The sequence below is a fragment of the Pygocentrus nattereri genome, chromosome 23, assembly GCF_015220715.1.
Source record: "Pygocentrus nattereri isolate fPygNat1 chromosome 23, fPygNat1.pri, whole genome shotgun sequence".
Taxonomy (NCBI): domain Eukaryota; kingdom Metazoa; phylum Chordata; class Actinopteri; order Characiformes; family Serrasalmidae; genus Pygocentrus; species Pygocentrus nattereri.
The window spans coordinates 14,968,996-15,022,886 of record NC_051233.1 but is presented as its reverse complement, the minus strand read 5'-3'; the positions used below and the strand labels follow the sequence as shown (position 1 = coordinate 15,022,886).

Sequence of the window (53,891 nt, the reverse complement as noted above, 5' to 3'; positions counted from 1 at the left end):
AGGAAGAACAATGTAAAGTGGGAGCCACTGGTGGACCCACGCAAGGTGCTGATGCCACCACTACACATCAAGTTGGGGCTCATAAAACAATTAGTCAGGGCTCTAGATAAGGAGTCGAGAGCTTTCAATTACCTCCAAGATCTTTTCCCTAAGCTGTCTGAAGCAAAGATCAAAGCTGGTGTCTTCGTCGGACCACAAATCAAGAAGATCATAGAGTGCAGTGAATTTCCCAAGAAGCTGAATAGGAAGGAGAGAGCGGCTTGGAACAGTTTTGTCGCAGTGCAAAAAGCAAAGTTTATGATGAATGTAAGCATTTTTAAATTTATTTTAGACATAAGCAATTGGAATATAACATTAAAAAGCTGGGAACAAAACTTGTGTTACATAGTGATTATTATTCTTTTACAAAGTTTTTAAAAATTAGATATGAAAACATATGGTGGAAAAAAAGGTGGGTACACTGCTCAATATGTGTTGATGTAAGGCGAGATTCCGAGAACAGGCGAAGAGTTCAAAGGAACTGGCGATCGTGAACAAAAACACACTGAACAAGGCAAGCCCACGCTAAATCAATCTACTGTGACAACCCACGTGTCAGCGATTCCGCCGTTAGTGAGGTGGGAGTCGCCCTCTAGCGGTTGTAGGAGTAAAGTCGCAGTGGGCGGTGGATCAAATTCTCTCAGCTCAGGTATCTTTCCGCCTTTGTAGCACTTACTCCAACCAGGTGTCCTCTTTCACTCGTTCGTTGGGTTTTCTCTGTCCACACACGTTTCCCCTCACCCCTTTATTTCCCTTTCAGTCGAGCTTGTCATCGGGAAGATCATCCGGACAGATATAGCCAGACAAGATAATGGAGCTGTTGATATAAACACAGTGAACGAGCTTCGTGGTGCTTTGTGACTTCTGAAATGCACCTCGGGCTGTAACTGAGCTGCGCGACTAGAGATTCTCTATTTGCTTACAGCACTGGGGTAGCATTTGTAGCATTCATGACTGAGAGCCATTTAAAAACAAGGCTCAGTGATGTGTAAAGTGTTCAGCTAATGCAGTTTTTGTGGTCTGTATTTAAAAAAAAAACTGGCATCTTTCCCGGAGCTGATGTCATTCTACCTTCGTTTAGGCTACTGATATTAGCAGTCGTTGATTGAGGTAAGTGGCAAGTGGCTGCTGTTGTGCTTGGTGCTTTGCATTATTTAATTTAGACCTGCTGGGCTCCTCTAACCTGCTTATATTGAAAAATAAGTATTTTTTCAAACGTTGTAATGCTGTTGTATGGCTGTACCTCGAGTGGCTCCCTACTCCCTATATAATGAACTACATAACTCAGACAGTAATGGCTTCTGCACCCAAACCGTGCACAATGTCTTATCTGGGAACTATTTGGGATTTATCTTTTATTAATTTAAAGAAGAATTCCACCGAATTTTCAAAATATTTGCATAATTCAATGTAAACAAAATCATTCTGAGTGTACAGACTGGTCTGATGTAAAATTATAGTTACTGCGATACTGACCTGGATTTTTTCCAGGGGTCACAATGTCTGCAACCCAAATATAGTACTTTTTTTTTTACAACAGCAGCAGTGAACCTACAGTTGTTTTCCTTACCTTATCTCAAAACTTGTAAAACAGTATCTTAGACATCATGCCTTGCTTTCAGTGTATGTGTTATCATTTTATGCAATGACTTTATGAGGTAGTTTTTAGAGCCATTAAATGCTGTGGGGTCCTTTTACCAACATCATGAATGATTCTGACATATGAGGTTTCTCTAGAACGGCACACTCTGAATGACTGTTTTAACATATTAATACTTTAACCCGATCTCCCATAGGTTTCTGTATCATTGCTGATTTAATAAAAACTTCTGTGTCCATATTTTTGAAGGTTTTTGAAACAATTTGATGATACCAGCTGCTGTTGACACTGTGATACAATTTCCTGTCCAACAGACCAAAAGAAATGGTCAAGAATGACATAGAATAAGTCATAGTCTACAAAGACATATATATAGTCTCTTTACATTAATTTAAAGTCAAATTTTAGATAGTTTTTTTTTTTCCTTTTGCTGTAACGTCACCATTCTGGAGATAAAAGATTTTGCTTCTCACAGCAGCTGTATGTGTGTTCTTTGTGTAGTATCTCTTTTTGTCATGCTGGTTGGTTATTTGTAACAGAACAGCTCAGCATAAAGACAACTTAAAATAACAGCTAGTCAGCCAGTTGCAAGTGTTTTGCACAATGATATCAGCGGCCTGGGGGTCTGACCCTCAGTTCCCTAGATAACTGGAGGTGTAAAATAAAAAGAATCCTTGTGAGTGTTGAGGCTGATGATGCTAGCTCAGGATATCGAAGGCATCTAAGATTAAGTTTGAGCTGTGTTATTATACAACACATACCACACAGCTGACTGTTGTGAGTTTGGCCAATGACAGGACATCTGAAATCTCATAAGGAGCATATGTCAAGAAAAGTTCAGTGACTGCTCTGTAACTGATGGGCGTCAACTTTCTGTCATTTGTTGATAGCTGTTGACTAAGGTATTGGTTTGTCATTCTAAGTGGCTGTACCCTACAGGAAGCAGTGAGGTGAGCACCAGCAGGAAATGAAGGAGCGAATGGACCCGGATGTGGGTTAAATGATGTGAGTAGAGAGAAGTTTAAGAGAATGAGGCATTGCCTTCACTCTGCCAGTTTATATGTTATAAAGAATCTATAACGATAAGCTCTGCTCTCCTACCAGTGCCAAAAGGTGCTTAGAAGAATTTTAATCGTGCCAGTAAGACACGCTGCTCAGACACACACCCTCAATCCAGCACCATGTCTCTTAATCTTCCCCTACCACCCTCTCTTTTTCTCTCTCCCTCTCTCTATGCAGTGGTTTATTTGCGGCCAGGAAGTGTAACTGTGTCTCAGTGACGCCTGTGCAGAAAGTCATTGCAAAGCACATCCGCTGTGCACCTCTTAAAGTGAAGTTGAGAAAGGGCGTTTGGTTATGACCGGTAACTAAAAGAAAGTTCTATGAAGGTAAGTCCAGTTTTTTGTTCACTTTGATATTATTCATAACAGAAGTAGTCATAGCTTGTACTAGAAAACCAACGTCTGAGTGGTGGCTGGTCGTCTTGAAACATGTGCTGGGGATGGGCCAAAAAATCGAATATGTTCTGGCAGCCATGTTGACTTCAGTTTCAAGTCATAAAACAGATCTTGTTGGCTGAATAGGAATGGACAGAAAATAAAAACTAAAGTAGAAAATTTTTGTCATGGCCTTGTGCTCTTAGCCAGTGGTTTAATCAGTTTTTTTTTTACTGCTGACAAACAGTATATATTAAAGTGTTAGAGAGTTCTTTGTTTAGCAGTTAGTCGATAGATCTACAGTTTAAATACAGTTTGTATTTTCAGGTTTACTCATAGCACTTGTGATAGCACTGCTTCAGAAGATGCTAACCAAATGTTTTTTTTTTTTAGTGTGGGAGTTGCCAGTAATTTTAACTGAGATGGATGCCCCACTTACAGTCACCACCGAGAGCTGAACTTTTTGTCTTTCCTCATTGTTTCTACTTTGTTGCCTGAGGATCTGAGATTCCAGACTATGGAGAGGAATCTCGTTCTTCCGGTGCAGCCACCCTATCATGAAACTGAAGTCTTTGAGGCAGAAAAACCACAGCCTTACTTGGAGGCCAAGCTGTACATAGAGAGGATAGAGGAGGAAAACAAATGCACAGACAGAACACATGAACCACTTGAGGGTCCAGAACCTTTAGAACATGGGGTTTCCCTGACGATGTACCCCATTAGGGTGCCCAGCATGCATTTAAGTTGTGCCACAGTGCAATGGGACATGCCACAGACTCCTACAGAAGACCCAACCTCAGACATAGCCTCTGTGGATGAGCTCAATTCTAGTGGAGCTAGCTTGGACTGGACTGTTAATCCGTTGTCCTCTGACACACCTTCCCTGAGCCAGGAGGATATGATTGACTTTATACCAGAGGAGGAGACTGTACAGATAGACACTGATGCTGAATTGCAGCACGCACCAGCTGTAGAAAACAAAGTCAACTCTTGCCAGGTATGTAACAGCCAAACAGGAAGAACTGTGTGGTTTGGCTTCTAGAACGCTGCCTGTTAATATGAATGTGTGGGTGTGAATTTAGAGATGAATCCAGAGTTCATTTTTCTTTACTAAATACTTTAATACCTTTGTTAAATTCCACCATCATCATACCTGAATTAATTTAATTAAGGACTGACTGGCTGTATGAGGTAGTGGATGGTAACTGTAAATGCTGGACTACCTTGTAGATAACTTTGGTAATGGTTAAGCGAATACACACAACATCACAATGTATTGCTATTTTTTCTGTATTTATTCTAATGTTAGTGTTATAAATATTTACTGCCAGATCTACATATAATTTTGTCGGGTGCTTAACACTTTGGCAATTTTGTGGTCTCTATTTGTAACTTATTTGCTCATAGCATTTAAATGCATAGAATGATTATGATACTCCAGAATTTTTTTCTCTCTAGCAATCCTACTACAATACCGTGCAAAATTTAGGGAGCACCATTATTTTATTCAGTTTCCACTCAAACTAGCCATTAAGTACAAGTTTCATTTAAATGAAAATAAGTTAAAGACAGCAGTTCAAAGATTATTAAAAGATACAGAGAAAATTGGAAAAAAACAATTGTGCAAGACCTGGTAAACCACAAAAAGACCAAACCACCATCTGATAAACCATATATAAATCTTTGAGAGAGAGAAGAAATTAAGCTCCACCCTTGCTTCAAATCTGAAAATATCCTTAGCCATTTTTGTCCATCCTTTCACTGTGAGAAGACAGCTCAATGCTATGGGTCTGGAAGGATGTGTAACTGTCAAGCCTTTACTGAGCAAAGAAAATAGGCAGAAAAGATTTGCAGATTGAGCAGAACAGAACAATGGACTGGCCACCCCAGAATCCAGCCCACGACATCATTGATTGTGTTTGGGATTATTTAGATTTTAGGACATGCAAGTGACTGTGATGATAGTATGGAAAAAATTATCCCTGCAGAAACCAAGTCTCCTGAGAAGATTACAAGCTGTAATAAAGTGAAAGAGTGGATGCTAAATATTTAAAAAGAAATTGTAGTATATTATTAGTTGTTAAGGGTTCTGTAATTTTCTGTTATATACAGTTTTTCCCTTATTTTTGCTGATAAATCAATATTTTTTACATAATGGCCATTTTGACCTAAAATGAATGAAGAGTTGTGTATGATGTTTGCACAGTACTGTATTATTAGCTTAGGAGGTGGAGTGAATCATTTTTCTCACAATCACATTTAGCCCATAATTTTTTTTTTTGTCTGTGCTGGTTCAGTAAGTTTACTTGCTAGTTGTCAGAGTCACAGTTTGCCATGTTAGTCTGAGTTTATGCTTGTTATTCCTGTCATAGACATGTGATGTGCAGGCCATAGATGAGAGCGGATCTGTGAAACCATCAAACGAGGAAGGCCAAGGGACATTTAAAGGTAGCACCTCTCATGTGAATGATATATCCCATAATATAATTTATTAGAAGTACTTGCATCTTTCCTCTGACATCATGTTTACAGTACTGAAATTACTTATCATGGTCATTTCTGTAAAATTTGAATATGAGCTCTTTATAGCAGCGCACCTCACTCTGCAGGCAGAGTATGACTTCCTGTTTTATTTATATTTATGTGGAGGCTTAGATGCACCTAATGTATTTTCCATTTGCGCATCTAGTAAGAGCAGTAGATCATGGTTATTGGACTATTTAGCCATTTAATGAAGGCTCTGGCCATAATAGCACCTCAGAGGAAGCGCCAAATATTCAGATCTTCTTAAATTAGTCACTGGGAAATGATTTAAATGATCCCTAACACTGAAATTAAAGTATATTCTTTTAGACACCTCCCAGACACCAGAGACTATTGCGGATAGTGATTCAGTGAAATCTGAGAACAATATAGATGGAGAGGAAAGCTCTGTCTGTGTGGAGGAGTTGGAGACCCAGCTGGGCCTTGAGAGTTCAGAAGCTCTAGAAGAAGAGGACACAGCGCAGGACTTTTTAACTGGGCCAGAGCAAGCACTTGGAGATGGATGTAAAGTGAACGAGAGTATGGGGGTCTACACAGGGGATAGGAATGAAAGAAGCAGTGAAATTGGTATGTGTCTAATGGTGATATTGCATTACACTGGAACATGGCATGTCAGTTCAACATAAAAAAAATCACTTAAAGCAAGTAAACTTTTTTTAAGAAAGTCAAATAAATACCTTGTATATAACAATGGGAAGCAAAATAAATAGGTTAGATTACAAAAGCAATATTTTGCATCAATTCTAATCCAATTCTACCCTGTTCCTTTTTCACAGAAGGTGACGAGCATCAAAATGCTACAGACCAGCCAAGTACAAGTGGTCAAGCACAGGAAAATGCACAACAAAGTGTGGAGCTTCACCCAATAGAACAATCAGGTCAAACACATCTGCACAGCATTGTAGACCAACCAGAACCAGCAGTGCCACCATCCATGTATCCCTGTGATGTTAGTCAGACAGTAGAGCCAAAGCAAGAGACAGAGGTATCACAAGAAGAACAATCAGAATTAGAGACAACAGGATATTCAGAAAAGGCACAGGTCATGTTTGTTGCAACACTGACGATGATTAGTGATGAGGCTGTGCAACTGGAGCAGTTACATCATACGGAAAAGATGCAAGGGTCAGCATGGGCAGACAAGCAAGAGGAAGCAACATGTGAAGAGCAAACATTAAGCTCAATGGACACTGAACTTACTGGACACGAAGAACAACTTGAATGCTCAACAAGGTCGGAACTCTTAGAATGTTTAGATGAGGCGAGACACACCGAACAGTCAAAACAGGAAATTTCAGTTGATGAGGAACTCTCAGGAGAGTCAAAGAAATCTGAATGTTCCACTGAGACAGAACCCTCAATGCAATCAGAAGGTTCCAAGGAGATGCAACATTCCGATCAGTCAGAACATTCAGAATGTTCCACTGAGTCAGAACCTTCTAAACAGTCAGCTCAGTCAGAAATTTGCAGTGAGACACAACACTCTGAGCAGTCAAAACAATCAGAATGTCCCATCGAGACAGACCCCTCACGACTCTCAGACCTAGAGAATGGAGAACAAACACAGCAAGCCAACCAACTAGATCAGCCACAACAGACTGAAAGACAAAACTGTATTGAGTCTAAACAGCAGAATGAGGACAAAGAGCAGTCGGAGTGTGCAGACCAGACAGAACAGTCATTAGTAGAGCATACATATGGAGCACAAGAACAACTGGAGGGACAGATTCTAGAGTCTGTAGCACTTGTAGTTCCCTATGAGAACGACAGAGTGGAGGTTGTGGACAGGGAGGAGGCCCGAAAGCTCGCTGAAAGACTGTACAAACTTGAAGATGTTCAGCGGACGGATGTGGTGCGACATCTGGACAAAGAGTGAGTACCTGCTGGGCACAGTTGTACTGTATTACTAAAACTTTTCGGATGAAAAATGGTTTATCACCCGTTACCACATTTTTTCTTTCACATTAGCAATGAGTTCAGTCGTGCTGTTGGGGAGGAGTATCTGAAGTTCTTTGACTTCACTGACCAAAGTTTAGATGAAGCTCTTCGGTGAGAACTTCTGGCTTAAGTTTCAGTTAAATTGAAATGGGATGTAATGTAAATGTAGTGATAAATGCTTCCATTTTCAAGTATTTGAATTGCCTCCCCATTTTCCTCTTATGTTGTGCTCAATCCTGCTCCTAGGTCATTTCTGAAAGAGGTGGTTCTGATTGGTGAGAGTCAAGAGAGGGAGCGAGTGTTGGAACGCTTCTCCATCCGCTACCAGCAGTGTAACCCTCACTCATTCTCTTTGCCCGAATCTGTTCTCACGCTCACCTGTGCTGTAATGCTTCTCAACACAGACTTACATGGACAGGCAAGTTTGACTATATAGACAATCTGAAGGCCATGCCATAGAATGCCATAGAGCACAACCAGTTTTGGTTCCCTTAAGAACCTTTCAGTGGATGGTTTATAAATATACATAGATATAAGGTATAGAAAGGTATAGAACCTTTACAATATGTGAAAATTCTTTAAATCTTTAAAAGGTTCTTTATACTCATGAATCTTTTTCAAACATGGTTCTTTAGGGAACCAAAAGTAGTTTTGCTGTGGTATCGTTCAAAGAACCTAAGAAACCTTGTTCTACATAAGTTGAAAAAATGTTTATCTTCCTTTTCATCAGAATGTTGGCAAAGCCATGTCTTTGACTGACTTTGTTTCTAATCTGGATGGGATGAATGAAGGAGAAAATTTCAACAAAGACTTGCTGAAGGTGAGAGGAATAGTTCAAATTATGTTAAACTTCCAAGATGTATTTATCACATTTCATATTGACTTCTGAACTGAACAGTAATGTTGAATGAGTTATACTTGCATTTAAATTTATGAACACATCATTTAATGTACTATGCAAATTAAATTCCAGTACAAGTTACTTACTTTTCACTGTCAAGTAAAAAACAAAGGTCTTCAACACTAAGTATACTGTCAAAACCATCCGTTTTTTAATTTGTCTACTCTACTTTTGTGAACCTTATTGACACTCAACAAAACTGATCCCAAAAGTATCCCTGGGTTTAAGGATACCCTTCAAAGAGACACTCACAAGCAACTACCCAAGCTAACCTCAGCTGCCTTTGCAAATTTGTTTCTCATGTACATCTAAAGTGGCTAAAGGAAATATGTCTGAAGAGATTAGATTTAAGCCAATGAACTTGTATAAGGAAGGGGATGTAAAATGAAAATGGAAAATAGAAGGGCAAAAGTAATTAAGATACAGAAAAAATGGGACTCGTAGCAACCATGTAAGACCTAGTATACCACCAAAACTGCCCCCTTCTACCCAAGAGTACTTAAAGTGCTTTAAGCTTTCATCAACGAGAGGTGTGCACTAAAACACAGAAACTGGACATCTGAGAAGTACAGTAAGGTTTTATAAACTAAGCAGCCGGAATTTGTAATTGAGATGACTTGAATTGTCAGAATTTAACCAACTTCTAAGACTGTAACTTTGCAAATATCTTTAGAAAACTAAAAGTAAGTCTCATGGGAAGAATGGGTGCTGTAATAAAGGAGAAGGGTGGACACACTAAATACTGAAAAATGTGATGTTATATTTAGTTATTAGTTGCCTATTGTGTAATACTCCATGAAGCATGTTTTCTGCTTTCCTGTCAGTGAAAATGTAACTTGTGTTTAAAGACATTTTGGCTGTAAATGGAAAAAAAGGTCTCTGACATTTGTGCAGTATTGTATATTGTCCTCGAAGGTCTCTTGTGACTGTTTTTGTTCTTTCCTGAAGTCAGTTACTAACATAGGTTTTTGTATGAGTTTTTTGTAAACTAATATTTTCCCCTTATTTTTTTCAAAATCTCTTTCAGACTCTTTACCACTCAATCAAGAATCACCCACTTGAGTGGGCAGTGTAAGTGCATTTTTGCTGTTTTTGTCTGTGACTTCCTGGAGTAGGCCCACATATTACTGTTTCGGTTTTCTCCTGTAACCTTTTCTTTTATTTGTCTTTCTGCCTAGAGAGGAGAAGGAACTGGTGAAATCTATGATTTTGGAGCAGGACTCTGAACCAGATGGGTCTCTGCGTTCAAAGAGTAATCCCTTCCAGGATATTGCTCATGACAAGAAAGCAACTGTATTTCAGAAAGGCTTCCTGAAGCGCAAGGCACATGCTGACATAGATGGAAAGCGCAGTAAGTGAACAAGATATATATGTATAGTTAGTAAACAGGGTCCAGCAAAAATTACTAATTGTTAAAAAAATGTGATCTTGAACCTAATCCAAAGGATTACTAGATTACTGTATTACATAATTTGATTACTTTGTCACTTTTGGATTATTTGTCTTTTTTTAAGTCATGTAGAGAGGAAGGAGAAAAAAATCAACAAGACATTTTTTTCTAACAACATAAACAGGAAAAAATGCATTATTAAAACAAGCAAAATAGGTGATGCATAATTGTCCTCGCTTTAGTTATGTGATATATATAAATGCATTTCAAAATTTTCTTCAGTAATTTGGTGTAGTGCACCAAGTGTTCAAGCAATATGTAGCTTGGAATGTATAAAAACAAATATCGTAATGTTTTGCACCCTCAGCTTTACATTCCCATTTTTAACCTATTATTAAAACTGCATTCATGGAAAAGACGTGGACTTCATTTAGCTGTTTAGATTTTTCTGTCGATATTGGCCGATATGAACCTGATACAGTCACGCCCATATGCTACTATTCTGAGTTAGTTATATTTGGAAAGCATTCCATCCATTTTTAATTTGAATACACAGTTGTAACAAGAAAACAGACAAACATCAATCCCATTCGAGAGAAATCTGTGGGAGGAAAAAAGTGAAATTTCACAAGAAAAAAGAAAAATCTAGCTTAACTTGGAGCCATCTGTTATAAGTTACCATTATTGCCATAGCAAACACATTGTTTGTTGTGAAGGTTTTTTTTATTTTATTTTGAGAGCTTATTGCTCTTTTAAGAAAGAGTAGAAAACGTCATGGCAAAATCTGCATTTACCAGACAAATCTAGCTCATAGAGAAAAACATAGGTTTTAATGTAATCCTGCTAACAATCTCCTTATTTATATATCAGCATTTAATCACTGTCTTTAAGTGCTACAGAATACAGTTGCCTTTTTTAACTTACATAAGACTTATGTTGTTTTGTTACTACCCTGTTAACTCTGTTAGTAACAAAAACAAATCAGAACATTTCTGTACTGTGCACCTTTCCTTTGGCTTTCCTGTTAGCTTTTTTAAGTGATTATGTCTTAATTGCTTGGTTGTGACGTGGTAACATTATGAGCAATCTGCATTTTTCTTTTACTTGTATGGCAGTTCCGTGGGGTAAGAGAAGTTGGAAGACTTTTTATGCAGTGCTGAAAGGAATGGTGCTTTACCTTCAGAAGGTGTGGATGTTTTTCTAATTTATAGAATATTTTGTGTAGTAAAGGCATTATACTAGAGTAATAGTGTAATTACGTGGCAACAATGTTAACTCTCCATTTCAGGACGAATACAGAAAGGACTGGCAGAGCTCTGAGGAGGTGCTCAGTGTTCATCATGCTCTGGCAGAGAAAGCAGAAGACTACACCAAGAGGCCGCATGTGTTCCGCCTTCAGACTGCAGACTGGAGGGTCTTTCTCTTTGAAGCAGCGTAAGTGTGTTGTCTTATACAGTATCTCCTACACCTTCGTCCACTGTCTGGAGTGCTTACGTTGAGCATCACATTCCCCCATATCGTCTCCTTTAGATCAACAGAACAAATGAACTCATGGATTGGCCGAATCAACTTGGTGTCTGCTCTGTACTCCTCACCTCCTTTTCCAGCTGCTGTGGGCTCTCAGAGAAAGTTCTGCAGACCCATCCTACCTGCAACTCAGTCTGCACTTACTCTGGTATGCAACTCATATATCAACTTAAAGACTTAAATGATCTGATGTGATTTTTTTCCTCTAACGTCCGCTTATGACATTTGTGTTGTTTTAATTACAAAAAGCTGTCTTAATCTTTTGAATTATGCCTTATTTAAAAAGTAGTGGCTGAAACGCTCCTTATAGCTTAAGTGTGAATGAGTGGGGTTAAACTGTTTGTCATGACGAAACAAAAACAATGAGTTCAAACAGGCTCACATGTGAACTGTACAGACTGAAGAGTGAATGGTACGTTCTGAAACTTTAACACTGACCAATGGTTCAATATTGGAATAAGACTGCTGGTTTAACTAAGATATGATCATGTTAACAGCATGGCTTGTGGTCCAACTAAGGTCGACCTAGCCCATGTTGTCTAGGCATATACTGGCTGGACTATTTGAAATAAACTTAGATGTGTACGTGCTTTGGTTGTTCCGCTGACTAACACACTGAGGTTTTGTGGTATTTTGTGGCTTTTTCTGCAATACCGCTAGTGTAATGACAGCTTTATGAAGCCGAAATAAACATGAGTCACAGAAGGGATGCACTTCTGTCTAGAGGAAGCGACATCCCTCATGTTAAACATTTAGTCATAAATAGACAATGTTAGATTATTTAAGTGAAAGAAAACAGGAATGCTGATACCTTTTCCTGCCATTTAAGTCATGTGGATGCACTTATGTCGTGAAGGGGGCATTTCACATTGTAATGGAAGACTATTCTGGTGTGCGTGTAACACCACTATAAATTGACTAATCTATTTTACAGATCTCATAAATGTCTTGGCTCTGTCCAGTTTCAGACTAACTACAAATTTACTTCAGGTTTATGTGCATGTAAACATAGTTATTACTACATCATACTCTTTTATTTAAAAACAAAATGTGAAGAAAATGTTGTTTACTCTGATATGGACACTGGAAGTTTAAATGTATTCTTTTAACATTAGTATTTATAGTGTTGACTAGCTGTCAATATTCTTAGTTTTCTAGTTCTTCTAGAATTCTTGTGAAAGTTACTGGCTAATTAGAGTCTTTAGTTCTTTCTTTCCATAGACAAAGTGAAACTAGAGATGAGGAAATTCTGAAAGTGTTACAATGCTTGTTTGTGTGTCACAAATAACCTGTTTTGTTTACAAATAGGAGAAGCAGCTGCAGTCTCACGCTGCCATGCTACAGTCCTTTCAGGAGGACCTGAGTGCACTACAGCAGGGGGCGCCAGAGGGCCGCAAAGCCAAAGCTAGAGAGCTGGAAGAATACAGACTAAGAGAAGAGTACCTGCAGCATGAGGTTTGTGTTTGTGTGGAATGTCTGTGCTTGTCACTACACAGTTAAATACATATTGATCCTTTTTGAAGAGACATCAGCTAGCACCTACACTTTAGAGGAGTAGTTTTGGGGGAAAATGTAATTTACAAACTTTTGCTCTTACCCCAAAGGAAGTCAATCATCCAAGACATGTTTTCCTTAGTTTTGTTAAGAGGCTAATAGAGGTAACAAGTAATTAGAAGGAACAAGTAATTGAAGCTACACCCCACTAACTAGCACTGTGCAGACTGCATGCCAAAATCACACATTCACTCTAAATTATGTGGCTTTGTAACCCTCAACTGCAGAAATTATGAAAGGTACATTAATTTTTTAAATGATGTTTGTGATTGAAAATGCCATAATTATTAGAAATATTTTAAAAATTTCTAATAATTTTTTTCTAAGGGGTACTTGTTTTTTGTTGACACATGGTAACAGCATGCAACAGCAAAGCTGCATTCTGAAATGCATATGGTGGGAGTAAAGCATAGGACATGTTCATCATCAAGAGACGAGAAAACGTCAAATTTGTATTTTGTATTTGTTTAAAGAATATAGAATGGAATGTGAAAACAATTCTATTAATAAAACTGTTCACTTGAAATGTATAAAAAGAATGTGAAAATGCAGTTTCCTGTGTATCCAAAAGAAGTGCATTCTCTAACTTCCACTGAATGCACTGCAGACCGCAGTTCTGTTGTCACGTCCTTTTGCTGTGTGGCAATAAATATCCTAATTTTTTCATAAAACACTGAAACTGCTTACACAGATTGTGTCAAGTGCATGAATATTGGCTAATATACACACTTTCAAAGGCCTGCCTTCACCATGTGATTGTGTGTGTGTGTGTGTGTGTGTGTGTGTGTGTGTGAAGAGGAAGTACAGATTGCAACAGCAAGGTTAGATAAAAGGATGCCATGTTGCTCAAAGCATTCAGTTTACAACCCCAATTCCAATGAAGTTGGGACTTTGTGTAAAACATGAATAAAAACAGAATACGATGATTTGCAAATACTTTTCAACCTATATTCAATTGAATACACTATAAAGACAAGATATTTAATGTTCAAACAGATAAACTTTATTGTTTTTTGCAAATATTCACTCATTTTGAATTTGATGCCTACAACACCTTCCAAAGAAGTTGGGACAGGGGCAACAGAAGACTGGGAAAGTTGAGGAATGCTCAAAAAACATATGTTTGCAACATTCCACAGGTGAACAGGTTAATTGGAAACAGGTGAGTGTCATGATTGGGTATAAAGGGAGCATCCCTGAAAGGCTCAGTCATTCACAAGCAAGGATGTGGCGAGGTTCACCACTTTGTGTTAAACTGTCCAACAGTTTAAGAACAACGTTTCTCAACATGCAGTCGCAAGGAATTTAGGGATTTCATCATCTACAGTCCATAATGTCATTAAAAGATTCAGAGAATCTGGAGATACTCTGCAAGTAAGCGGCAAGGCAGAAAACCAACATTGAATGCCTGTGACCTTCGATCCCTCAGGTGGCACTGCATTAAAAATCGACATCATTCTGTAATGGATATTACCACATGGGCTCAGGAACACTTCAGAAAACCATTATCAGTGAACACAGTTCGTCGCTCCATCTACAAGTGCAAGGTAAAACTCTGCCATGCAAAGTGAAAGCCATATATCAACAACACCCAGAAACGCCGCCGGCTTCTCTGGGCCTCATCTGAGATGGACTGACGCAAAGTGTAAAAGTGTCCTGTGGTCTGATGAGTCCACATTTCAAATTGTTTCTGGAAATCATGGACGTCGTGTCCTCTGGGCAAAAGAGGAGAAGGACTGTCCGGATTGTTATCAGCGCAAAGTTCAAAAGTCAGCATCTCTGATGGTATGGGGGTGTGTTAGCGCCCATGGCATGGGTAACTTGCACATCTGTGAAGGCACCATTAATGCTGAAAGGTACATACAGGCTTGGGAGCAACATATGCTGCCATCCAAGCAACGTCTTTTTCAGGGACGTCCCTGCTTATTTCAGCAAGACAATGCCAAGCCACATTCTGCACGTGTTACAACAGCGTGGCTTCGTAGTAAAAGAGTGCAGGTACTAAACTGGCCTGCCTGCAGTCCAGACCTGTCTCCCATTGAAAATGTGTGGCGCATTATGAAGCGCAAAATACGACAACAGAGACTGTTGAGCAACTGAAGTTGTACATCAAGCAAGAATGGGAAAGAATTCCACCTACAAAGCTTCAACAATTAGTGTCCTCAGTTCCCAAACACTTATTGAGTGTTTTTAAAAGGAAAGGTGATGTAACACAGTGGTAAACATGCCCCTGTCCCAACTTCTTTGGAATGTGTTGCAGGTATCAAATTCAAAAGGAGTGAATATTTGCAAAAAACAATAAAGTTTATCTATTTGAACATTAAATATCTTGTCTTTGTAGTGTATTCAATTGAATATAGGTTGAAAAGGATTTGCAGATCATTGTATTCTGTATTTATTTATGTTTTACACAATGTCTCAACTTTATTGGAATTGGGGTTGTAATATAAAATTATTTATTTATTATAGCCAGGCAAAAAAAGTAATTGCTGCCATTTGGCAACACCATGCAGTTCTCTAATAGACTTGCTTATGTAGTTCATGACATTACAGAAAAAATGCATAATAATGGATAAAAGAACAAAGTCTGTTTAAGATTACTTAACAACTTTGCATGATTTAATGAATTAGGTTTACATTTTACAAGATACTAACTGGTGGGTATAAAATCATTGTATGTAAGCTTCCATTACTTGTTAGCTATGTTAGCCTCATCTCAAGTGCAAATCTAAAGAAGTCAATCATGGACTCCAACCATATCTTGGCTGGTTTGGAATAATGGGGAATTTAGTTGAATTTGTGAGTTTTTACAACATAATCCTGTTCACACATTTTTGTGAAGCTATCTAGCTCAATCTCTTTCCTTGGTGTTTATATCTGAAGGCCCAGTAATTTCGTAATTTAGACATCACACTCTGCTCTTCCTTTCTTCACAGAGATGTCGTTATGAGGCTTATGTTCAAATTCTGGAGGTCTGGCAGAGACTCGGAAATTCCTCCGCCTCTGATACGTCAGGTGGGATGGACCTCTCTCTTTTCGACCAAGAACTGTGGAGAGGAACAGCTTTAGAAGAGGAGGACGATGATGAGGTGGATGGAGGGATGAAGAGGTCTCATTCCAGTCCATCTCTTGAACTGGAGGTGGCTGCTCCACCTGTGGTGAAAGTACGGCGCAACATCTCAGAGAGACGAACTTACCGTAAGATAGTTATTCCACGACGTAACAGGGAGGTATGAGACAAAAAGTACTGTGTTGATGAAACAGACTGTAACAGCGCATTCCTGAATGTTAGAATATCAGTGCTTTAATCCTGTAAAAAATAGCTGGAATCCTTTCATTTTAAGACTGTTTTGTTGCTCTCTCTGCACAGATAATTATAGCAGAATGTGCTACTAACTAACCTCTGTAAGCTGAGGCAGTAGTGTGCGTATTTGTGAACAGTCTTCCTGAAGACATTAGTTAATTAACCAGTGCTTTTAGTCATCCCGTGCTGTCTGAATAAAATAGCAGAAAAGCATTTTTCACAATACCACATTCTCAAGACCGTCAAGGGTATGGTCTCTCTCAAACCCCCTGACATTAAATATTGCTGTATTTTTTTTCTCAGTTTGGTGTCCACTGTCTAATCCAGAGATATTTATAGAACCAACATAATTGAAAAAAAAATAGCTTGCTTTTATTTAAATAAAATAGCTTAGAGAGTGCCTATGGATGTGAACATTGTTTCAAGACCAATTGCTCTCCCATCCAAATATGAAAACTATACTAACACAAAAGCCTGTGTTGAATTAATTGTTTGTGATATAATGAAAACCAACACATTTACATACAGGAAGCCTGCCATAGTTAAACTAAGCCTACAGACACTTAATTCTACCCACTGACACTTAAGCTGTGTTTCAGTATAAGGCAGCCAATTAGAACAGAGCATATTTACACATTTTACCTATAGTTTTAAGTGTTCAGGATGGTAACAGGTTGCACAGTTGCTTAAGGGATAAAGACAAGTTGAATTGAATCTTTAATTCAAATCATAAGTTAACTGAACAGATCATGTGAGTGGTTGGCCACTTTTTTCTACTATTGAGACTACTTGTCCCTAAATGGCTCTTGGAAATGCAGTTTTAGAAAAAAAACTTTAATTTGGTATAAAATCTTCATGTAGAGGTTGTGTAAACTTAAAAAAGGTTCTTCATAGTATTATATCTTATTTATAAAACCATTTCTCTAAAGAACCATCCTCAGGGTAAAAAGTGTTTAATCAATAGAAGGTGAAAAATCTGTCATACACTGACTTGATCGCTCTGGACGCTAAGCACTGATACTGTCCACAAGAGGGGGATCTTGCAAAGGTAATCAATTAGGCCTTTACCTGGAACAAAGGCCCTTGTTGTTCTATAGAAATACTGTATATCACCTACATGACACCACAACAGTTTTAGCCCAGTATAACAGGTGCCCTTTTTGGGCCTTGATCTGAACTCCTATAATATTTTAACAGTTGCTGGTTCTTAAAAAGCTGAAATGCACTTCGGAAGCTGTGAGATCTCAATGAATTGTGGAAATGACATATTTACAGCTTGTGGTCTGTTTGTTAGGAAAAACGTTTTTGTACCTTAAATGTCATGTTTTGCACATTTTTGTCACTTTTACTATAACAGAAATACATTAATTTAAAAACTATGTTGAATATTTTTTGCTACATGAAATCTCTTTACAAAAAAAAACTATGTATTCTGCATTGTGCTTATTTGAAAATAGAAGTAGCACATTATAACGGCTGCATGATATGGCCAAAATGATCATATTGTGATTATATTGCATTGTAATTTCAGTGTGTCTTATTTGGTGGTAAACCCTTAATGCAACATGATTAAAGACTGGAATGGATTGTTTTTGTGTACATTTGTTGGATCGTATTCATTATATTTCATTAAATTTAATAAAACAACACAGCTAAGATTTTAAAGCGCATGACAAACTGATTTAGTGATTAGTTTACAGTATCAGGATGGCAGAGGGACGCATCATGATGATTAATGAAATCCTCCTGTTCAGCTGTAAGTGCTGTGTTTGTTATGGTGAGTTCTGTGATCATGTACGTTTCTTTGAAAGAGCCATAAAGCGAGAAATACACTTGAAGCTTGATTTATTGCACCATAAATTATGTGCTGAAATGGAAAGAACGGCCCGTTTCTAGGAACAAAAACAAAACCGAAAACATACACATTCAAGTGTGCCAAAACAGAAACGTCCATTTGAAATCTCTGGTTAATGATGTCACTTTGGGTTCCACATAGCGCACAACTTACACTGTAAGAGGAACAGGTCAAAAGACGTATTCAGGTCAGAAAAGTGTTTTCGAGGTTTGAATTTAAGTAAAATATTGCTTTTTGTTAAAACCAATTAAGTTTTTTTTTTTTTTTACCACAGAATTTTTTTTCAATAAACTGACAAACTACTTTTTTTCAGCGTACCAAAAAATTTGGACTAATTCATCATTTATCTCTGAAATATTATTATTTACTAATGATTATTAGCTAACTTACTAATATTATTTATTCTCCAGACTCCAAAATGTCTGTAGATCAGATCCATAGCCTACAAGTATAGTCAGATTACAGGTTTTGTTGATTTTCTTACTGAAATAATTTGACATTCATGTAACATACTGGGGAAAAAAAACTATACCATCAATAATGGCACGTTTTGTATTTTGTATATTTTATATTTGTTTTTTTTATATATTGTTTAAATGTTAAACCCATAATTAGAACTAAATTAAATAGAAGTTGAAGAACACATTTGGATTCGAATGCAAGAAAAATATGCTAATTCTGCTCATAGGGAACTGACAGTATTTTGAATTATTATTGTGTTTCTGAGCCCTGATTTACAATTTCCAAATTCTTACATGTTAAATCATCATTCATTAAAGTCAGATGAAGATAATTATAAAAGCTGCCTCTAATAATTTTTTTTGGTCAAAACATTAGCAATTGATGATGATAGATGGATAGAACGAAACAGAAAGAAACAGAAAGAAAGAAAGAAAAGATAGATAGATAGATAGATAGATAGATAGATAGATAGATAGATAGATAGATAGATAGATAGATAGATACATAGATAGATACATAGATAAAGAAAGAAAGACAGAAAGGGAAGAACGAATTTTGTTGATCCTGGAGGGAAATTGCAGTGTTTCAGTAGCAAGACATATAATTATACATAAACTTACACAAACTATGCAGAAAAATACAAAATAGAAATGAATCTAGACAGAATTTAAAGTACAAGACAAATACAATAAAGTATAAAAGTATCTATTTACATATTTACATGGCATATGAGACAGATTCGCTGTATTTACAGACAGCAGGCACTGAGTGGTATGAGGTAGTCTAACAGCACATATTATAGACATGAGTTGCATCAATATTGTAGTGTAAAGTAAAGTGCATAGTGAAAAGTGTCATTAGAGTAATACTTGTGATACTGGATTCATATCAATATAGGCAGATATTTACCAAAAAATTATATGGTGTTCAGATTTCACTGATACTTCAATATTTGTGTACAATGTATTTGTTGGTCTTCAGAACAGAAGAATGTTTAGGTGATGCTGGGCTACTGTGCTTAAGTATCTATTTTTTGTAACCCTACACTCTTAAAAGTGCTTGAAAGGATTCTTTGTGTGATGACATGTAAGAACCAGTTTGTTTCTTCATACTTCATACAAATCTTCTGTTTTAATAAACATGGTTCTTCAGGGAACAAAAAATTACTCTTCTGTGGCAAGAACAAAATGTGGCATCTTTTTCAAGAGTAAAGAGTAATAAATTACATATTTCTCTGTAATATTAATCCAAGTAGATGTAGTTCCAGTTGTTACATTTTATAAATACTACGTATTGGTGTTGTGGATGTGGACATGAAAAATATCAGATTCCAGCATAGCCTCAATTTCGTAGCGCATCCCTACAAAACATTATTTGTTTAGCATTATCTTTTGTCAACAACACCAAATTTAAAGGGACATTTCACAGATTTGTGCTACAGAGCTACATGCAGGGTGTTGTAAGACAAAATAGTACCCAAAGAGAACATTGTTCAGGTTTTCCACAATTCTACCATTATCAATATCAGCAATGCACATAAAAACTCAGAGGACGTGTAGATTCACTGGTCATTTAAGATTCTAAATAAAATGGCTAGGGCTACATTGTAGATATCACAACCCCTGGTTTCCACTGCAAAGAAATCTGAGTGGGTAAGTTTCTCTACAAAGAGAACCATTTAACATCAAATCACTCAGAATTGCTTTGTTGACATCTTGACAAGCAGGACAAGGATCAAATAGGTTCTTGAGGATGTCATTGTAATACATAAAAGGATCCACTGTATGTCCAGGGAAGAGACTCATATCTTTTCATTTGACTGACAACCTGCCATTAGGATCTGATGTTTCAGATTCTGCCTTGTTTAATTGAATGAATGATTGATTGTACCTGTAGGCTGTGGCATTGTTCAGGACGTGTCAGGCCGATAAAGATCTCAGGGCTCAATATCAGATAAGCTAAATGCAGGTTGTTGATGTATAAACACATCTTGAGGAAAGGCACCATCACGTCCTCAATGAGTCAGAAAATGACTCCTGAAGACAAATATACGCACTTCTGGTTTTACTCTCTGATGAGTAAACACAAACACTAATTGAAGCATAAATACAAAGTTAATAATTGACTAAGTATGGCAAGCTCCTAGACTGTAAACACAACCGCTGTGGGATGCTGAAATATTCTGAAGCACAGGCGGGTTTGAAAAATAAGGATAAATACAGCATTTTGAACATTCCATGTCACAATATAGAATCACAACTGATGTCATTAGAAGCTCATTAAGAAACAAAGCTCATTACAACCAGCATTCACAATTATCACTTGTCCTGATTAAAAAGTGCTTTTTTTTTTTTACACCCCGGCTATGTTTATGCTTGTGTTTAGCCTATATGAAGTGGTCCTACAGTAGAAGCAGCCTCCTCACTGTGGTCTTAGCGTAAGGTCATGACCAAGGCTCTATGCAGGGCCTGCGAAGCGTGACTGCTCCGCTGCCTCTGAGTGCCATCTGACTGCTCTTCTCCACTCATATAGTGGCCATGACTGTGGAAGAGGCCAACAAGGCCTTGTGTGATTGCAGGGAGTCTGGGCCGGTGCTGAGCCTATGAGGGCCCTGTTTTTGTTCCCCCCAGTCTGCTTGGCTGAAGAGCTTTGTGGTAGCCTGTCAGGCCTGGTTGAGTAATTAAAAAGGCAAGCAGAGGTTCGCCTTCATTAAGGGCCTTGGCCAGCACTTAACCACTGCAAACAAGCTCCTCTGACATTCTTTTGCGCTACCTCTACCTCTTTGGCTCCCGGCTAATCTGCCTGTCTCAAAAAATCCCTGACAATGGCTTCTACAGGGGTGAGAGGGGCACAAACTAACATGGGGTAAAATGTAACATAGATATTTTATATAATATCTATAGTTTATAGTTAAGCAGATTCCAGTAGAATGTGCTTTCAGTCATGTTTACAAACACATAGCTTCGTCATCCATGAATTTTGACTACAATCTCCAGTTTTGCCTGGAAGACTTGTAAAAATGACTTTTTTCATTGTAAATGTTTTTGATTTACTGATATGTCTGTATAAGTCAAGAATTCACAGCTATAATATTTTAATTTAATGGACTATAATGTAATATAGCACCATTCTGAAACAAATCTCGCCAAGCAGGCCAGGCTAGTCACAGCAGAGTTAGTAGTAAAGCAGACTTGTAAATAAGTCTCCCAAGGAAAACAATGGGACATGTCTATATGTGCCCCACACACATTGTAAAAAATACTTTTTTGGACGTTTGTATGCACAGATTCATTAAGAACATACTATAAATGTTGTGTAAGTAAATATATGGATTAATATTGTTGTGTAAGTGACATATATTATATCATATTGAGCTAATATTTGCTGTTTGATGCACTCTCTTTTCTCCAATAAATTTTTGTTTTGATGTATTTAGGTTGGAACACTAGTCTGGCACAAATTATTTAGATTTCTATTGAATTAACTCTATTTTGCAGTTTTCCAATTTACTAGCTTTTTAAAAAACTGTTGCAACTGGCTCTTGGGTGTTTGCACTTGCTGTACTTTTTAACTTAATTACAAACCACAGAAACTGGAAATGAAGTTTATGTTTTAATTTGTAGAAGAGATGTGCAGTTTGACTGTAAAAACAAGTATTAATATTGCTAAAATATTTTTTAAATGATTAAGCAAAAAGCAATTTGTATTGTGACCTGCTGTCCCCAACCTTGCTTTACTGCTGCCTACATTTGTCTTTTTGTTATTCTGTCATTATTTCGGTCATTCAATCATTAGTCAGTGAAGCTGACTCGGGTGCACACAAGTTGGCAAAACTGAACTGTATCCTCAGGGTTGAGGTGTGAACAAAATAAAAATGCTTGGAAATGTATTTAGTATATGGAAATGAATCATCTGTAATCAGTGCACATTTCATTTCGAAAAGGCAGCATGTAGAATTACAATACTTTTTTATGTTCATACTTAAGCATGAGCACACTGAAATGTGATGTGCCAGTTTATTGGCAATACTGTGCAAAAGTCAAAGACCACCCTTTGTTTGTTTAATTTGCAGTCAAAACAGCCATTAGGTGCAAGATCATGAGATATTTCTGAGGAGGTCTTACATAAAATAATGTATTTTCCTAAAGAAGGGGAAAGTTAAAGAAAAAAGTTCCAAAACTGATTAAAAAAATTCTTAAAAGATACAAAGAAAGTGAGCTCCTAACAACCATCTGAACTAGGTATATCACCAAAACTGTTACAGTCAGATAAACAGCATCAAAAGATTTTAGGGGAACATCTATGGATCTGAACCAGGTAGATCACCAAAACTGTTACAGTCAGATAAACAGCATCAAAAGATTTTAGGGGAACATCTATGGGAAGGAATGGACAGAAACAATTGTGTTTTTCCCATATGAAAAACAGCTGTTCTGTCCATCCTTCCGCTGTGAGACGAAATTTCAATGTATGAGCCTGAAAGGATGTGTAGCTGTAAACAAGCTGTTACTGAGGAAAGGAAAAAGGAAATAGATAAAAAAGCCAAATGAACATTACAAAGCTTTCCAGTTTATAGTCAAGTTTGTGAGATTTTGTTGCTGGGAGATGGTGAATTGTTTATAGAAATTTTTTTTTTTACGTGGGTCACCTACACTGAGTTTATGAGACAGGCTGCAGTCCTGCTCAGGGGATAATGAGTGCAGAAGTGAACTGAAGCACAGGATAAAAAGAAGTTGAGCATTTTGGAAGTTCATTCAAATTAAGAGCAAATAATTTTATTAAACATTGACATAACTACTTCTTGCTAATAAGCAACAGTGAGGAGGAGTGTGAATGCTGAATGTATTTAATGTATTTAATCATCAGTACTTAAGTATTTTGCACACTTGTGTTTGCTTCTGGACGCCCCCTTTTTGTTTCAGTTATGAAGGGCCTCCAAGGCTCCCCTGCTACATTGTCCATCTGGTACCGATGCCTGGAACAATTTATGTGTTACTTTTTATCTTTAGCCATAGGTAATCTCTTTCTGCATACTTTCAATATTTGGTCTATTTTGTAGTTCAAAACCATTCTCATGGTTGATTTTTTTGTTTGTTGTTCATCTGACTTTACAGCTGGAAATGAGAGAGTGTACATATAGCAAACTCATAACTTTAGAAGGTATTTTATATTCTAAAATATTTTTCTACATACAGCCATTTTCGAAAAAGTTGGGATGCTGTGCATGTGAACGAAAACAGAATGCAATGATGTGCTCATCATTTAAACCCTAAATTTGTCTGAAAACAATACCAAGAAAACATCAAATGTTGAAACTGAGAAATTTCATAATTTAAAAAAAAACATGCCCATTTTGAACTGATGCAAGCAACATGTTTAAACAAAAAAGTTGGGACAGAGGCAACAAAAGTCTGGTAAAGTTGAGTAATGCTAAAAAACCTGGTAGAACATCTCACAACTAATTAAGTTACCTGTCAACAGATATGCCAGGTATCCTAGAGAGTCTGAGTATTTCAGTAAAGAAAGGCATTCAGAGTGTTTTGATGTGAAATTAATTTTCTAGAGAAACTTAGACATCAGAATTGGTCACAGTGGTAATGAAAATTTCAATTCCTATAAAAGTTCCCTCACAGAAAGCTATTATGAATCATCATTATGAATATGCTTTCTGTTGCCTGAGATGTTTTACGAGTTTTAACATAGTCATCTCAGATAGTAACTGAAATTACTATATTTGCTCTTATCACCAACTCTGTAAGGAAATCTGAGTAGGTAAGTTTCTCCACAATGCACCATTTCACATCAAACCACCCTGAATGACTGTTTACATCTTGACAATTGAATTGTTATTAATGAAAAATCAGTGGAATTCCTCTTTAACATCTCTAACACTACAAGTGCTCCCAGGATTTCTAATGGACTTGTTCCTTTGGCATCCACTTGACTTTCTGTCAAGAAAGACAGTCTCAATCTAACCTACTTTGTGATGCTAGCTCCATAATACCTCTTTTCACAGCCAGACCTCTAGCAGTCACAGTGAAGCAGTTTACGTAAAGTGCCTGCTTTGCTCAGGGGCATCACAGCTCCTGACCTGAGATTGCCCTCGCCACTTGGCTACCCTTCTTCCTCCGACAACATTGCCTGAAGTGAGCTCCAGTGCATCACAGATGTACCCGACACAGACACCACACTGTGTTTCGCTTTGTTCCTGGAGAGACAGGTCAAATTAAAAGCATCCTGCAGACAAAGTCTATAGCATAGAGACATTCACAAGCCTGGAAGGAACATAGTAAAGGCACTTTATGTGAACGAAGTATGCCATGATAAAGTCTCATGTATGAAGCTAGATGGCTCACTTATTGCAACTAGGGATGCAGTACAGCTTTCTAAAATGTGGATAAATTCTATAGCACTATCAAAATTGGAAAGTTTGGCTTTTGTATTTATCAGAGGTGGGTAGAGTAGCTTAAACCCATTACAAGGTTTAAATATTGCTGCATCAATAAATATGTATGACTGTATGACACGATCCAAAAAAACCCACTATGAAAAATGGTAACAGAATACCGTGTACCCTGCCCGGGATAGGCTCACAGAGACCTACCCCTGGAGCCAGGCCTGGGAGTTGTGTCCCCCGGCGAGCACCTGGTGGACGGGCAGCCCACGTAACCCGGCTGGGCTCAGCCCGAAGAGGCAAGGTAAGGGGGACCATGTGGGCCCACCACCCGCAAGGTCCAGCATGGGGGAGCAGTGCAGTGCTGCACAGGCAGTGGGAGATTGCAGGAGGGCTCTTGGTGGCCTAGGCCCTTGTGGCAGAAACTGGCTCTTGGCACATGGAATGTAACCTCACTGGGGGGTAAGGAGCCAGAGTGTGAGCGGGAGGTTGAGAGGTACCAACTAGAAATAGTTGGGCTCACCTCCACCCACAGTGTTGGCTCTGGAACCAAACTCCTTGATAGGCTTGGTCCCTCTCCTACTCAGGGGCTGCACAAGGTGAGAGGCGCTGGGCAGGAGTGGGGATACTCACGAGTCCCCAGCTGGTGGCCGTGCAATTGGAGTTTGTCCCAGTGGACGAGAGAGCCGCCTCAATGCAAATTAAAATTGCAGAGAGGAAAACTCTGACTGTTGTATGTGCTTGTGCACCAAAGAACAGGTCAGAGTATTCAGCCTTCTTGGAGCGAGTGGGCAGGGTTCTGGAAAGGGTCCCGCCTACAGACTCCATAGTCTTACTGGGGGACTTCAATGCTCAATGACTGGGAGACCTGGAGAGGCGTGATTGGGAAGAATGGCCTGTCCGATCTAAACCCGAATGGTGAATTGTTATTGGACTTCTGTGCCAGGCATGGATTGTCCATAACAAATACAAATAAAGGTCAGTGATCGACTTTGTTGTCATTTCTTTTGACCAGGGACTATATGTTCTGGACACTCAGGTAAAAAAGAGGTGCTGAGCTGTCAACTGATCACCATCTGGTGGCGAGTTGGATCAGATGGCAAGGAAAACTGGTGGTCAGACCCGGTAAGCCCAAGCGAATAGTGAGAGTGTGCTGGGAACGACTGTGGTGGCAGACTGGGGTGGTGGTCCCCATTTTTAAAAAAGGGGACCGGAGGGTGTGTGCCAACTATCAGAGTATCACACTGCTCAGCATCCCTGGGAAAGTCTATGCCAAGGTGCTGGAAAGGAGACTCTGACCGATAGTTGAACCTCAGATTGAGGAGGAACAATATGGATTCCATCCCGGCCGTGGAACAATGAACCAGCTTTTCACCCTCTAATGGATTGTTGATTGTTTGCCAACCCAGTCTACATGTATTTTGTGGATTTGGAGAAGGCTTACGACCGGGTTCCCCGAGATATCTTGTGGGAGTATGGGGTACCAGGGCTACTACTCCGGGCCATTTGATCTCTGTACTCCCATAGTGAGAGCTGTGTTCATATACTCAGCATTAAGTCTGACCCTTTCAGTATTAGTGTTGGGCTCCGGCAGGGTTGCCCTGTCTACACTCCTGTTTGTGATATTCATGGACAGGGTGTCAAGGCATAGCCAAGGTCAGGAGGGCATTATGTGTGGAGGCTGGAGGTTGGCATCTCTGCTATTTGCAGACAATGTTGTTCTTCTGTCTGAATCACATGGATACCTCCAGCACTCACTGGAGCGGTTTGCAGCTGAGTGTGAAGCGGTTGGTATGTGGATCAGCACCTCCAAATCTGATTCCATGGTCTTAGCCTGGAAAAGGATGGCATGCCCACTCCAGGTAAGGGGAAAGGACCTGCCCCAGGTGGAGGAGTTTAAGTATCTCGGGGTTTTGTTCACAAGTGATGGGTAAAGGGATCATGAGATCTGTTTACCGGTTGGTCTACATCCCGACCCTCACCTTTGGTCATGAGCTATGGGTAATGACTGAAAGAATGACATCATGAATACAAGTGGCAGAAATGAGCTTTCTTTGCAGGGTGGTGGGCTACACTCTATTTGATAGGGTGAGGAGCTCGGCCATCTGGGAGGAGCTCAGATTAGAGCCGCTACTCCTCTGCATTGAGAGGAGCCAGCTGAGGTGGTTTGGGCATCTGATTCGGATGCCCCTTGGACGCCTCTCGGTGGGGGTGTACCAGGCATGGCCTACCAGGATAAGGCCCCGGGGTCATCTTAGGACCCGCTGGAGGGATTACATCTCCAAGTTGGCCTGGGTGTGGCTTGGGGTCCCTGGGAATGAGCTGGAGGAAGTTCAGGAAGGGTCAGGGTCATCTGGGATTCTCTGCTCTCCCAAATGCTACCACGACCCTATCTAGATTAAACGGTTAACGATGAAGTATGACAAGCACAATTAAATGTAATTTTCCTAAAAACAACTAATGAATAAATACAAACTATTCATAGAACTACAAACCTCAGTTTCAAGCGTTATACTGCATTGCATTAAAAACTGGCATACTTCTGTGATAGATATCACCACATCAGCTCAGGAATACTTTGACAAATAGTTGTCAATTAACATCACTTGTTGCTGCATCCAGAATGGCAAAAAAAATTGTAAAACTGTGCTATGTACAGTAGAAGTCATATGTCATCAATGTCCAGAAATGCTGCCAACTTCTCTGGGCTCCAGTTTATCTGAAATTGATTGATGCACAGTAGAAACGTGTATTGACAACTGAGTATAGACAGCTGAACCTTTCAGATTGTTTATAGAAACAATGGCTGTTGTGTTGCCAGGCCAAGGAAGAAAAGGATCATCCAGATTGCTACCAGTGTAAAGTGCAGGGTATGTTATGGTACGCGAGTATATTAGTGACTAAATTGCACATCTTTGAAGGCATCATTTACGCTGAAAGATATTTACATTTTAGAGTAATATATGCTGCCTTTTAGACAACTAACTTTCACAGGCATGCATGAAAAACACATTCTGTATGTGTTACAACATCACAACTGCACAATCAGAGAGTGCAGAAGCTAGGTTGGTCCAGATTTGTCTTGTGTTGAAAACATGTGGCACATTATGAAATGCGAAATATGACATGACGACCCTGTAGGGTTCCAGAGACTAAATGGAAAAATAAGCTTTTAAAACTGGATCAATTAGTATCTATAGTCCCTAAACAAATATTAAACATTATTAAAAGGAAATGTGTGAGAAACATGCTCCTGTGCCAACTTTTTTGGTACATTCAAGATGTGCACATATACAGTATATCAATAAAAAAACACCAAAACAAACAAAAAAAAAACCTTCTAAAGTTCATAAAACATCAAATATCATGTTTGATAAAGAAAATAGTAACTAAATGTTAATGGCCATAATGTACTGACTGCAAACAAAAGTATTATCATTTGAAAACACTCAAGAAAGTACAGATTCATCAAAATTGTATTTGACTAGCTAAATGTAACTAGTTACTACTCATCTTTGGTAATTACTTGAAAATGTATACAAAGTGGGGAAGTTAATGAAAAATGTTTTTTAAAAGGACTAATGTCAATGAAAGTAAATCATATTTACATATCCACTCATTGCATCACAGGTTTCGAACCCTGATCCTGGAAAACCACTGTCCTGGATGTTGTAGTATTTACCCTGCTCTAACACATCTAGTTCACCTCAGGAAGGTTAGTTAGTTTATTATCAGCATCAGGCGTGTTGGATGCAGGAGAAATTGTAAATTGTGCAGTGCAGTGGTACTCCAAGACCAGGATAAAGATCCACTGCTCCTCATTGTTATATGAGAGCTAATGGAATATAAGACCATATTACAGGATTAGGTATAATCTCTGCTGAAGATGCTACTTCCTCTTAATCCATCATTGGCTTCCCCAGTCACAAGATCTAGACACTATTCAACATATATTGGAAATCATGGAGTACAGAGTCCATAGCAACATTCCAAAGACTGAAGCTATTATGAAGGCAAAGGGTAGCTATACTACTTATTGGGGACTATGCTACTTACACCGTGTTAGTTGTTTACAATTTTTATGTCAACACCCTTTAGTGTGACGTGTAGTTAAGGGTCGTGAGCATGTAATCTAGCATAAATGCAGACTCAGACTAAGAGGGATAGAAAGCAACTTTAGGTCCCAGGTTCAGGATCTTTAAAAACTGTACATGGAATTCACAGATAGATCTAATCATGGTTTAAAGTCAGTATTCCACCATGCTTTCATCTACTTAATACTTCAACAAGATGCAATATGAACCACAACTGTTTTTTCAGAGGTTTTACATAAAAGAAACACTAGTGCTGCATTTAATACATTTAATTATGTAATGCTACATAATTTTTATTTAGCATTTCACATACTCTTCTACACTGCACTGAATCATATAGGGCTATGCTCTCTTTTTAATGAAACATGCAGTGTTCCTTAAGTACTCACAACATCCATAATATACCCAAAAAGTGATCTGTGTTCTAATGTGATTTAATTTCTCAGAATACTATTAAACATCATCATATTACCTGCATCTACTCATCATATAGGCCACTGCAGTTTGTAACATCAATACAAAGACAGTGATGGTCTGCTGAAGTCAAAAGTTCACACTTCATCTCCTAAGGGCTGTATCTGATACCTGACAGGTTTCAACCAGGTACAAATGTATAGAAGAGTAAGTGTGTGGGTGGGTGAGGGTGGGGGAGGATAGAGAAAGACAAATCCTTTGTTACACTTGTCTGTTGTGGTGTCTCTGGTCAATAGGACTTCCTGCCCCTAAGGATCCTGGCAAATTGACTGGTCAAACAGAGTTATTTAAATTGGAGTTCCTTGAAGTTTCTATATTTTTTAAGTGAATTTATTTATTGAATAGAAACAATACACTTTGTATTTCTTCACTTTTGTTTTTACAAACTGTTTTCCAACCAAGTTTATAGATTTTCATAACACATACATGCATTTGCTCCTTCAGAGTTCTGACATACAATCATGTCAAGATGTAAGCACATCCCATTAAAGGTTTAGACTTTTTCTACATATTTGGAGATACACATAACAAGGCTTAATTTCAATAGTGTTGATAGATAACAGTTATATATACTTTAAAAAGTGACATAATTAACATTTTTGTCATTATCTATATAACCAAAATAAACAGTATTGCAATTTTTCTGATGTGGAACAAGTAAATACACCCCTACATATATCATTGCTTTAAATGTGTCAAATTGAAATCAGGTGCACCTGAATGGTTGCTAATGATTAGAATGCTAGTAGAGAACATCTTGAAGGAACCTGTCTTATTTAAACCTCAGATATCTGGTCTGGTTTGGTCTTTGTTATTGGAATGTGTAGTGTTATCATGACTATATCAAAAGAGCTCTTAGAGGCTTTCAAAAAAGGTTGTAGATTACTAGAAGAGTCTGGAAAGGGGTTTAAAAGGATATAAAATGACTGGAAATCAATTATTCCACTATTGAGTCAAAGACGGAATTGTTTGGTCTCAGTATGAGAAGCCATGTATGGTGAAAAAACCAAAGATGGCATTTAATCAGAAGAACCTTATACTAACTGTAAATAATGCTGGTGGAAATATTATGGTTTAGGGCTGCTTTGCTGCCTCTGGGCCAGGGCAATTTGCAATAGGAGAATCAACTATGTATTCCTTTTCATACCAGAGAGAGCTTGAGGAGGACAGGGAAACCATCTGTAAATAAACTGATGCTGAAGAAATGGACCTTCCAACAGGATAATGATCAGAAACATACAAGTAAATGCACAATGCAATTCCAAAACTGAAGTTAATAAAAGAGAAAAGAAAGTAGTCAAATAAAGTACATAATCTACAAATCAAACAAAGAAGCTACTGGCATTCTCAGAACAACAGACTGGCCTGTCACGAGTCCAGATCTCAGCACCACTGAAAACGTTTGGGATTATTTGGATTGTAAGAAGCAGAAAGTGCAACTAACTTCTAAGACTGAACTTTGGAGGTGTGGAAATTTTTTATCGAAAAAACTGAAAGCAAGTCTCCTGAAAAGAATGCAATCCATAATAAAGACATTTAACCTGACACTGACAGATGAATAACTTGCACATAATAGTCAGTAATTAAATAAATGAAGGGTGGCCTTTGACTTCTGCACAGTACAACCTGATACAATGGACAGTGAACATAGACACAAGGTGGTAAGTGAGAGTAGTAGCTAAGGAATGAACTTGTTCACATTTACACTAGATTTCGAAGGATGGTTCAGCATGTTAAAACAGCAACAACAAACTGCTATTTGAGCAGAATGAGCTCACCCTATAATTGCTGATCACTAATTAACTGCCCTCAAACGTTCTGTAATAAACTGACATGGTTCACATTAATGGGCTATGTACTACTGAAATCAATTAATGAAGCTGGTTTGTTCATTCACTCTATCTGGGTTAAGTGTTTCACTCAAACCACAATGACCGCCCTCACTTTTCATTTGCGCTCACAAACATTCAGCAGACAGAAGATGACTGCAACTTTCCCATGTTGCCATTCACCACTTCCACTAACAGCATAGCTTAATTCATTTAGCCAGACAAATATTGTCTAGCAGACAATGCTAAAGGGGAATTCGAGTTTGTTGTTGATAAATGTCTCAGTCCAGGATACAAATGCAGAAGTTTCCAGTTGACTAGCGCAGGACAGAGGGGTGTAAACTCTCGGATGGTCCTTCCACTCATTGTCACGCACGGCGCGTGAACGCACACACACACAGAGGCCAGACTGCCTTTTTGGCAGGAGCTCCTCAAGGGGCCTCTGTGCGTCTCTTATTTGGGCCCAGTAATGATAGTAGCACATGCACCCCCTCAACACACAGACACAATCTTGGCCCCATAACACTCTCTGTGCCAAAGGTAGTTACCCTCTGCGCCAGCCCCATCCTGCTGGCTTTGTTCTCCCTCAGCTGTTCCAGCCTGGTGCCCGTATTGTGCTGCTGGGCTCATTACTGGCAAAGCTACGGCCCAAGCCACCACACTAATAGGCCCGCAGTCGTCCTGAACTAGTGAGAGGGAGGGGGGATGGTGTGAATGAGGGAAAGACAGAGAAAGAGGCTGTTAAAAGAGATAGGGAGGAAGTATTATCATTGGCGCATTCTTGTTTTTTTCTACTCACTTTGGCATCTCAGGAGCTTTAATGTTTGACAGTTGTGGTCATTATGTAGCTGGCAGCATCCCACTTGGCAGCACTGATCAGGAGTTTTCAGGGCATGGATTGTGTCATATTCGCCTCTATGAAAAATAAAGGAACATTTACTTAAAAAACCCTTTTTGTGAAGCCCCAGAGTGACTGTATGTGCCTTTGTGTTCAAGCATACAAGTTTACATATAAAATGGGCGCGCATGAGCACTCCTTTCCATGCACCAGTTAAAGGGGAAAGCCACCGATATTTCCAAATTTCTGCGTAATTTAAGTGATTCAGAGTGGTTTGTTGTGGAATGCTTTGTTCTAGAGAAACTTAGCAGAAAGTGATGTGCGCAGGACCCAGACGTCTGAAGAGCCTCTAAAAGCTCCCTCAGAGAAAGTTATTACAGGAAATGATCAGGAATGCCGTTATTTGTTGAATTACGCATATATTTTGAAAAATCGGTGGAACATCCCTTTCAATAGTCCCAGCCTCTTCCGCCTCGGAAACAAGGAGTGTGCGTAAAGCTGAGGGTCAAGTACTGAAGGAACAAAGAGAAAGCCACGGCGTCGTTCATTCCTGGGCTTTTCTGAGTGACTGAAGGGTGAGACAGCTCTCATGAGTAATCTGAACCACAGCAATTAAACATGTCGTCAATTAAACAGTGCTCAACTCAGCAGATGTAGCCTTACCAGACCTCTGGAGCCATTTAATTCAAAACCAGCCTCAAAGACCTAAACGCACTACGAGAAGCTCCGAATTTGCTGCCAGCAACGTGATAAAATATAAAATTATTAACTATTCTAAATGACTCTTATAATCACCGCTAAAACCCTCTGGTTTGTCACATACTTAATATAGTTAATAGGGACAAAAAAGAAATCATAAAGCTAAAATGCGACAGAGAAAGAGTTAAGGCCTCTGCACGTTCATAAACTGGCCTACAAGTGTAAGATTAACTTAGTTTAGACACGGTCATCCAACTACTTTTAAACGTTTGGGTCTGTTAAAACCAACCGCATAACATCTATTACAGCTTAACAAACATGAATTTGATCTACCTGCGGGGTAAAACTTAAGATTCGCTCAGACATGGTCGTCCACCTTCTCCTGTAGCGTTTAGCCAGTTAAAGAAGTCTCTGCAACATCTGTAACTGTCGAGCTGCTCGTCGGTTAGTCCTCATTTCCAGTGGTCTGATGTGAGACGGTCCTAAGGGGCAATTCCATTATTTCCTGAAGAGTTTAATTCCTCTGAAAGCTACTTCACATAAACGTAATGCATTGTTTACAGCACTGTTTACTGGTGTCTAAGTCGTTCCAAGATGAGGTTTTGGCCTAAAACATATTAGTTAATACTTGTATGGCGTATTTTAAGAGTTACCACTGGTGTACGCTTAGCAACATTACAGAGAAAGCGTAAACACTCAGAAGCAGTCCGGTGGTCTCTCCAGAAAGCACCACCTCACATCAAACCGCTCCAGATGACTTCGTTTACATCTCCATGACTGAGTTATGCGTCAAATTTGAGAAACTGGTGGAAAGTCCCTTTCAAATGGGCGCGCGCTCTGTGAGGAAGGGTGGGGCTCTGCGCACTCACAGAACGCTGGATCCAGGTGGGACGTGCGCGCGCCAGAGCGTGGCCTCGTTAAAGCTCCGCTGTAATGAGGCCGCAAAGAGCGGAGAAATAATTGCGAATAAAAGTACACGAAGCAGAAAATAAAAAAGGAAATTAAACAGATGCGCGTGTTTTCGGGATCATTGCTTTTGTCCCTTTCATGCGTTACGTTAAACCGCTTACTTGCGAAACATGCAGCATTAGTGGGTGTGTCTTTTAAGGGGACGTAATAATAATAATAATAATAATAATAATAATAATAATAATAATAATAATAATAATAACACTGGTTTATAATCTATGATTGCCGATCTCAATGAGATTACAGCTGAAGTTCTTTAAAAGGAATTATTCTGGAATTGAGGGGCAATCACATTGGTCAAACTAAAATGTGTCTTATTTAAAAAACTGAAATGACCATAATAACATGCAGTGGTCATGCAAAAGCCTTCAGGCGCACAACCCCAAACAGCAGAATGACCCAACAAAGTGAACACTAGTATACTGCACTGTATGACTGTAACCATTTGGGACTGTACCGCAGTTATAGAGAGAAAATGTTTTCTGTCATTCACTGATATAAAAAGGAAGAAGTCAGTTTGTCATGCTTTATTTAATTAAAAATAATTCTGTAGAAATTGATTATAATTATATGCTTGACAGTACAATAAAAAGAAATAGTTTAATCACAGATCTTAGAGAAACCATTTGACAACAAATGTAATTACATACAGCAGGGATAAAATAAAACATTTTAAAACCTTTAACTTCGTTTGCAATTTACTAATTCGTTTCCATAAAATTCAGTCCTAATTTTTGTAGCATAAAAGGGTATTTTCAATAAGGGTTTTCCTTTTCTACATTATTTACATTATGGGCCCAAATAGCAAACACATAGTTTGTGGTGTGTAATGTTCTTTCATTTCAGAGGGACCAGGAGCCAGCTTTATAACCACTGGATTTTGCTGGTTATGATGATGATGATGATGATGATGATGGTGGTGATGGTGATGATGATGATGATGATGATGATGATGATGATGATGATGAACTGCAGGTCTTTTGCTCAAAAATCCTCACAGGCTTATGAACACAACATACGAACCCTACATTACACGTTTCTGTTCTGAGGATGTACCACAGGTCATGAGCTCCTGTTGGACAGTAAGTTGTGCAGTAAGGTGATCTTTGGCTGCTGCTCGTAGTTGATGAATGCAAATTCAAATGGCTTTTAAAAGCCAAACCTGGGGCGAGGTATGAAAGCTGGTTAAATGGAGGATGTAAACTGCGGTCAGTAAGTTTGTTGAGGCTGTTCAACGACGTGAATAAATAATCAAACCAACAGACGTCGACAACCAGAGGTGATGTCCATGAAGACTTCAGGGGTCTTCTTCGCTTCCTTTATATCCTTTAATTTTTCCTCTTGATTTCCCTCTGTAGGTGAAGGAGAAGACGAGTGAGAAAAGGTCCCTTTTTCTCCTCATGTCCATCCAGTTTTTTGTCCACAGTGCCCGTGTGACACTAGAGGTGGTCGTACGCAGCGGTGGAAGGCGGGGCCGAGCGGGGTGCGGAGCTGTAGTAATATGGAGATCCTGTAGGCGGAGACAGACATTTAACAAGACTGTGAATAACGGCGAAAAACAATGTTTTCCCTTAAAAACACACTTTATACCTTTATTTTAGGGCTTTTGGAGTACGAATTAGTGGAAACATACTTCTGTTGTTTTCATTTTATGGGAAGACCTGATAAAGGACATGCGTAAACTTATGTTGGGACTATTTTACTGCTCCGCGCTTGCTTGGATGTGGAAGGTAGTGTGTTTCTATACATTATTGATTGCCAATGTCCTCCCTTATTCAGCTATGTAAATACTGTTAATACTGAATATGTTAAAATACTCGTTTGCAGGTTTATTCACACAAAGACGTGATGTTTTGAACTGTTGATTTCATGCTTGTAGTAGAAGCTTATTTATGCAACATATCTTACTTTAGGGATGTACATTAAAATCAAAACCTTTAAAAATGAAAATATGCTTTTTGAGAAAAACATTTAATTGGACTATTAGAAAATTCATCCAAAAATCAAGAACGTCAATATTTTTTGAAAGAAAAAAGGTAAAAAAGAAAAAAAAACATTATTATCCTTTTGATGAAATTAGACATACAGATATATTTTATGTCAGATATAATGACTCTGGTTTGTCGCTGTAGCTTTGAATATTTTTAGGGATTTTTTTTTTGTCTCTGTGATTTGTAGTTTGTTTGTTTAAAGCTAGAAGATCACCTGGGTCAAAGTTAATGGCTGTCTTGTGACTGCCCTGTAAGTGTCCTCTAAAATCGCTGAACAACCTCGAGCAATTGACACAAGCAGGCCTATTTGTCAGCAAGCAAGCTCAGTGCCAACCTCAAGCCTATGTGTGTGTGTGTGTGTGTGTGTGTGTGTGTGTGTGGTCCACTGGATGTCATGTGACTGAAACCCTGTGTAAAAACTGCATGATGGTTCTCCTTTAATTTGTATACAGGTCACTGATAATTTTCCACGTCCTCCAAAAACGGCTTACAACTAACTTAAGGAGGCCAAAGTTCTGGATTGATGAGGGTTGAAACAGAGAACACCAGCAAGCTGACACAAGGTTTTCCAAAATATTTGATAAGCAGAAGCCAGAATAAAGCATTTTAAAACTTTTAGGGGCTAATGCTTAAATGCCAGGCAGTCGATGACATCAGAAATCAAAACCCCATCCATTTTCACTGTTGACCAATGCTCTGAACTTACCCAGTATGCTGGAGTTGGTGAATCGCCACGCGTCACTGTAAGATGTGTAGGGTGAGTGTGTATAAGTTTGGCCTGAGTACTCTGCACCTGCAAGAGACAAGCGCATTTAGCAGTATTAAACAAGCATGCATAAACAACTGCACATGACATTATACAATGACAGATGGATGTACTTTAGTAATCTAAAGTACATGCACACAAATAATTGATATAAGAAAAACACACCAATTGAAATATTCACATTCAGTGCTATGTGGGATGTGGGGCTATTGTGGGTTATTGTGAAAATTTGAAAGTTTATTTGGGTTTATGCATTAAAAATGCTCATCATTTATTTTTGCATGACTATTTTCCACCCTCTATATCTTACACAATTTTCCACTATATTTTTATCACTAGATGTCAATCAACCAAGACATGTTTAGAGTCCAATTAGCACTAGAGCTGGGAGGCTAACAAACGATAGAGCTCAATAGTCACCCAAATAGTTTCCATTTTAATACATAACCAAAACCGCACCCAGGCATAACTAAGGTCGCATGGACCAGTTATATGGTTTAGGACAAGGTATGACTTACTGTGTCGGTAAGAATTGTAAGTTTGCATTTTTACAGAAACAATTACAGTGGCTGTTCACTTCTTGTCAGTGATAATAGTCTTGCATTTCTGTTTCTACAATAAATGAGCTAAATGTAGCCTCCAAACATGTCACGGAGCCCAACCTGACATGTTACCGCTTACCCTATACATCTGTGGTAAGTAGATCATTGGGTATATTGACTATTTAAAACTATTCCTTTAAAATTAATCTGTCTGTTTTGCTAGTGCATATTTAAGACTGATATATGTAAATGACCTCTGTTCTGATGGCTCCCCTGTATTGCGCCTCATTCAAACAGTAGTCTGGCCTGAAACTCTCCTTATAACTCCATTATGAATGGACAGGGCAAACCTGTATGCTGAATAGACTAATTACCTTGGTTTTTGAAAAAGACAAAACAAACAGTTTCCATAATATGGACTTTCTAATGCCTGGGTGTGTAGAACATGAGTTATTGTTTTTCAAGCCAGTAAGGCATTTACTGTAACAGGTGCACAACTGTACAATGCACCATAGAAGCATTTCAAAAGGTTTTCTTATGCTTGTTGGTGAAACACAGTGTTGTTTTTTGCACAGGCGTCCGTTTGTCCTTCTGCCAGGCTATGCTCTGCCTTAGCACATCATTCACTCGACGGTTAAGGGCGCCTTGTAAACCATTAATCCGTCGGCCAGGTGGAGGGCTGGGGGCTAAAAATCCCTCCGCTCACTGGTGCGTACACCCGGCGTCCTCTCTCTAGCGTCAGACCCCGTCCTCTCTTCCTCCCTCCGTCCCTTACTTCCTTCTTTAACCTTTCATGCACTCTCTCTCTCTGTCTGCATCGCCTCTCTCTTTTTTTTTAAACATTCCAATATCTAATTGGTAATTATGTCGGCAGGATTGAATCCCCTCTGCCTAGCCTCCCTAACCCCCCCACTTCACACACACACACAGTGCTCTGTGAGTAATTGTGTATGAACGCTTCCTCTCAGCAAGCCCACCAGAAAAAAATAATAAATCAGACCCTCTCATTTCGCGCTTCGGAGGACAGACTTCAAATAAAAAAAAGGGAGGCCCATCACACCACACATACTCACAGACAGACACACCAACCAGTTCCTTATAGTCACTGCTCTCTCACACTGATGTCCTTTAAACATATATTTTCTACAGACAACTCTCTTTTTCTTGCTCATTCTCTCCCTATCCCCCTCCTCTAACTCTCTTTGTCTTGCTCATGTGCTCCCTCTCACCCATTTGAATTCTTTATTTAGGCCTGTGATTTAAAATGTAATATAAAAGAGCCCAATTTTCCAATTCAATTTCAAATTTAATTATCCAAACATTTGTAAAAATGTGACTATGTCAGTGATAGCTATAGAACAGTATGGAGAAATTTATGGAAACAAAACATGTACTGAGAATACAGAACAATGTTCTGTGAGATGTTTTGCATTCATTTTGACACGCCTAAAAATGTGAAACCAATTTACACTCTGAAAAATAAAGGTTCCTAAAAGAATCTTGGCTTGGACTAACACCTCAAGGAAGAACCTATGATTGGTTTAGATTGGTATGTGTAGCTTCTTTATATGGCCCATGATCTCCATTTTTCTCTTGAGGTTCACTTATTAAAGCTTGTGGGTTTATGTACCAAAAACAATCATAATTTTTATTTCTTGCATTATCATTTTCCAACCTCTTTGTTCCTTACAAATAACTGACTGTTTTTGTTACTGTGCTTTTAAGATTGATATATGTAAATGAGCTCTGTTCTAACTGGCTGACCTGTATTGTGCTTCATTTTCATTCGAAAAGCAGTCTAACCAATAATGTTGCTTAGAACTTCAGTGTAAACTGTAGGCTTGGTATTGACCTTGGTTTTTGTGGCATCACTAAAACAATGAGAAACAGGCTGTTTTTGCAGCTTACTTTCAATATATGGACCATATGTTCCCTCCGTGGCATCATCCAGGGAAATACTTTAATTTTAAGAGTGTAGTGACTGATCTATGTACATGCCAAGGCTTCCTTGTAAATGAGAAAAATACATTTTAGCAAAAATTGTTGAATACCTGCACTGTTAGTAGCTGATATTTCCAAAAATGACTAATGGCAAGAATTGAATCGTGTATTCTTGTATTCAAGAATTAAGAAATGCAAGAATAAAAAACCTTCTATCAAAAGCACACACCTATATACACAGTGTGCACACATACTGTACATTTTTCAGTCCTCCTTCTCTCCATGTCCAATGCCACCCATCACTGCCCCCCCATCCCATCGCCCTCCTTGGGGCCCCACAGTTCCCATGGCGATGTGTGGTCGGACTGGGGGCGCGCGGGCAGCAGGGCGGAACCCTCGCTCTGCTCCTTCGTCCCCCCTGGGCCATCCTCTGCTGCGATGCAGTTCACCAAAGCGAGCAAAGCTACTCATTAACCCACCTCTCCTTCCTGTTAATCTCCAAACCTGCCCTCATAGCACTCTCATTCTTTCTCTCCCTTGCTCTCTCTTTCTCCCCCTCTCTATTTCTTTCTGTCTCTCATTCTGAGACCACAGCCCATTCACTATCACCTAATCAAATTTTTCATCAAATCATTTCTTTATGACACTATGGACTAGTTTCACCACAAATTAAGCCTAGTTCTCAACTAACAAGAATTTTAGTTGTACATTACCATTGGCAATGTATTTCGACACATAGCTTAGGCTTAAATCTGTGCCTGACCCTACAGTCATATAAATAATAAAGGAAAACAAGCTAAGGCATTATATAAATTGTAGACACTGGGGTGCTACCTTACAGAATGAAAAAGCAAGAAATATCATATTCAGTTGGTCTTGTGCTATTTACCTCTACCTTCATGCGGATAATATGCACAGTCCAGCTGTTTTGTCATGTGTTTTTGTTGTTTGCACCTTGTGGACCTGGCTTGTAACTCATGCTTATCTAAGTTTTGCAGGCTGAAGGGTCTCCACGAGGGAGCACTGAAGGAGCTTTTATGTGCACCATTAGAATAAAGGAACTTGCATAAATACTGCATAACAGTTATGGAAACAATAATGGTTCTAATATTGATTTCATCATCCAGGTTGTGGATGACTGCAGGAAAAAAGCAGGAGGTACACTAGAGAAGAGAGGAAACTAACATCAGTAGCTCAATGTGATTAGGACAAGGCAGACAAAGCCACAGAATACAAGAAGCTCTCTTAATTACCTAAAGAACTTTTAAGGGATGATTCTTGGGAAGAACTTTTTCAAAGTTTGAACAGAATCATTCTTCATTTTGGATGTAAAAAATTGAGGTATTTTCTGGAACTGTACGTCCAAGCCAAAATATTTAGGAACCTTGCTTTTTAACCTTCTGTGCAATTTTTAAGTTTTTCTCTTCTTACCAAGCTATATCCCTACTCCTTTTTTATACAGGTTGAGGTGACTAGTTTATTAGTTTACCTAGTTTATTATATCACAATGCAGCTGGGAAGGTCAATTTAAAAAGTGATTTAACATTAATTCCTAAGGAATATCTAAATTGATATGCACTACAGGCCACATAAAATTTTGTGTGGTAAATGTGTTGGAGCAGCCTGTTGTGTTAAATGTTTAACATATGGAATGTGCTTTTGGACAGGGCTCTCACCTGCTACCATTCCTGTGATGGCGGAAGATGAGTAACCTGTTTGACCTGCTGAGGGAATGTGTGGAGGATATCCAGGGAGAGTGGAGCTCACCATATCTCGTCCTGTGAGATGCACATATGCAAAAATGGATAAAATAAGAGAAATTACTTTGACATTTACGAGTCCAGCTCTTTGAAAAGAATCAGTTTTCCTGGGCTATGTTTAACCAATTAAACCCAAAGGCCTGAAAAATCTTAAATATAAAGGTACAAAAAGGGTTCTTTGGAGCAATGCCATAAGAGCACTACATCCCTACAGTACATTTCTTGTAATGTACAATGTCATCCATTGTAAGGATTTTAAGGGGGCCAATAGTGATTCGTTCCAAAAAAAACCTTTTGACTCCATTATTTTTCAATTGGGCTGATTTTGCAATATTGGGCTGATTTTGCAATATTAGACCAATCAGCAGATCTAGTTTACCTGTATAGTAAGGTGCATGAAGGTGTGGGTTAAGATCTATTACTAGTTTTTACCTGTAATGAGAGACTGGCTGCTGAACTGGCCGTACACTGGCGTGTGATGGGAGAATGAGTTGAAGGCGTGAGAGAAATGCGTGGAGCTGCTGCAACTGTTACCCACAGACACCGGCGACGGAGCCGAAATAGAGCCCATATCCAAGAAGGATGAGTTGGCGATAATGTTGGGGGAGGGACTCGAGCTGGCCCCCTCGGGTGACATTTCCTGTTTCAGGCAGATGGGAAGGGGCTGGAGGGGGTCTGAGGTGGAAGCCATGCATGCGATGGACAGGTGGGGAGAGTGAAATAATGGAATTAACTTAATGTGAAAATGAAATGGACTTGTGGCAGCAGTAAATGGAGCCCCACTACATATGCAAAAATTAAACAAAAAAAAATGCAATTAACCCCCTTAAACTCTTTCAGTTCTTTACTTTCATAACTAAAAAGCTTCATATTAGTTTCAAAGTAGTTCCTGAAATGATTAATAGTAATTACTGAATAATAAGGTAATGATTTACATGCAGAGCATCACTTCAAATTTTTATAAGACACTTTTATTTCTAGAGTAAATAAATTAACCCTTTAAAATCCCAGGTTTATAAAATACCATGGCTTATTATTTAGTAACTACAGGGACTTCAGTGCAAACTGGTTTATCTATTCTTAGGTTGCAGAAGGATATAATAAAACTTTGGGCCCACAGGCAAGCCCTGGCAATTTACGAAATGAAGCCCAATCCTGCGGACTAAGGTGTAGGGCCAATGGTGCCAATAATACCCGACTTTTTTCTTGTATATTATCATTTCCCATTTTATGATGTGTGCACCAAAAACAGTCAGAATTAATTGTACATGACTGTTTTATGACCTCTATTAATCCTTTCAATTTTAAATTTTTGTCTGCCTGTATTTTGCCTCATTAAAAGGCAGTCTGGACTGAAACACTCCTTATAACTTAAGTATGAATAGACTGGGCTAAAGTGCTTTAAGCTGAACAGTTAGATATGTGTAAGGACAGTGGTTTCAGAGACATTAGAAATACAATCATTTCGAAATGGGCTATTTTGCAGCTTAATTTTCAAACATGGATTGTATGGCCTAGAGTTTAAAGGATTAAATATGAAGTCTGAAGAGGCACAGCAATGATTAGCTGTCATAATATGTGATGTGGAAGTTTCTGCACCTGTTTTTATAGGACTGTATTGATCCTAGTATTTAGCCAAATTTATTTCATAATGCATGAATGAGCATAGCAGGATTCAGCCACCCACTTTGCACACCATCCTATGCATGTCTTTGCTCATTCATGTAAAAGATTATGACAAGTGTAGATAAAATTAAAGTAAGAGAAAAAAACATTTGAGCTTGTCATTCACCTGTGACCACTGTGTAGCCTTGGTGTGTTGCTAGGTTCCGGCCAATGGTGGTGCTGGATGTCGGAAGACCACTCTTGCCCTCCTCTAGACTGCCGTTGAGGAGAGAGAGAGGATACAAGGACTGGAGAACAGACATAGAACGAAAATTAAATACCATCTAACACTGCAACACAGAAAAACAAGAAAGCCTAGCAAATATTATTGCATTACGAATTTGTGTAAGCTTTGCTTTTCCTGGCATTTTCCATGCAGTCCTGATGTAAAATGCCTGACAATGTATTGCTAAATGCTGTTTATTAAGCATTAAACAAAGGCAAACATTTGAACCCCCCCAGGTCAAATTACTTTTTGTTTTCTAAGTGAAAATAATTTCCTCCACAGGAAACAGACTTAAAAATAGCAATGAAACTTCTATTGATTTGCTGAGTTTAACATATGCTGAAAAAAAAAACAGTCAATACAAGCATTTTATGTTTTATTTTGTTTCCCCAAGAAGTTCAGTTTAGCAAATAAACAGTAACTGTTCATTCAATTTGCATAAACGTGTTCCTGTAGACAGGGCCGGATTAAAAGAATGGGCTGAAAGGGCTGCAGTCCCGGGCCTCGCCACTAGGGGGGCCTCCGGTCGCTGAATGTCAAATGACAAAAATTAATAGAAAAAAAAAAAACGAAACAAGCGAAAATGTCGGGCCAAAGGAAACACGAGAGCGGAGCAAAAAAACGAAAATTACAATCAATAAAAAAGGAAAGAGCGACAGAATTATTACAGAAAACACCCAAATTAACCAACATGTGGAGTAGTCAGCCTGCTGTAGCAGCTACCACCAGCAAAGAGGCAACTGTCAGTGATGGACAGCAGCCAACCACCGCTAGCCAACTAACCAGCCCAACTAGCCAGTCTGCTAGCAATAGTGCTACAATCTCTGAGGAAACAAGTGATGGAGAAGAACCAGTGGGTAATGTAGCAGATGAGCCTGTTGATTCTGAGGCAGGGGCGAAAATAGATATATCAACAGATATTGCATGCTGGGGAGAAGTTAATGAGGAGATGCGAAGCTATTGGGTCGGAAAGGGAATTGAAGCACCCACACAATGTCAACATAAAGATGCCGATTTTTCGGCTTCTGAAAGGAGCTATAAAAATCAGAAGCGATGTCTGAGCAAAACATTGTTCAGTCGCTCGCTCAGAAATGGAGAGAAGGTGGCAAGAGAATGGTTGTCTTACTCCCCATCTACTGGAAATGTGTTTTGTTTTTTTTGCAAACTATTCAGTAACGATTCAGTAATGATATTAAAGCTACCCTTGAATTGAAATGAATTGAATTGAAGTGAATTGAATTGAAATCATAATACCAGTTCACTTTAAACGGTAGTCTGTCATAGATTGGTACTGTGTACGCTGATGTGTCAGTGGGTTTGTGTGAGGTCATGCGTCAGAACATCATATGAAGGGCCTCATCCTGGTAATTAGCCCCGGGCCTCAGGAAGTGTTAATCTGGCCCTGCCTGTAGAGGATGAGTTAACTTACCTTCACCTTAGAAAATCAACAAAAATGTTACTCGACTGGGGCACCCAAACTTTTGCATACAACACATACCCATATTTATGCTATTTTTTATTTATATTTTGCAATAGCACTATAAACATCAAAACTGAATAGATATTATCCAAGAGCCAAATTAATTTAAGGTAAATTAATCAAAACAAGGATTTATTTTAGATAATTGAATATAACACCTGTTTGCCTTATTATTTATGATTCTTGTTTTGAAAACAAATTCATAAATAAATTAATTCAAACATCAGCTTCACCATTATATTCATTGTATAATCCTTTAGACACACTTTTCTGTACTTACAAAAAGAACAGAAAACAATAACAACTCTAAACACTTACAACTAAAGTCAGTGGCCACTGGCTGAAGCACCTTCCCATCGGCTTCTATCATAATTTTATCATAGTTTTCTGCCCTTTTCTAATTACAAAAAAATATTGTTTGTGATTATCAACCACGTGCCAATATTCCTTTAAGGCACATGTACTGTTCTGTATGTACCTGCTCGCTCTTGCCGGGCACAGTGGGGCTGAAAGTGTCTGAGGTGTAGTGGTGCCGCTCAAAGCCGCATTCTAGGTGCTGGGAGGGGAAGTGTTCAGGCCTCAACTGCTTCCTTGGCCCGCCTCCACTGCCCTGGGAGTCCACACTGTGCCGACAGCTCTCCTGGTCACCTTGGAAATGACACAGACCATAAGACTTAATAAGTTAACAGGCATTTGTTTGTTGTCACTGGAGTTTGTTGTGAATGCATTAGTTCTTGGCATTCCACTTTACAGTTACTTCTTGTTACTAAGAAACATGAAGACACACTTCCTATCAAAGTTTGGAGAGACTATGGATCTTTTGAAATGTGAATTTTTTGCTGTTTTTTGCTTTTATTTAAGTAAAAACACCTGCAAATAAAACATCTACCAACACTTGCACTGGTAAGCTACACATTAATTAAAGTGACCTCCTTACTATGCAGAGTAGGTATTGTTTAAATAATAATTTGATTTTAAGTTAAAGCACATATTGAAACTCTTCCGTACCAAAGCTAAAAGATTTGAGTGCTGATAAATGCTGACATCACAACAAGAGGATAAAATGTCTGTGGTATGTCCATATTAGTACTGTCACAAATATCCCCACAAATGCTTACACATTCGACATAATATTCCCCAAAATAAACCTGGTTATTCTTTACATATGTTACTTATGTTACTTATTTCAAAACAACAAAGAAAACATGCTCATTTGTATAAAACTGTATTTGAGGTCCCCAAACTATGTTAGAACATGTATCACATTAGCTTAAAGCAGGACAACGTGCCTGTACATGTTATGGGTATCATATGGTGTGTTCATTCTTTTTCAGGTTAACCATATGTTCAGTCTTCTATGATTTATTTAGTCATGAGAGGCAGTGGTTAAATATTATCCAGGCTTGACTATGTGAACATGTGACATGTCCAACTGAGAAAGACCCAAGGACTCACTGTCATCATGACTCCTCTTGCCTTCTGAGCTGGCCTGTGGAATGCCCAGCAGGCCGTTGATGGAGTAGGTGGATCCCAAAGAGTCAGACTGAGGCGACTCGGGAGGTGTGACTGCTGAACTTGGAACTACATAAGAACAAAAAAATTAAATATGCAGGCTGAAAGATTCAGAGTTAAAAGTGTACAGTGGAAAAACTGAAGATTTCATGTAAGAAACATAATAAGTGGCACTCACTTAGTGTGTGGCCTGGGCTCAGGCTTTTGCTGTCCAGGGGTACGTTAAATGGCTGCTGCACCTTTGTTCGGATGATCCTGGAACACAAGTTTCAAAGTTGTATGTCATTGTATCACAGTGGAGAATTAATGTGAAATGTAGTTAAGAAATGCTGATGTTAACCCCTTAACTACAGGCATATTATTAAGGAGAATTATTATAAAGGAATTATTCAGTAACTACACTTTCTTCAAAGGTCCTTTAGTAAACACAGTGGCTATATATAGAATCATGGCAGCTTCAAGAAACAAATAAATGTTTAAATGGTACTTCAGAGTTCAGAATACAGTATTTTTATTAATTGTATATCATTTTAGATGTACCACTCCAATTATGTCATAGTTGTATGCTAAAATTTCTCTCTAGTGCATTTATAATAATAATAATAATAATAATTATTATTATTATTATTATTATTATAATTATTATCCACCCATCCATCCATCCATTTTCTACGCCGCTTCTTGTTACAGAGAATCTATTGTATAAACAGTCATATGTAAATGTTTGGGGACTGCTTTTCATTTTAATGCACATTTACTTGTATCATATTTGATATTTTTTTGTTTTTCCAAAATGGCTAAAAATGCCGTATTTAAGTTTGTTCTCTGTAAAGGATGTGTTACCTTATTATCATTTAGAAACCTAACAAAAAATCTAATTTAGGCAGGGATGTTTTTGAAGACATTTCTTTAATGAACCTCTTAAATAGTTCAGCGCCAACAGGTATTCCATTGCGGTTACAAGTCATAGTACCTTTTTGCTAATAATGTGTACTGGATGTATATTCTGTTGTGTACTACAACAGTGTACTATGAAACAGTACACTACCAAAATTCTGTTGTTACATTATTGAAGTGTGGGCTCTTGTTGTTTAGTTAATAATATCATATACATTATACATATATTTAAAGACTTACTCAAGACAATGACCAGGTTTTGTGTGCATGGTGTTTTACTATCAAAATAATCTCATTTCATCTGGGTTTGGTATTCATTTGAATGTTCTCACAACATTGTCATTTTTTTAGACATGGAAGCCTTCTCTGTGTTGTTACCTGTTGATGGAGCTCACGCTGGGCACTGTATCACTGTCACACACTCCCTCTGCCAGGAGCCTGTCTCTGATCTCCCAGGCAAACATGGTGGGATTCTGTCGCTTGTACTCTGCTATCTTCTCCACCACTTTTGGAGTAGCCACCTTCGGTTTTGAGCCCCCGATCACTCCAGGTTTTATACTCCCGGTCTCATAATATCTGGAAGGGTGTGTGTGTGAGAGAGAGAGAGAGAGAGAGAGAGAGAGAGAGAGAGAGGGAGCATGGTCAAATGAATTCTATTTGACAACAGTATCCAGACATCAACAAAGGGATTAAACTGTTAAGTACACCCAAAGAGACCTCCTTCAAAATTCTGCACAGATGTGTACAAATTATAATGATTAGTATGTTCTAGATGTATGAACATGTATGTATGTACTGTTGTACATTGCAAAAGTTTGAACATCCTTGGTCAAATGACATGTTTTGTTGTTTTTTTTTATCTGAAAATAAGTTAACACAGACTCTCCAGAAAAAGGTGTTCTTCACAGCAATACCATGGAACAACTACTTTCGGTTCTTAAAAGAATCTTTCAGTTTTAAAATTAAATATAAGGGAACTACAAGTGGTTCTTCTTTGTCATCACTCCAACCCTTTTTTTTGCATTTTTGTACTTAAAAGTTGATGTAAATTAGAATGACCTATTAAATAAAGCTATACAGTGTACTGCCCCTTGGAACTGTTTCACTAAGTGACTGAGCCAAATGTTAAGACTTCCTCTAGCTGCTCACCTGCCCAAGATTTTGCTGACACAGCCGTGGCTCACACGGAGCTGGCGGGAGATGTCGCAGGGGCGTACACCCTGGTGAGCCATGTCCACGATGCGCTGCCGGATGACCTCCGGGAGCGGGCGTCCGTTCACAAACATGCCGCCTAGTTGATTAAGACCCCCATGCCCTGGGGGAGAGAGGGGATGAACATACGTAAATGTCATGCCAACTAGCCTGCATCTGACTGCACTCCTAGTGTGAAAAAATAAGCACACTCTTGAAACAGATGTGATAAAACCAGCACATAGAAGTGTCCGTCTAGACACAAGGCATTACTTTTGTATTAGTTTCAACACAAACCAGTTAACAAAATTGTTTGAATAAAATGGAATGAATGTTAAATTGAGTGTACACTCTCCAAAACAACACAAGATTTGTATTGTTAGCTGTTTAATCTAGTCTGTAAGGCAACAAGAACATGGTTCATATGAGAGACTGTGTAATTAGAACACTTCTTTCAGTTAAAAACCTGCATTAACTAAGATTGCAAATTGTTCTTTGCTAAAATATGTTGTTCATAATGGAACATGCCACATCTTGCTTTTAACACATCTGTTTTAAGAGCGCAGGCTGTTTTCAACAGAACCTGAATGACTATACACCCCTATGCAAAGTACATTGTACGATGTAATCAGCTTTTATTACATTGTACGAAAATGATTATTATTCAATAATTACATGGAAACAAAATAAACTGGCTGACTTATTACTAAGTTATAGGATTCAGCTTGAGTTAAGAAACTTTAATAATAAATCAGTTATAATATTAGGCATCAAAGACAATTATATTCTTTCTCCTAATGTAATAAAACACTGTAAATGTCTCTGTTAATGATAGCTTACTTAAAGGACATAAGCTTAAGACATATTTATTTCCTAATGTTAAGCTCACTAACATTTTCTCCAGCTAGATAATGAAGATGATCATCAGAAGTCATCAGAAGCTTAGACTCTGAATCTAAATCCTTCTAGCAGGTAGAAAATTTTATGTATTAGTGTTTTTTTCGATATAAATGTCTAAACCATTGATCAGTGTGTTGCTTTTAAAGGCTGGACCACAAGATAGAAAACATAATATGCCTGAACATTTGTCCACATCGGAATCATAACATTCTCATCCTACAGTGTTTAATACGCACATAATTCAAGTAAGAACAAGCAACAGGCATATTTTCCTTCTTAAACATTGACAAAAGGGGGGAAACTGACCACTTGCGTCGGATCTAACTAGCATTTTGACAGCCTCAGGTTTACACAGCTCTGCGCAAGTCTTCCACATTATAGGCAATCTGTCACAACAGCGGCTTTGAGATCTATATTCCTGCAGATTTCCTAAAGGGGGACACAGAAGGCAAAAGGGGGTTTCAGTAGGGGAAAAACTGCTCTTCTTCCATTCACTTCAGATCAGCTTTTAGCCACAACAGCAAACTACAGTCCCAAAAGGCAGCAAAATGTTTAGAGGTTGATTTCTTAATCAGTGCAGGCTGCTATTGTCTTGGATTAGGCCTGTATACTCTTATACCTGTTTGTATATAGCTATACACTGAAAATGGGTTATTTACCCGCAAAGGTACAACGATAGTTTTAAGATCCAACTCTGTTCTTTAAATATTTTTCATTACCTTTTTTTTTTTTTTTTAGAAAAAAGGATGAATAAAAAACATAGAGAGGGGGCAGCATGTGTGGAGTCAATACATCTTCAGAAACATTATTGCAATGGAAAAGGTACTCAAGATCTTGTGGGGACCACTCCAGTGACAGTTGGGTAGCTTTTTCTGAGAGTGGTTTGGTTAGAAAGCTCTACAGAGAACCACACGACTGTTAAAATAACACCTAAGAATGATCACTGAACTCTGCCGGTGGTAATTCAGCGCTTTTGGTGTTAATTCAGTTCATTCGCTGAGAAACTACACAAACATAACTTTGTTTTTCAGGCTCGTTCTTATTTGTAAAGCCTCAACTGAATAAATATCGACATCATCGGGAAAAAATCTCGTGACATAAAACCTCAGGCGGCAGTTAAAATACTATTAAAAAGGACAAGGAACCGCCGAAAATCTTCAATTTTATTCAGTGTCGTGCGCTGGTTTGGATAGACTATAAAACACGTTTAAAGCGAGAATATATTCTCGCTGTCGGTTTAAACAAGCGATACAGATCTGGTCTTTGAGCGAAAGCAGGGATTAGTGCTGTTGTGTTTTTAAGGTGTAGAAATGCTGGCTGTTTTGTCAGTGCCGTGCTTTGCATCAATAACTCTCTTATTGCTTTTAATTTAACCCTTTCTGTGCCTTTCCCTCCTCCCCCTGCCCAGCTTTCATTTCCACATCAAACGGCACCATTAACGCTGGCGGCCGAGTGTGGAGGACTCTGCTCGCCAAGCTCCAGCAAGCGGCAGGATATTAAACACACACACACACACACACACACACACACACACACACACACACACACACACACACACAAGCTCAAAGACCCCCTACAACATCTCCTACAAGCAAGCGGTCTGCATGCGTCTCTCATATTTTTGTCTTCAAAGGATTGATGATGTCACTTATTTATGACTGGTTGTTGAGAGTCTTGCAGACTAGAAATGAAGAAATAAAACACAGCAGGACTCGTTCCAACTGCGTTAGACGAAAAATGCTTTCCAGATTTGTGCATTTATTTATTTGTTTGTTTGTTTGTTTGTTTTTATTCTGGCGTTCAAACGTTTGAGGCTATATTTTCTATAAAACATAATAAAAATGTTGCAGATAAATGTATGAACTGATTTATTATCCTGCTGCTACTCTGCAATTTCACAGATTATAACTGATTTGTAGGAAGCAGTGAAAAAAAGAAGGGCCGTTAGCTGTGTCCGAGCTGCAGGTGATTCCTTGACCACTGAGAAAGTTGTATAACGTCAAGAATTAAGCTATAAAAATAACATCCAGAATGCCTCGCATTTGAAACGTGCTGATCAGACGTACGTTATCAAGAAGTAATTAAGCGCAGTTCGTTTAACAACTTCTTGCTGTTCCCCCAAAATTGAAAACTTTAAATATATAATATTTAAAAACATTTTCTAGTATTTCAGTCCGCCTTGAGTTAAAACTGGGCAAAATAAGAGCATCATTTATTGACAATGACAAATCATTTCTGACTGTTGAACGCTGTTTATTTAGCCTATAGGTTGTTTTAGCGTGTGAGTAGGTCTAAAATAGTATGAAAATGAAGCCTTTAGTTTTGTAATATGAGCTTTGAAGATAGTGTCTGTAGCTCTATTAACTGTCACCCTAATACAGTAAAGAAGGGCTATAACAAAATGTAGATCACGTATAAATTCACGCATTTCTTAACCTATTTATGTTTATATGTGAAATATCCTTTGATCCATATGCTCTCTGGTCTAGAGCAATATAATAGAGCAATATGTCCAAAAAGTAACTTAGTTATTTAATTTATCATTTCAAATTTAGTTTTAGATCACCTCTTTAAAAAAAAATACAACAACTTGTGCAGAAAAGTTCGAAAGCGACAAGAAACAATGAAATCTGTTAGACGTTATTCCAAGGCATAACTACACAAAATGTCATCACTTTAGACCCTTCAAAACACGTTTCCCTCCATCTAAATTTGGTAGTTGGACTCGAACAGGTTACGAACAGAAAGGCGAATTCACTGAACATCGCCAGCTAATTAAATCGCGGAGCAGGGTCCTCAATGTAAACCCAAAATTACTCTCATCTGAAACTGCAGGGAGGATGAAAAATGACAGGGCAGCTCGCAGGTCCCCCACCGCGCTATCTGCCCCTCTCACTTTCTCTAGCAGGCAATTGAAGTGACAGTGGATTGCCCCCAATTCTATATCAGACACCAAAACAGTGTCCAATTAACTATTTCAAACTGTCCGGTAGGGGAAATCATGAAGGCCCTGCCCCTGCTGTTCACTGTGCAGCCCACATACAGATTCTGGTAAATGTCCTAATCAGGTCCTGGAGCGCCTGCTTTGGTGCAGAACTCAACAATAACCGGCTCACGGGTTTTAGAGGAAAATGTATAAACATATATGAATACATTAAAAAAGTTTAGAGTTCCCAGCACTGTTTACTAGCTCATGTAATAAAACCTGTTCTATTACACTATTTCTTACAATATTTGGTAAAGAGGAGTAGATTCACGATGCCGGGTTTGAGCACGTGGCTAGCTTTTGTTTCTTTGCCAAATAAATAACCTTTTTTATTTAGCAAGAGTAATTTTACTCCTTAAAAACTACTCCTGAAAAAAGATCCACACGGAAATACACATGACAGATTTAGCATACGATGCATTTTTGCATTGATTAAACGTTTATTTAACACGGTTAAATTGACTTACAAATAGCTAACACGGCTTAGAAAGTTTTGCCTTTTTAATTAAAAATATTTTTAAACAGGACGAACCATATGAATACTAGTTTTACAGAATTTAGCTTTCGGGATATGTCTTCATGCACCCTTTTCTGTATATTCAGTCACTGCCCTGTATATTTACCCATATCTTTAATACACTGGCTATAATGATTCAGACCCGGTTCTCAGTTTCTCTAACTAAACTCATATAAAACCACCCACAGCCACAGCGCAGAAACGGCGGTGAGGATCTGCCTGCCTGTCTGTAATGTGCTGCACAAAACGCCAGCTCAAATCTGAAGAGACTAGTTTAGCAGAGTTTACCTCGACCGCTTGTGCTGGACATTGCACGGGGCTCTGGCTCGCTCGCAGTCCGGGGGAAGTGTCCGCACTGTCCCTGTATTTTAGTCCATAAGGGGCCTCGCTTCGCGTGTAAAATCTCCTGCGTGGACGCTTTAAAAGCTCTGCAAAAGGACATATTACATGGTCAACAGCGACTTACCTAGTTAAACAGCTATTAGCCTAGCAGTGCCGAGTCCTGCCATTTTATGTCTATTTAAAACTTAACATCGTGTCTTCTGCTAGTTTTCCTCTTTGCTTTTAACGTGTGATTAGCCCATCCCTCAGACTGTTTAAAGTCAGCCGTTTGAAACCTCTTCATTAAGAGTTTGACTTGCGCTCGTCTATCCTGATTTTTTTGACAGTTAAATTTTAATTTTAGTAAAAGGTAAGTTTGCATTCACATTCATTAAGGGCATTGTGGGCTTATAAGGCGAGTGCTGAAGCGGTCAGTTGCTAGCGTTAACTGAAACCCAAATAAACCCATTTCTCAGAGCATAGACCGTAACTAGTTACCTTGAGGTGAGGAAAACTGTCCGTACGTTATTATCCAACGACCAAAAACGCAGACTAGGTGCAGAAAGCGTGATGTCCTCGCCTCAGTCGGAATTTCAGGTTCTCCACAAGCTCTCCGCGCTATTTTGTTGCAGAAGCTGCGCAAGAGCAGCTGACACGCTTGTACGTGTTTATAAGGCACCGCCTCTCCCACGCTAGCTCAGTGGGAAAAGAATCGGTGCTCCCATTGGACGGCTTGGTCTGTGACGTACCGAGGAGGGGCGGTTACTCACGCCGGGCAGTTCAGATGGATGATTCAGAGTTTTGAACAACCCGCGCAGCCCAAGAGAAACACAGCGAGACGTCAACGTTTAAGACAATATTTGTGAATGATCCGAGCTGATGGGACTCGAGTCCCGGAGCTGTGTGAACGCCGCCTCATTTAGGCCTGCAGTGCTCGTTCTTGTTACACACAATTTGGCTCCTGAATTGCAAAGTAATGTGTCATTACTGTCAGTGCAGACCTGTTGTCTCCAAGAGAAGCACCTGCTCTGTTGTTGTGCTCACACTTTTATTACTTGTAAGAACAAAAAATGAATATTCAGTACACTTGACCAGTCAAGAGACTGGACGAATAGAAGTACTTTTACAGACAAATCTAGGACTCCATAAAGATCTCATCTAGTATTTAGCCTTTTGCATTATTTAACAAACCTATACACCTATGAGGGCATAATACAAGTAATTCAGCAGTAAAAGAGCAGAACTGTTTTAAACCCCTGTCTTAAACTTCTTCTTCTTCTTCTTCTTCTTCTTCTTCTTCTTCTTCTTCTTCTTCTTCTTCTTCTTCTTCTTTCTGCTTCTTCTTCTTG

At 38.7% G+C, this 53,891-nt stretch overlaps 2 protein-coding genes across 6 annotated transcripts; one reads left to right on the top strand and one right to left on the bottom strand.

The window, feature by feature from the left end:
• The first annotated feature begins 1,017 nt into the window (after window positions 1–1,017).
• Window positions 1,018–17,832, top strand: LOC108437208 (PH and SEC7 domain-containing protein 4). The gene is made up of 17 exons (XM_017714154.2): window positions 1,018–1,149; window positions 2,579–2,644; window positions 2,879–3,027; window positions 3,469–4,072; window positions 5,448–5,523; window positions 5,929–6,186; window positions 6,396–7,491; window positions 7,588–7,668; window positions 7,804–7,975; window positions 8,288–8,377; window positions 9,486–9,529; window positions 9,637–9,809; window positions 10,964–11,034; window positions 11,137–11,282; window positions 11,379–11,523; window positions 12,684–12,830; window positions 15,866–17,832. The coding sequence occupies exons 4-17, from the start codon at window positions 3,593–3,595 to the stop codon at window positions 16,163–16,165; spliced, it is 3,279 nt and encodes a 1,092-aa protein (XP_017569643.1). The 5' UTR covers window positions 1,018–1,149; window positions 2,579–2,644; window positions 2,879–3,027; window positions 3,469–3,592; the 3' UTR covers window positions 16,166–17,832.
• Window positions 17,833–34,428: 16,596 nt separating this feature from the next.
• pax8 (paired box 8) lies at window positions 34,429–53,172 on the bottom strand. Of its 5 annotated transcripts, none has more exons than XM_017714156.1 (13): window positions 53,041–53,172; window positions 52,510–52,649; window positions 49,025–49,147; window positions 47,777–47,942; window positions 47,006–47,203; window positions 45,909–45,985; window positions 45,674–45,799; window positions 44,697–44,866; window positions 42,640–42,760; window positions 41,280–41,522; window positions 40,764–40,865; window positions 36,545–36,631; window positions 34,429–35,357 (listed from the first exon to the last, which is right to left on the bottom strand). In XM_017714156.1, the coding sequence occupies exons 2-13, from the start codon at window positions 52,529–52,531 to the stop codon at window positions 35,287–35,289; spliced, it is 1,506 nt and encodes a 501-aa protein (XP_017569645.1). In that variant the 5' UTR covers window positions 52,532–52,649; window positions 53,041–53,172; the 3' UTR covers window positions 34,429–35,286. The 5 variants fall into 5 exon arrangements, with proteins under 5 accessions (XP_017569645.1, XP_037389102.1, XP_017569647.1 ...); XM_037533205.1 differs by having other exon boundaries at window positions 47,777–47,918; XM_017714158.1 differs by lacking the exon at window positions 49,025–49,147.
• Window positions 53,173–53,891: the final 719 nt, after the last annotated feature.

Coding starts and splice junctions, on each gene's coding strand:
- LOC108437208 (XM_017714154.2), top strand. CDS start 3,593: ATGGAGAGGAATCTCGTTCTTCCGGTGCAGCCACCCTATCATGAAACT. Junction 9,810..10,963: donor TGACATAGATGGAAAGCGCA/GTAAGTGAACAA, acceptor CTTGTATGGCAG/TTCCGTGGGGTAAGAGAAGT. Junction 11,035..11,136: donor TGGTGCTTTACCTTCAGAAG/GTGTGGATGTTT, acceptor TCTCCATTTCAG/GACGAATACAGAAAGGACTG.
- pax8 (XM_017714156.1), bottom strand. CDS start 52,531: ATGTCCAGCACAAGCGGTCGAG. Junction 45,800..45,908: donor GAGCCCAGGCCACACACTAA/GTGAGTGCCACT, acceptor GTTCTTATGTAG/TTCCAAGTTCAGCAGTCACA. Junction 41,523..42,639: donor AGGCTACACAGTGGTCACAG/GTGAATGACAAG, acceptor CTTCCACCTCAG/ACCCCCTCCAGCCCCTTCCC.